The sequence below is a fragment of the Hakea prostrata genome, chromosome 4 (genome assembly GCF_041222555.1).
Source record: "Hakea prostrata isolate BN-2017 chromosome 4, UWA_Hpros_2, whole genome shotgun sequence".
NCBI classification, from domain to species: Eukaryota; Viridiplantae; Streptophyta; class Magnoliopsida; order Proteales; family Proteaceae; genus Hakea; species Hakea prostrata.
Window position 1 is genome coordinate 23,920,682 of NC_142603.1, and position 72,089 is coordinate 23,992,770.

The window sequence follows — 72,089 nt, forward strand, 5'->3', positions numbered from 1 at the left end:
TTGTGTATTTGGACCAAAGGCTCGTTATCTGACTCAATATTTACTTTCATAAGGCAATCAAGGAAATCATAATCGTCATAACCCCTACATGAGTGGTCATTGCCTCAACCAAGAATGCTAGTGAGGCCCAAATTGGTTCTAATGAAGCCCGTATCATCCTCCCTTGCCAATTTCAAATGATACCTCCAATACCCCCAGATTCTCCTACTTCGCTAATTGCATCTGTGTCCCACTTGCATCCACCCTAAGGTGGTGGGTTCCATATAACCCACCATTCTATTATTACTCTTCCTATTGACCATGGTTACAGTCTTTACAATAATTAGGGACTGGCTCTCTTCTCTAAATACCATAGCATTGAGGGACAACTAGATTTGCTAGCAAATAGAAAAGACCCAAGACAGGGGCTTTGTCACACCCCACCCGAAGGTATCAGATCTGCCCCAACTACCGGTGGAAGTGATCCATAGTTACAAGATCATGTTGCAACCACAGTAATAAATAACATCTCCAATACCATAAATCATGAGCAGGAGCAAGTATAAAATGTAGTGAATAATGAATAGAAATTAACTATCATCAAAATTGAAAAGAATGGTAAAATACGTAAAAGTGTTCAAAACTAATAGCGTTACATTTGTCCCACAACTAATATCTCAAATAATAACTGGTAATTTTAAGTTCTATATCTATGTCCTAGAAATGAACTAAGAAAGCCCTATATCTACTATGCAGCACCATAGGCGCACTTCATGCAAATACATGAATTATCATGTGCCTCGTAGTCATCCACCATAGGCACCTCATGGGCTTATGTCTCAGCATAGAACCCTTGGGCCGTCGTCCCATTATAACCTGTAGAATAATTTAAAGAAAAGAAGGATAACCACAAGAGTGAGTTCCAAAGAACTTCGTAAGGCATATAGTCCACATATACAAGGGGGATAAGCATGCATGATAAGATGATGGCCAATAAATGCAGCTAAGATGCAAACTGTGCTAGTCTCTAGGCAACACACGTTAAGTCATACACCAACCTCCTCTACGAAGTCTTACATAGACATTTCACGGCCACCAACCAACTTTTGGGTGTCACGACCAAAGTATAGGGTAAATAGTCCAGATCACAACCAGGGTATGGGTTATAGGTCCACACTCTCACACCAAAAGCATTGGTATGAAAATTGGCACAAGGATGAACCTAGCCCAATGTAAAGTCATCTATGTCTCATGCTATATGTGGTCCAGATACCTTCCTTCATGCCGAGTGCCCTTTTGGTCTAGTATCCTTCTCCATCTATGAATATTAATCCTATCGCTACCAACTGTGGAATTAACACATCGTAACCCTATGGTCATACACATATGTTAGGCGGATGTCTTTCATGTCTCCTCGTGGGATGGATACCAATTGTTGGACGCCCATGCACCCAACCCTCAACATATGCAATCCTACCATGAATAATACGTTAGTAGGTCTGTGTCTCTTTACGTGATAGCTACTGACTATTGGATGCCCACTAACCCCTACTGCTATCACAAGTCATTCGACTTCAATACCCATACCAAATGGGTAATAGTATGGAAAGAAGATAACCTAACGATGCATCTAGACCTCCTACTATGCCCAAACAACATCCATATATAGCACTGAAGGCACCAAGGGCAATGGTCTAAGCCACAACCCCTGATGCGAGGTAATAAGCATACAAGCCATTGCATTCCCAAACACAAAATCATACATTCCATATCACTATTCCATTATAACAAACATGAATAGCAGCAAATAACAATTTGTAACAGTTCCACATATCAATCATGTCACACCCCCACCTAGCTAGATCTGGTCATACCCGAATACCCATAGGGGTGATACATTGCAAGACCTAGGTTCAGTGACAATTCCATACAACATTTGATATAGCATAATTAAACAGACAAGAATAAATCAAGTTCAAGTATAAAATTTTCAAATCTGAAATAATGATTACAATTTGTCCAAAACTTCCAATCAAAAGTTAAAACATCAGAGTTCCAAGAAAGAAAAAATGCTTGCAGCAGAAAAATTCAAGAGTCTTGGTAAAAGATACCCTTGCCCCTCCTAAAAGAAATCAACGTGTAAATATAGAAAAGTGATATGAAAGATACTAGAGATTTCCTAAGGATGGCAAGGTCTCTATCACTAAAAGCCGGCTCTGTAGGAGCAGTCGAGGCATAAGCACGAAGCTTTGTGCACTTCCACTTCATCTTCAATTTTTCCTTCCAAAAAGCTTTCTTATGACGAATCCTCCACTTGGAAGGGGGCCTCATAATCTGTAGAAAAATATAAAGAAACATACACAAATAAATGAATGAGTTCCACAGAACTCAATGAGGTTAACTAACAGTCATGTCATACCTTCAATCATAACATCCACATCATATCCATAAGACGATAATAAAATAAATAGCAAAATATGATCATGTATGGTTATGATGATATGTTCCTAACTCTACTATGAAGTCTCTAAGGTATACACGCATTAAGAAATCACCAGTCTCCTTTGGGTGGTCTTAATCACTCTTCCCTCACGACTCTGATGCACGTCTTTTGGGTTCTCCGCAGTCACCACTCTCTCACATCACTATTGGTATGAGACTTGGTGAGTGTCAAAGTTATACTTAGGCCCAATGCAATATCATATGGTCTCATATTACATATGATCTGAATATCTACCCTCATGCCTAGTGCCCTTTTGGTTTGACACCTTCCCACCTATGAATGGAATCCTCAACGGGAGGCTTCTGTCGGATCCCATTCCTTAATCCAATGGTCATCCACATATAATGGACAAGATGCACTCCATGTCCTCTCACGGGTTGGTTACCAGTCTTGAGCGCCCATGAGCCTTTATCTATTATATGCAATTATACCGAACTATAATGACAGTAGGCCTGCTTGACACACAAGACCTAGCCACTAGCATCATGGGTTAACTAGCTTCAACACCCCTACCGGAAGGGTAGTAATACTCATAGGGATTCCTAGCCCAACACTTCTAGACACCTATCATTCATGTAGTTTGGTCTCGATGCAATCACATAAGGTCACTAGGGTAATGGGTGAACCCACAACCCTAGTTACTAAGATAGGACAATAGAAGTAGTCTCATTCAACATCAGTCATCTTATACATTCTCACATCATTTTCATATCAATAATATAAGATTCAAAATAAAGAGAAAAATTCAATCATTGCAACCTTACCTTCTGTTCATTCAAAGTCACACATAAGCATATCATAGTATATATCAATTTAAAGCAATTTATATCAGCAATATAATTTAAAATAACAACACTTAATAATACAAAGCATGGTTAGTCATTCCTTGCCTTTCAATTCGATTCCTTTCTCAATCCCAAATTTCACTCTCACAAGTCAGTGACTATATTCAAAATAAACCTAATTCTGAAAGAGAATTAATAAATATAAATCAGAAGTCAATTGGGTTTCAAAAGGTATCCCAAAATCATCCCACAAAAACCCAATTTGACAACTAGGTTCAAACTCGCCGTTCTTAACCTAGTTCAGCCAAAAGTCATCATTTCGCCATCGAATTAAAGTCGAATAAAAATGAAACTTTGGAAAAGTATAATTAGAAGCAATAGGGTCCTAAGGGTACCTTCATTTTGACCCAATTAGTTCTAAATAAAAAATGCCCAAATTTTGCTCTCTAAATCGCCCGTGAGCGTCTCAGAGAGTCAAAACGCAAAATCTTTTGCAACAATTCGCACCAACAACTCTCATACTAATGGGAAGCATTAATACAACTATTTAAGAGCATTCAAAATACCTAACATGCTTCCACTTCCAAAATCCCACAATCAGAGTGAAGAAACCCCCCACCACAAACTATGTTTAAAGAAGAGGGTTTAAGGATTCTCACCTTTCAACTTGTTCTCACGATGATCTGGGTCACAAAGCACCTTTTTTTTTGGATGGAATATAATCTTCTCCTTGGTTTCTCCTCTTCCCAAAGCCTCAGCCCCACTCTAGCATTGGAAAATGCGTTTAGAGGTGAGTTTTTGAACATAAAGTAGGGTTTTAAAATCTGAAATCCCAATTATGTCTCATAACTAGGAAGGGGAGGGGGATTGGACCACTCAACCGACCACTTAACTGGTCTATGTTTGGACCCCCATCCGGAGTTCGATTTTGGTGATCTTTGGCTTGAATGAAAGGTCTTCCAATTATCTACATTTGGATATATTTACTTCGTCAATCGGACTCTCCATAGCCGGTCTACAAACGTGCCAAAATAGTCTTTTAATGCCATCATGATTGACATTCTCTGTCCTCTTAAACTCCCAGATAGATGTCGAGTCATCATTGGGTCCACTTCTAAACTTTCGGGCTCAACTCGAATGGCCCACAGTTGTCGTTGACTCAAGGCCTAGGTTTGCGGTCCTAAAATCATGGGTTAAAGGGTTAGAAATCCGGGGGATTTCGCAAATCATAATTAAAGAGTACATTCCATCATGCGATAACATCATAAGTATACAACATATATCAAAGGAATAGCATATCAACCATCCAAGCACAAGTGCATTCCTCTCCTTACTTGATATCCAAAACCTTCTATAGATCTTTATTTCACCTAAACTAGTACTCTAACATATCACAGTAGGTCCTAAGAACATGTTCATATAATTACGTCTAGGGTTTAGAGTCAATTCAGCTAAATCAAACTTAAAAAACAAAGGCAAGTTGAATCCGAACCCAAAATTCACACCTTCGATCCCTAATCCTCGATAGGTTTTGGGTTGATCTTAGGCATGAATATGTCTCTAAATCACTTTACAAACACCCCAAACAAGAAATAGTTGTTAAACCCCAATTAAACAATTAGATCTAGAAGTAGAGAATCCTTCTCCAAACAAATATGCCATTAGAATGGATATGGATCTTATTCCTCATGTGTGACCTGATTGGGATTAATGGAAAACAAGGATTTCTCAGCCAAATCATACTTCCAACAATGGATTTCCATAACTAACTCTCTGAAACAAATAGTTTAATGAAGTAAAAGAGAAGCGAGTCGTTTCTTACCTAAGATCTGAAATCTGACGAAGACACATGATTTCCTTCGTGAAAACGCCTTCCTTAATTTCTCCCTAACTTCCTCTAGGTTTCAGAGCTATCTTAGACCAAAATAATGATGAAGTCAGGGTTTTACAACCATAAATAGGGGTTTCGGGAGCAAAAATCCCAAAACCACCAGTATAGAATTGACTAACCAGCTAGGGGGTGGTAGATTGGTCAATCAACTACCTTAAACAATTGCCTAGTACTTTTCATTACTAAGGTGGCTTCTCAATCCCGTTGAACCCACATGCTTGTACAAACCTAGGGATCATTCCAAAGGCTCTTACTTGGACTAGGGCACCTCTCAACTCTATCACTCATGAGCTGAAAATCCACTTGCCCAAACCATTTGAGTTCTTGTCGGATCTCCTTGTAGTTTGCAACAAAGTGCAAGACCACCATCTTCACCATCCAAATCCATGGGTTCTAGTGCTAATCCAATGGTCTCAACTTGGATGGCCCATAACTTCATCCTACTGGTTGTTCAGGTTCTCAAACCTACAATTAGAGTTCTTGGTTAGGATCCAAGGGGTTATCATAGGCTAGTTTTGCTTATGAGCTCCATTTTGTTGACCCTAAGTTTAGTTTTTAGTTTGGCTAAGAGGCTTTTGCTAGGCCTTTTGTATAGTTGCATTTTAGCTTGGCCTTGCCCTACTCCCTTTGTATTCTTCTCTAACCCTTCCTTTGCTTTTAAAAAGGAGAACTAACTTTTCCCCTTTAGGGAAAAAAAGCTATTTGGAAGGGAGAGATTATATTGTCCATAAAGTGTTTTAGTCTACTTCTCATTATTCAAAATTACCTTAGTAGCCATGCCACTGAGACTAATTGGGTGAAAGTACCTAGAAATTTTGAGTTGTCCACTTTCTATAAGAGGCAAAAATATGTTCCGTTGAGGTTTTTCAGCAAGATCCTTGTACTCAGAAAAGTTCTCTGCAATCTAGTCAAGGTCTTCCTTTGTGAGATCCCAAAACCACTAAAAGAACAAAGCCATGTAGCCATTTGGCCTAGGAGATTTTGTAGGTCCAATATCTAAGACAACAACCAACACTTCCTCCATTGTAGGGGGCCACATAGAGCTTCATTGATCTCTGATGTCACCATCGATTCCATTGTTTTCAAAACTCTTTCAAATGCTACTTGGTCACAGCCTTCAGTCTCTACAACCTGTTGGAAATGCCTTCTTATAACTTTTTACTATTCCTTATCGATTTTTGTCCATTCTTGGTCTACATTGTGGATTCTCATAATCCTATTCCTATGTTTTCGATGTGCCTCTCTAGCATGAAAACAAGAGGTGTTCTTATTACCATACTTCAACCATTGTATCGTGACTATTGAAACTATAACACTTCCTCTCTTCTAAGTTCTTATTCTAATTTATCTAGAATGTGTTGCTCTCCTGGATAAATTCTGACGCTCCTCTCTTTAGCTTTAGACTTTGAATCTTGGATTGGATGTGTTAGGCTCCAACACTTTCTTGCATACCTCCGTTATTAAATATAGGGAGGGAGTTCCCAAATCTATCTATATCTGCATCATGCCATGCTTTGTTTACTACATCCATTGCAGCCTTCATGCCTCAACCATACCACCTCAAACTAGAAGGGACTTCATCTATTTATAGTTTTACCCAACATATCAACCACAAGATGGTTGACAACAAAGCAAATAGCATGCCAAACCAATGTAGTTGCATTGTCAATTTATGGCCTCCAATTCAAGTTAGCTAGGGCCTTATCTAGTTGAATCCAAATACTTCTAATATCCTTCTTTTTTTTGTTCCAGGTGTATACTGGTCCTTAAATCCCCAAGTCCATAAGTCCATACCTTGTCATCATGTCCTTGAATGATGACACCTCTCAGTCCACTATTTCCTCCCACCTGCCTTCTCTTTCCAACTCAGAAACGAGTTCAAATCTCCTATGCAGAGCCATGATTCCCTTCTTTGTATTCTATTGGGGACATACCTTTGTTCATACTTTGCACTATCCCCATAAATGAATTACACCCATAACTCATCATTGGGTGTTGCAATCTTGGTGTCAATAATTTTTTGTCAACATATCTCATTATAACTTGTATATAACCTGGCCAAATAACTATTAGACCTCCTAATGTCTCTTTAGGTTCCACACTAAAACAAGAATCAAACATCAATTGCCTTTGAATTTTCTTTAACCTATTATCATATACTTTTATTTCCATAGAAAAAAACACCTATGCTTTTTCCGATTGGGATAGATTTTTAAAGCAAGAACTACCCAAGGGTTTCGTAGACCTCAACAATTCCAACTTGCAAACTTCATTAGCACCTGTGGTACTGATAAACCGCGGTCTTTATAGGTCCATTTAATAATAGAAGAAAGTTTCCTTTGCACACATAATATTCAATTGCCACCAAGCTCTAATCGAACAATTAATTAGTTTTTTATTCTTCTTCACTACCTCTTTATTCTTCTTCACTACCTTAGGTTTCTTTCATTTGATGGTTTTCTTAGAAGGATCAGAGATGACTAGAGGACGGTTTGTCATGTCCACCTTCCTAATATCAAGGCTATTAAGAATTTTTGGTGGAAGAGTAACAACAGAACTGTGATATATTGGGTCAACTGGAAAAAATGTTGTGAAAGTAAATCACATGAGTCTAGGTTCTAGGGATATGAATTGCTTTAACCAAGCTCCCCTAGCTAGATAATGTTAGAGGCTTATGCATACAATGGGGATTTCCTTGAAGCACTCAAAGGTAAAGGAAGCTCACTGGTTGGAGGATCCTCATACATGGTAGGAAACTGATAAGCATGCATTTACCATTATTTATTTGATTTAATTCCCCATACTTATTTAATTGAAGAGAGCTAATTGAGTATTTTTGTGTATTTTTCAGGAATAAGGTGATTTGGGATATTAGAGATAATATGGAGTAAAGTTGGCAAATATATTAGATATTGGTGGATTTTAAATCATGGCATTCAATATTGCTGCCCAAGAAATCATGAAAAGTGAGATCTTAGCCAAATTGGAAATAGGTGGAGGTCTAAGGAACAAAATTGGTAATAAATCTGAAAATCGGGTAAACAGACATACCTTTAGTATTTTGGGCATATATCTCTCTTATGAGCTTGGATTGTGGTGATTCAAGATGCTATGGAATGATATCGAAAATATCTACAACTTTCCAGTTTTGAGCTTTTCCAAAATTCGAAAGAATAAAGGTCAAATCGACGAGTAAAGAGAGGAGATTCATTGTGTGCGGGAGACATAAAAGAGAAGCCAGCCACAGAGAAGAAAAGAAAACGGCGAATGTGGCTCTCACCTCTCTCATTACTGAAGAAGAAGACCACATCTCTCTCTCTCTCTCTCTCTCTCTCTCTCTCTCTCTCTCTCTCTCTCTCTCTCTCTATGTTTCATCTTTATTTTTCTTATGAACTTTGTGATAATGAGTAGCTAGTTCCTTTTCTTTGGGATGTAGATGAAGCATGCTTATTTCATTAATTTAATTGTTCTATATCTTCTAATTGATTGTGTTTGAGTTTGGCCAAAGATGTTCTATAGCTCAACAAACTAAGCGTGCCAAGCTTCCGCGAAGGACGATAGTCTCGTGAAGATAGGGCATATCTAGGAAGACCATCCCTAATTTACTTTGAAGTGTATAGTTATATCGGTTAGGGAAAAGCATTGGGGATTCAAAATCCCAAAGATCTTCACATATTTATAGTTAACGTTTTTGCATTAATTAGTAAATTTAGTTTAAATTTACTTTTGTTGAATTCAATCTTAGTGACTTAGCCTTTTAGTTCCCCATAGTTCAACCCCGTACTTTCTGCTTGCTAGATTAGTATAGAATTTTATTTTTGATTGGTTAGCGACACGATCAGAAACTACTCAAGAAGGGTCTAAGAAGACACATAGGTAATGGACACAACACTCTCACCTTGCATGATCCCTGGTTGTTATCATCACCAATAAGTAAAATCTCTTTCCCCTTCTTAACATCCCCCCCCCCTTTCTTATGGTGCATCTCTTGATTGATAAGCACTTTCTTAGATGGAGACCTGACCTACTCATGTGTTTCAACAAGCTAAATATAAAGGTTATTCTATCCAAGAAATGGAGGAATCATGGCTTTGGAAATGGTCAAAGAAATGAAACTTTACCATCAAATCAGCATAATTATGTTGCCCTCACCCCAAATGACTACTTTCACAGTGGCCGCCTCCTCCACTCGAGACCCCTTCTGGGAAGAAATATGGCACATGCCAATTCAACCAAAACAAATGCCTTCCTATAGAAGATTGGTCATGAAGCCCTTGCTCTTAATAAGGGACCTTTTCAAAGAAAATGTTTCCCCCTCCATTTGTCTCTTTTTCTTCTTTCTTTTTCTTTTTTTTTTTCTTTTTTATTTTCCGGTTGTTGTTGAAAGGAAAACAGTTAATACATTAAACGATAGTATTAAATATACAATGTTGTGGTGTTGTAATCTTTGTCCCTAAATCTATGCATTGAGAGGCTTTTGCTACAATTTCTTCTACCTAGAGTTGTATGTTATGGTCCTAGGACATTTTAATTTTTGTGTCTCCCAAACTTGTTAGAATAGTAATTAGTTAAGAAATGTGTTGTGTAGGCCATGGCATCACAGTTGATCATGGAAGAAAGTGATCTATATGCTTGTCATTGTTCCAAATTGTGTGTATCTTAATCTTCTCCTTGACCATTTTTTTCAAACCCACGTACCATTCCCTCTAATGTTGCCTTTGTTGTGTCAATGCAGTCCATGCTTCCCCATTCTAGGAATTTGATCGTGTCTTTCTCAAGCAGTCCCCATATCCATCTACCTAGTCTTTTTCCCTTGTGTTGACTCTTCCCTACACAGATTAAGATTGAATAACCGCATTATTGTTGATTAATGAGAGACTTACAAATACACAAGTTGGGAGGATTATGGATGACTCCCTGATCTTCCCTTCCTATGTCAGTCGGGTATCTATGCATATTTGAAGACCATTTGTTTATAAACTCAAAAGCTTTAATTGGGTTTGGATTTGTACTACTAAAAAAACAGTATCATTACAAAATGACCAAATTGTATAACATGTGAGGATAAGAATGTTAAAAAATCATTCAAATGTCGGTTTATCAAGTCCAAACTAATGAAAAATATATGTGCAAAATTGCATAAGATTATTGTGATAGATATAATCCCTTCTAAGGCCTAAGGGTCCTAACGCCCAAATGCATCTACTCCATTCATAGTCCATAAGCACATGCCATAGCGTCTTCTTGCATTTGCCACATAGAGCACCATCAGATTGGATTGTTGACCATCAGGTGATAAGCACCTTAATAGGGATCCCTAGACTTACCCGGTTGTTTTTTTGTATTATTAAAAACAGTCTCATTTGTTTTCTTGATGATGAAAGTGTCACACATCTTTAAAATTTTGTGAACACTCTAGGTTGTGTTGGAAACTTTCATCTCTAAGAGTGGTTGTTGATGATCCTCAGGGAACCACCATCTAATAATGGTTACATGTCATTTCGTTAAATGACCTTTTTATTAAAAAAAATAAAAAATAAATAAAAAAACCTCAAGGAGCTTCTCTTGGATGCTTTTGCTTGATGCAATTTTCAGTTAAAAAAAAGAACCTATCCTATTATTAATGGGAAAATATATGTTTGCTCTAGTTGAGTAGTTGGTAGTTAGATCCTTGCCAACTAAAAAAGCATATGGTCACATTTCTTTATTAAGTATCAAATAATATTTTAGACATATAAGCATCTATTATTACCAAATAATAACCGATCATTGATGACAAATATGCATGAACAATAATCACATTGAATACATATATAAAATAAGATATGTTGGTTTTGAAAAAGCAATGCATCAGTGCATGAAATAGGGTAAGGCTTACTGAGAGACAAGAAGCCAAACCAATAAACTTATGTGCATTAGCTGTTAACAGATCTTAAAGTTAGCATGAAAAGGGCCCACAAAAGGAAGCTCCTAAGTCCTGACACCACTAACTGATTAATTAGTTTTAATTTAAAATAAAACAAAATAACGCCCACAGGACATTCATATTAGAAGAATTTTTTTGGTTTGGGTAAACCATTCATATTAGAAGATAAGATTTATTTTTTTGGTTTGGGTAAACCATTCATATTAGAAGATAAGATTTATTTTGTTCCATTTTTATTTTTTATTTTTTTATCCGGGCCAGCTAGCACACACCATGAGATTACATCCTCTGAGGGAGCTTTGTCGTGCAAGGATCGAACCCATGACTTCTCCACTGAAAAATATGAATCTTACCATTCTACCAACCCTGCAATGACATATTTTGTTCCATTAACATATATGAAAAAGACCCATATATGAATCTTATTAGATTTGGTATCAAATTGACATCATTACCCACTCTCTTGTTGAATGTTGGTTGTGCTTCTAACATCAAAAATAAAATAAAGTAAAATTGAAAAGAGAAAGATGTTGGTCTACCGGTTTTACCTAAAAAAATTAATAATAACATATTTAGTCTAGAATTAAAAAGAAAAAAAAAAGAAGGATATATAGGTCATGTTGGAATCCAAGGCTTATTCATTTATATAGTTGATTTATGAGAGTTTTTGACTCAAGAAGGAAAACAAAACAAAATCTATTCATTACTTGGGTCTTGTTGGCCTTTTATTTTTTTAATTTTGTATTTTGGGCGGGAGGGGGTCCAATTTTTATACATTGGGGATGGGATCTTACACAATATATCATCAGGTAGAATGGAACCTATAACCTCTTCGCTAAGAAATGTTGGTCTTACCAACCAAGCATCCTGCAATGGTGGTCTTGTTAGGTTTTAATAGCACGAAACCACAATGATCATCAATCAAATATGTAAAAGAATAGTTGAGATCTATTTCGGAATTTGTATTCATATTTGTTTTTTGAAAATTCGAATTTGATTTTATCCAAAACTAAGTACTAGTATCATCCTTCACCTATCAACAAATTATTATCTAAAAAATCAATTAAGAAATAGTAAAATTGTTGATGGGTGGTTTAAATTCATATATGACCTTTAAGCAAAAAAATAGAAAATCATATTTGATTTGTATTAGTTAATATCTAGGAGAATTCGTACTAAAAAATTATTGAGTTGATTTATTTGATAAGACGAAATTACATTAATAAGTAGAAGAGTTATTAAGTAATTCTTGGTATGCAATCTGGATTGAAAAGAGTAAAAATCACATACTAGCTTTAAAAACACATATATTATCTAGCTAAACTAATTACTAAGGATTAACTAATCTATTGACTAAATTAACAAAACACAATGGAAATAATTAAATTGCTACGAAAATTCAATGACTGAAGTTACTAGGGATTCGATTTTACCAAACATTATATAGAGTTATTAATTATTTCCCCCTTTCTCATATAACCAATTTATTCTCCACTCTTGTCTATGGGATTTCTTAAGTTAGATTACTTCATTCTTCATTTGTTATGCCTAAGGATCCCTAACATATTAAACCCCATACCAATTACGCTAAGAGTATCAATTTAATATATCACATTAAATACAAGAAATTCATCAAGTCGAATAAATCATCTATAACTTGTTACGTTTTAGATATAATTTATCATTCTTAATCCTAGGTCTAGCATGCATTCCTCATTGTTACATGATTGAAAACATATCACCAGATTCATGAAGGTTGATCACACATTCAGACATTAAGAATAAAATTAAAGAAAACAAGAGGAAAATTGAATTCTATGAACTGGAAATAAAATCAATAATTACCTCATACAAGGACCCATCTAACCCTAGTAAAAGAAACTTCGAACATTATAGAATAAGAAGTAGAAGAAGAAGAAGAAGAAGAAGAAGAAGAAGAAGAAGAAGAAGAAGAAGAAGAAGAAGAAGAAGAAGAAGAAGAAGAAGAAGAAGAAGAAATAGTTAAAGGAAACACCACTCTAAGGTTGAAGTAGAAGCTCTAGCAACTCCAAAATTTGTCCCAAAGTAGCTCCTCCTCTCCAAATTTGTCCTCTGCAGTTTTTCAGAGCCCAAAAAATGGTTTTTATTGCTAGAGTAAGCTCCCATTTTATAGAGTGATTTGCTAGATTAAATGGGATATGATTTGTGACACCGATTGAAATAAATTCTAAGTTCCTAATCTGACTCAACCAGAAATTCGTTTGTCTATGTGACATATAAATCGCATTGATTTAAGATCTCAAATGCAATCCCACCGTTGGATTTAAAGATCAAGAAGTCATGAAGCTCCTGTCCAAATTTAGCTTGATCGGATGTTGGATGACTGTCCGATGAAGGACTTGATTGAAACTGGACATAGCATACTTAAAAACAGAATTCTTCCTTTTTCCTTCTCTGAATATGATTCGTTTTCCTTTTTTTCCTTTCTTTGATCAAACTTCAGACTCTAATTGTTCCAATCAAATCCTTGTTGTTGAATGAATCCAAGTACTAAGATGATTCACTAAAAGCATAGATGATAAATTTGAATAGAGATTTACTAGGATAAATATAAATTACCACAATTACTGAAATTTGGGGAGAGTGTATCTTATGTTCATTTGCATGTAATATTAGGGTAAAATGATATAAAATGAGTGCGAATACATGAAAACGTATCCAATTAATTACTTAAAATAGTATGCATAAAACAATCTATCACGAAGGTCTACCTTTGCTGCAAATATTGGGATGCCTTTGTTCAAGTGGTAGGCATGCATAATCTCTTGACACAAAAGAATATTATCAATAATGAGGTGTCCCTCTATGAAAGCCATTTGCTTATGCCCAATTAACCTGTTAGTAATAAGATTCAGCCTATTGGTAATTAGCTTGGCAATGAACCGATAGATAAATGAGCTAACTGCTATAGACCTTAACCATGAATGTTATCCTGAACATCTCTTAATGTGTCTCAGTTCCAATCTTGGTTTCAACTGAGTCGTGTTAATGTTCGATTACCTTCCCGTGTCTAGAGACGATGAGCCCTACAAGAAAGGTCAGACGTGGGCCGGCTAGGATGCCGAGTAGCCGCCTCCGATGGCTAAGTCAGATAGTGATCAGATTAAGATCTTGTGCACAAGCAACACAGGAATTCGCTAGGAAAGTGTTCGTGTCTTACAGCAGGGGTGAGTCTTTGTTTAAATAGTATGCAAGTTACCTCTTTGGTTATAGACAGGCCGGAGTTGACCTTCTTCTTATGGTGATGTTGCCATATAGGTCCAGTGTGGATGGAGCCTTCCATATACGTGGTGCGATCGGGTAATATCCCGACTGAGTTACTGGTTTTAGCCTAGGTCGGGTCCAAACCCAGTCGAGTACAATCTTCCCGTATCACTAGCCCCCTAGCCCATGTGATGATTTTATAGTGTCGAGTGGGGTAGAGTTCTGGGACATGTTGAGGGGTATTTTCTGGTTATTCTTGTCTTGGAGAGTTAGTCGTGACGATTGGGTTTCCTCAGGCATTACACCCAATCTGGTGTCGCCACGTCATGCGTCAAAGTGGTTGGTCATAATGATAGCCTTGGGAAGTTTAAACGTCTCTCAATTCGAACCGCTAATTTCATTGCTTCATAACCGTTTGATCAAGATTATCTCCTCTTCTTCTGGTGGTATAAATACCCCCTTCCCTCTTTGTTTCTTTACATCGCTTTCATCGCTCTCGACCAAGATCCCAACCATTTTATTGCGTTCAGTTTAGCTCTTTCTTTCTTCAGTAAGTTTGCTTTGTTTTTTTCCAGATCATGATTCCGAAGGGTGGTTTTAGGTATATACCTAGTGTTCCTGTCCCCAAGGAACATGAGAGAAAATGTTCCGCCCATGAGGGCTATGCTAGTGAGGGTGATAGTGATCCCGACTAATAGTTTCGTTGATTCTTAGGTATTTGGCCAGGGCAATCCACTGCTTTGCTGACGTGATGGATCGAGCTCGATGTCAGTCGGAAGAGTTAAAGCTCTCCCAAGACCTCTGTCAGCAAGCCAACCACAGTTCCCACCAGGCCAAGAGGGAGCTTGACGCAGCTCGAGCAAAAGTCACTTCTTCGCAAAAGGAGAAGGCTGAAATCTCCAAGAGCCGTGGGAAGTATAAGGAGAAAACCAAGTCTCTCAAGAAGAAAATTTGGAGGCTACCCAGGATTTGGATAATGCCAATACTCTCCGGATGCCAGAGACAAAGAAGAATGAAAGGTTGCCTGGATGCAGAGACAAAGAAGAATGAAAGGTTGAGGAAGACGGTCAAGGAATTGAGGGCCAGTTCCTTCGAGGATTCTCTCGAATCCAAGAGGAAGGTGATGGAGGATTATTTCAGAACTCCTCAATTCAAGTCTCTGAAGTTGGCTCTCTCAACTTTTGCTTTTAGGAGGGGGATGAACCAAGCCTCAAGTTTATCTTGGAGCAAGCATCCCTTTCAGATGTGGCAAAGTTGTCCGAGATTCTTGACTCAAAGGTGTATGATGAACTCCAGATTCCTTGACCCGTGGGCCTTCCTGAGCTTCTGACATGGAAATTCCTAATCCCATGAACTTCATAGACCCCCCTTCTCTGGAGGATGCTGGTGATGAGCTTACCGGGAGACCCAGGCTGAGGGTGGCGGGTCCTCGAGCGACACCGTTGCTGACACTGACGTGTCGAATGATGGTCTTCTGGCTGACCAATCTATAGAGGCAGGATCTTCCCTGAGTCAATCCTTGAGGGTTGATTGAAGCATTTGGGGAAGGATACGAGTGACAATCCAAGACGATCGTCAGCTCATTGGTAAGTTCATGGCTTTCGATTGACACTTGAATGGACGTCAGCTTGTTTGTAAGTTCACGGCTTTCGATCAGCACATGAATCTCGCTCTCGGCAACTACGAAGAGTTCAAAGATGCTTCAGTATAACAGTTATCGGATACTGGTTTGTCTTGAGTATTTTTGTACTTAGACTTGTAATTTTTAAGTCTCGAGTTGTTGAAGTCGAGCATGTAAGTCCCGAGTTGTTGAAGTCGAGCATGTAAGTCTCGAGTTATTGTAGTCAAGCATGTAAGTCCCGAGTTGTTGTAGTCAAGCATGTAAGTTCTGAGTTGTTGTTATGTATTCAGAAATATGTATTCCCAACCCCTCTTTGTGAATGAAACTTTTGACCATGTATTTTTCCACTTGCGTGCTCCCGAGAATTATGCCTCATGTGTTGGTTGTTCTTAACGCGAGAGATATCACCTAGGGATATAACTTAGTTGTTCTTTGATTTAACATCGTGACTTACTCAGGAAGAAGAGTGGAAGTAGAAAATTTTCTAGGTACGCTAAGTCCTCAAAAGAGGTGCAAAGGATGTGCCCGGGGTTGTTCTCGAGTCATTGTACTTTGTACGTTTAGTCCTCAAGAGAGGTGCAAAATATGTGGCCGGGGTGGTTCCCGAGTCACTGTACTTGTTTGTACGTTTAGTCCTCAAGAGAGGTGCAAAAGATGTGACCGGGGTGGTTCTCGAATCACACTACTTGTTTGGTCCTCAAGAGAGGTGCAAAAGATAAGTATTTGAGAAGTCTTGTGGTGAACTCGGGATGAAAAAGCTTATTTTTGAAAAAGATACAAACTACTGGTAGAACCTTCTTAGATTGGTGGAGTTCCATGATCGGTCAATCGGATTTCCTATTGTTGGCTCCTTTAGTCGGTATGCTCCCGGTTTTGTTTCTTTGTCAAAAATGTAGGGGCCTTCATAGGTCGGGCTCAGCTTTCCTTGATTTCTTGGGTCCAATGCCCCTGTTCGCCATAATACGAAGTCTCCCGATCTGTACCTTCAGTTTTTCACTCAGGAGTTATAGTATTGTGCTATCCTTTTCTGGTAGCTGGTTTTTTGTGATGAGCCGTTTCCTGAATTTCTTGTAGAAAATCAAGGTTGGTCGTTAGACCTTGCTCATTTTCCCCTTAGTCAATGGTCTGGTAACGAATAGACCTAGCCAACACCTTGACTGAAGCTAGAGCTTCGATGCCATATGCTAATCGAAATGGTATTTCTCCTGTTGGAGCCCGAACTGATGTTCGGTATGACCATAGAATGCTCAGGAGCTCTTCGGCCCACAATGCCCGGGTCTCTTCTAGACTTTTCTTTATCCCATCCAACAGAGTCCTGTTTGTAACTTCTACTTGTTCGTTACTTTGCGGGTAAGCAACCGAGGAATATCGGTGTTCAATGTGATATCTTTCGCAGAATGCCTTGAACTCGAAACCTTCAAATTGTTTGTTGTTGTCGGTTACCAAGATCTGAGGTATCTTGAACCCATAAATGATTTTTTCTTCAAAGAATTTTTCCATTTGTTTCTCTATAATGGAGGCTAGGGGTTTAGCTTTGACCCACTTTGTAAAGTAGTCGATGGCTACAACTAGATATTCCCGATTCCTTGAGGGTTTTCGTAACTTACCGATTAAGTCCATCCCCCACATGGCAAAAGGAGTCGGGCATAATATCGGGGAAAGAGGCACTGGCGGTCCCTTTGGAATGGTGGTGTGTTTTTAGCATTGCTCACACTTACGGACTTATTCTATGGTGTCCTGTTGCATGGTCGGCCAGTAAAGCCTCAACCTCAGTAATTTTTGTGCTAGTGCCTTCCTGCCCATATGGGCACCGCATATCCCTTCATTTACTTTTGCCATGGCTTACTTAGCTCGGGATGGTCTGATACACCTCAGGAGTGGCTCGAAAAAGGATCTCTTATACAATTGATCATCCAAGATAGTGAACCTTGCTGCTTGGTTCGTGACTCTTCTGGCCTCTTTATGATTAGTCGGGAGTTTGTTATCCATCCGGTAAGATAAAAGCGGGGTCATCTAGTCAGCTTCTTGCTTGATCTCCATGATTTCAGTCTCTTTTATATTGGGGAAATCCAATTCTTCTATGTAGAATGCCAAATATAGGTTTTTGTAGTTGGCCATGGAGAGTCGTGATAGTTCATCGGCTTCTTCATTTTCTTTCTGGGGTATTTGTTTAAAAATTACCTAATCAAAAACCTTCTGAAGTTGTTCGACCGCCACGGGGTATTTTGCCATCCGGTCGTCCTTTGCACTATACTCCCCTTTGATTTGATTTACAACCAGTTGGGAATCACTTTTGATTTCTAAGTCTTGCGCCCTTAGTGCTCGGGCTACTTGTAGGCCGGCTAGTACAACTTCGTATTCGACCTCATTGTTGGAGGATGCAAAGTTGAACCTTAGTGCATAGCTAACTTTGAAACCGCCCGGGCTTTTTAGAGTTAGACCTACCCCCGATCCTGAACTACTACTCGAACCATCCACATGTAGTAACCATAGGTCTTCGATATCGATTGGAAGATCTGGATCGGAATTCATTGCCCAAGAAACGTTGTTTTCCACTATGAAGTCTGCTAGGACCTGGGCTTTGATGGCTGTCCTTAGCTTGAACTCGATCTGATACTCACTGTGTTCAACTGCCCAACCGACCATTCTCCCTGCTACGCCTGGTCTATGCAAGATCTTTTTCAACCGGAAATTATTCGAGACGATAATCGGGTACACTTGAAAGTAAGGCCATAGCTTACATGAAGCTACCAACAAGGCTAGAGCTTGTTTGTCAATGTTTGGGTACCTAGTCTCCCATCGACGAATACATAGCTCACATAGTATACCAGATTCTAGGTCGTCTCCCTTGACCAATACTGCACTTACTGCGGTTCCCCCTATAACTGGCCGAGCTAAGGCGGGTGTTGTCCCGAGTGACTTCTTGAGGTCCTCAAAAGCTTGCTGGCGCTCCTCAGTCCACATGATTTCTCCCTGAGTTGATGTGGCCTTAAGTGCTTTGAAAAAAGAGTTGCATTTTCCCCCCGCTCGGGAAATGAATCGATTTAGGGCAGTCACTCTCCTAGTCAAACATTGGATATCCCTAATAGTTTTAGGAGGTTGCATGTCAATTAGAGCTTGTATTTTTTTCGGGATTTGCCTCGATCCCCCTTTGAGATACCATGAAACCGAGGAATTTCCCGAACAACACCCGGAATGCACACTTGTTCGGGTTCAAACACATTCGGTAAGTTCACAACACATCAAATGCTTCTTCCAAATCCGTCAAATGATTTGGCTCAGGCCAAGCTTTTAACGAGCATATCATTGACGTATACCTCCATGTTTCTCCCAATCTGTTCTTTGAAAATTTTGTTTATGGCTCTTTGGTAGGTTGCGTCGATGTTCTTTAAACCGAATGTCATCACTCGATAAAAATAACTTTCCTGATCTGTCATGAAGGAGGTATGTCTTTCATCGTCCTGGCTTATGAAAATTTGGTTATACCCAGAATAGGCATCCATGAAACTGAGGACTTCGTGCCCGGCCATTGCGTTAATGAGTAGGTCGATTTTGGGAATAGGATAACAATCCTTTGGAGAGGCCTTGTTGAGGTTTGTGTAGTCAGTGCACATCCTCCACTTCCCGTTTGCTTTTTTTGACCATTACTACGTTTGCGAGCTAGGTCGGGCATTCATTGGTTCTATGAAACCTGATTTCTCAAGTTTCTCTGTTTCAACTTTGATTGCTTCGTGCTTCTCTATCGAGAAGTTTCTTCTTCTTTGGATGACCGGGATTGCATCCTTTCGAATCCAAAGTTTGTGCTCAGCTACCCTCCTATCAATCTTGGGCATGTCATTTGCCAACCATGTGAAGATATCCACATTGTCTCGTAAGAATTTAGTCAGCACCTTCTTAAAGTCCTTGGGTTGCTAGAACCTTAAGAATGTCCCACGTTCAGGATGATCCGGATGTAGTTAGATCCTTTCTAGTTTCTCGATCGGTTCTGCTCTTTGCATGTTTTCTTCATCCTGATTGTCTTGAACCTCAATGGTCAGGGCGCTTCCTGAGCTTTCGGACCTTCACTTTTGCTTTAAGTAGTTGACATAACACTGTTGGGATGTGGACTGGTCGGACTTGCACTCGCCTTCCCCTGCTCCAGTCGGGAACTTAAGTTTCATATGTTTTGGTGATACAACCGCATCTAACACGTTTAATATTGGTCGTCTGAGTATCACGTTGTATGCGAACAAGTCTTTTACCACCATGAAGTTTACCCAGACCAAAGTATCCTGAGGCGATGTCCTGATCTTTAGGTTAAGCTGGATGGTTCCTTTAACAACGACTGAAGATCCTGCAAAATCATAAAGAGGGGTTGCAAAAGGGACTGAAGGCCTAGTTCATGGGAGCCGTACACCTACCTAAAGAAAGGAAAAATCTGACCTGTCCCGAGCCAATCAGTTTCACAGATGAAGATTTGATCAGGATAGCGACACCCCACGATGATGCCATCATCATCAAGGTGAAGCTAACCAACCGAAAGTTCACCATGTCTTGGTGGATACAGGTTCCTCAGTCGACCTGCTATTGTACGAGGCCTTTAGAAGACTAAAATTGGCCGACGATATGCTGAGAAAAAGTATTCAAACCACATGAAAATGTATTATTGTATGACCTTCGCATTGGGTTTAGAATCCATGGCATATACTAGTACTCAGACCAATGATTGTGGTGAGAGAGTGAAGACCAATAACCCAGCTATGGTTGATGATGTGGACTGTACCATCTTACCCAGGATCCCAACAGAGGTAGCCAGTCCATGAGATATCAGAGTGACGAGACCTACCTAGAGGGAGGCTGGTGTATATCTTAATGCATGTCTACCTAGATAGAGACTTGCATAGTTAGACTTCTTAGATGCATTCATAACGTATCATCCATTATTCATTTCTTTAATTCTATGTGATCGAGGTACATGTATGTGATTGTTACCTTATTGAGTTCTTTAGAACTCACTCTTCGTGGATTTCTTGTTTTCTTCTCATATTGCTATGCAGGATCAGAAGAAGCTCTATATTTATGGGAGAACGCCACTGAAGAGATACTACAGATGTCAGTGCTAACTGGTTATGATGAGCATGAAGCTTCTATGGATGCTTGAAGTGCTCTTACGACACTCATTGAGAGGAATAGATCTTGGGTCGTCTGTCATTGGGATAAAGGAATGAAGGAGTGTCTTATGACTCCTTTTATAGAGTGATTTGAAGAGAAAACCCTTAAAATGATGAAAGAGAATCGTAAACAATTATGAAACATTTTGATTCTTGCTTCCACTTGTACATTCTTATTTGAGATACTCTTAGCATTCATTTTGGAACCTTTATTCCTTTATTAATTAATAAACTAATTTTCTTGCTCTTGATTATGGAGTTTTGTCCCTTAGTTATTACTGATACTGTAACTGAGATCTTATGACTATGATCACATCCATAGATTATCGGGGTGGATCCAATATCGTCGGGTGGGGTGTGACATGGATTATTTTTTATCATTGGTGGAGGATTTGGGTTGAGAGGGCAAGTCTCATTGGAGTGCCCAAATACTCGACATCGAGGATATTGAAGGGGAGCCAAATCATAAATAACCTTCTGTTTGATTACACCACCATTCTTCTACTGAACATTAATAAGCTTCGGCAACCCACCAGTAGTGTTAACAAGGACGCAGAACCTCGCGTAAAAGACACAGTCCGCTTATATTTGCATCGATCCATGACAAGGGGTTGGCTAAGGTTGCTAGCGATCGCACTAAGTATTTTGATGTTCCATAAATCAAGGGGGAGGCCAAGAAGTCTAATCCATATAGGGAGTTGTTGTTCATCTTTGTTGTCCATTGGGGCGTCATGAGAACAAGGGTGAAGGATAAAGGAGTGTGAGCCTAAGCACTGTGGACCCTCATCAAGGACCCCCTACTCAAATCAACGTTATGGAATAAAAATAGGAAGACTCCATTAGTAAAATCGACTTCCACATGATCTCTGTGAAATCCCCCGGATATCTACCCCTTTAACCCGTGGCTTCAAAATCGAGAAAATCGGGCCTCGAGTTGACGGATAATGTGGGCCATTCAAGTGGAGCTTGAAGAGTTGGAAATGGAACCAATGTTGGTGGATGACCCTTGTGATGACTCATCAACTCTCCTAAAGTTTAAGTGAAGAAAAAGATTAATCTCGATGGTGTAAAAAGGGTGATTTTAGAACGTCCGTAGATCGGTGATGGAGAATTCGATTGACGCAAATAAGGTATCAAATCGAAGATCGTTGAAAGACCTTTTCAACAAGCCAAAAATCACTAAAATTGGAGTCCATTTGACGGGTCAACTTGGGGCCGGTTGAACAGCCGGTCGATCGCCCCAACCCCCACCCATTTTCCAGCTTCGGGCCAGAAGCGGGTTTTTCATGTTTAAAACCCTATTTTGAGTTACTAACCTCTCATACTCGCATTTTAGAAGGCTAGTATGAAGATGAGGCTAAAGAAGGAAGAGAAACCAAGGGAAAGGAAGGTTCCTAACCGTTCGGACGCGTGCCGGCACCCGGATCATTGTGGAAACGTTAGGAAAGGTAAGAATCATCAAACCCTCTTCTTTGGGCTTTGTTTTAGGAGTAGTTCTTCGCTATAAATGTTGGATTTGAGTAGTTGTAACATGATAGGTGTTTTGAATGCTTGCAAATAGTTTCATTTATGTTTCCCTTTTGTTTGTGAGTGGTTTGTGCGAGTCGTTGCAAACGATTTTGCATTTTGGCTCTCAAACCTAGCAGAGAGCACTCGCGAGAGCCCAAAATTGGGGCTTTTTGATTGAGATGGAATTAGATCAAATTTAAGGTATACTTATGACCCTATTGCTGCCAATTAGACATTCCCAAAGTTTCGTTTCGATTCAACTTCGAATCGATGGTGAAATATTGATTTTTGCCGAAACTAGGTTGAAAAAGGTGGGTTTGAAACTAGTTGGCAGATTAGGCTTTTGTTGGCTGATTTTGGGAACTTTATTAAAACCCAATTGACTTATAATTATGTCTAATGATCCTCTTACATGATTAGGTTTATTTTTATTATAATCACCAACTCGTAAGTGTGACTTTGTGGAACTTTGGAGAGCTTATGCTAACTAAAAAGGTGAGGAATATACTCAACCTTATCTTGCATGTTTAATTATGTAATTAAATTTCATCATTGATATATTGCCTTGTTTTAACATTTATTATCTTGTGATTATGTGTGGGACTTTGCACGAATGAAAGGTAAGCAAGTATCTTTGCTTCTATTTTCAATATTCTTTGAAAACAATATGAGAATGTATGAGATGGATGAGATTGAATGGATTGAGTGTTTTCTTTTATTTTCAAATTCTAAATCATTGATATGAAGATATATGGATGATGTTAAATTAAATTACTCTTTTTAATTTATGTTTCAAACTAGGGTTGTGGGTTCGCCCATTACCCTAGTGAACTTACATGAGTATGCAACTAGACTTAAGTACATGAATGCTAAGTGTCTAGAAGTGTTTGGCTAGGTAACCTCACGAGTACTACTACCCTTCCGGCAGGGGTATTGAAGCCGGTTAACCTGTGATGTTAGTGGCTGGGTCCTGAGCGTCAAGCAGGCCCAATCATCATAGAGAGGTAGGGTTGCATATAATAGATAAGGGCTCATTGGCGCTCAAGACCGGTGAAATGATCCATGAGAGGACATGGAGAGCATCCTGTCCATTATATGTGGATGACCACTGGGTCAAGGAATGGGATCCAACAGATGCCTCCCATTGAGGATTCCATTTATAGGTGGAAAGGTATTGAACCAAAAGGGCACTAGGCATGAGGGGAGATATCCGGACCATATGTAGTACGAGACCGTATGATTTTGCACTAGGCTAGGATTATCCTTGACATGCGCCAATCTCATACCAAACGGTGATGTGAGAGAGTGGTGACCTATACCCCAACCATGGCTTGACAGGACTTTACCCAACAACCGCGGAGAACCCAATAGACGTCTCTTGTTGAGGGAGAGTGACTGAGACCGCCCAAAGGAGACTGGTGTACAAACTTAATGCGTGTCTACCATAAAGACTTCATGATAGAGTTAGGAGCATAATATCATAATCATTCATACATCATATCACTATCATTAATTACATTATCGATACTCAAGCTATATGTGTGATGTGGAATCTTGTGGATGAATGTATGATAAGATGTTGAGTTGACCTCACTGAGTTATGTTAAACTCATTCCTTTTTATATATCTATTTCTATTAGAATATTCTGCAGGTCATGAGGACTCCTTCCAAGTGGAGGATTCGTCGTCGGCAGGCTTTCTTGAAGGAGTGACTGAAGAAGATGTAGACTTGCATGGAGCTTCATGCTCGTGCAAAGACTATTCTTATGAGGTTGGATTCCATTGAGGAACCAGTTTAGTTTAATTTCCGCTACAACAAACTATGTTTCATTCAAACTTTGATGTCCATTTTGATTAACTTTCGATAATGGATGACTGTAACCTTTTGATCAATCAAGTTTGATAACTTTATACTTGAACTTGATTTATTCTTGTCATTTTAATTATGCTATATCTTGTGTTGTATGGAATTGTCACTGAACCTAGGTCCTGCGGTATATCACCCCCACGGGTATTCGGGTATGGCGGGATCCGGCTGGGTGGGGTGTGACAACCTCTGTTTGACCACTTTTCTTGAACGAACTTCTATATACTCGTGAATGTAGGTGTAGGGCCAATGACATGCTCAATGAGGGCTACTTCCCATCTCTTATGCTCATCAATAGCATCCTCTAGATCACAGTCATCATATTTGATGCTATGTTCCAGGAGTGGTGGGACGAAAAACAATAACATGCTTTCATCCCACACCCCTCCACCATTAAGAGACTAGCTGTCACATCCCCCCAGCCGGTACCCTAACTGGCATATCCAGGTGTGTGATCCACAGCCCCAAAGATCAAGTATCGAGGAAATCATCCTCCCACATATGCAATAACATAATCATGAACAGATAAAATCAAGTGTAATATTATAAACAAAAGATCTAATCAGGAATTGAATATCAATATAATTAGAGTGCGGAAAATGATACCAGATGTAAGCACATCAAAAAGAAGTAGAGTGAGGTGAAGTCTCACTCCACAGTTACAGCGGAATGTGGCACGTAAGTCTAAAAAGAATTACAACTGTGAAACCCAACCCTGACCCTAATCCGGAAACTTTGTTATTTGTAGGTCCAGTGACCCGAAGTAAGGCAAGAAGTCATCTTTGGGCCATTTCTGTTGAAGACTTGATGGCTGGATTGGAATCCATGAGTGTTGGTGCCAGTGTCCCAATGGTGGAAACTGCACCCAGATGAAGATTGGATTAGTTGATGGTCTTGGAGTGGTCTCTGTATTGATTCAAAGGCATTTCTAACTCCTAGGTATGTCACTCTAGGTGTGTGCAAAACCCCTTGATGTTTGGACTCGATCTGAGCCTTCAATTCCCTGTTTTGAAGTTGCTGTCTTGATTGGTTGACTCATTGGTCGATTGGACCAATTGACCAATCAATCGACCAATTGATTCTGTTTTTGAAATTTGAATTATGTCTCTTCTATTTAAGTCTAATCTCGGGAATACTCCGCCTCCTTTGCCTCCTAAGCCTCTGGAACGAGTTAGAACCCTAATCTAACCCATTCCCTTGCATTCTTTGGTGATCTCTCGCAAAGACTTGAAGAATTCTTCATCCTCCTACAGCAAAGGTATGATTTCACTCACTCTTTCTTCTATCTCTGATTTTCTTTCTTTAATTCTGTTCTTCGTTGAGATCAGGAAGAAGATGATGCACTCTTGCAATCATCTATTCCATGATCTCATCATGTTCTTTAAGATCCATGATCATCATCATGATCTTAACCTCAGCCAGTGGAATCTTCGAAACCCTAACCTGTGAGATCGTCTGGAGAGCTTTTGGTAACCTCCCTTGTGAAGGAAAATCCTCTTGGGTAAAATTTATATGAACCTAAACTTTATCATCAAATGACCCTCCTGATTATTTTTGGCTAACAATTTATCTCCCTTCATCCAGAGCTCTCAATTAATTTCCAAGGGAACCAAAAAGGGTAAAACCCTAATTTCTTGGGTAAGATCAAGAACCTCTAGTTTGATCATGGTAACCCAATCAATGTGTTTTCTTTACTACATATGTAATCCTCATATCCTAGTTCTTGAATCTTCGATTATAATATTTTTCCCTCATAATCTATGTTTAACCTAGTAGGTTAACCTTTTTGTTCCTAGGTTACAACTTGGGAACTTGATTTGATTTATGAATTGATATCCTCTATACCCTAGAATACTACCATGATAATTCCCCTCTGATTTGTACCCTTTTGAACCATCGAATTCGGTTCTTGATTCTCAAAATTCGGATTCTTGCAGGCCAGTGTCTGCATTGGTCGACTCATTGGTCAACTGTCCAGCAGACCAATCAATCGACCAATGAGTACAGCAACCTCAATCTTGGTCTGTTTCGATTGATTTATGATCTTTTCCTTTATGCATCTTTCCTAACATGTTGTGTGCACTTGTTTAGGACTGTCTTCTCAGGTTTAGTCAAGATCATACTTGATTCTTTAAGATCCTATCCAAGTTAGAAGGTAAGGACAGTTAATTCCTTAACTACATAGATTGCTTGTTCTCTGGTTTCTACTTTATGAAACTATGAGATTACCTACTGTTATTGTATTTTAATTCTGATCTCCTACTGTGGGAACAGTAGTACTTGTTTATGTTGTCTTTTTATTATTCATGATATATGAATTACTTATTATTGCCTAATTTGATTTTTGCTTTTACATTCTCTTGTATATGATGAACTGTTGGTTGTGTATGTCATGATTGTTCTAAGAATGTGTTTGCTTAAGTTTGGTTTGGGATTGGGGAGTATCCTTTTGATGCTTCTGTCCTTGGACATTGGAGGGAATAGTATGGGATGTTCTCCGAAGATGCCCATCGACGCTTTCCCGAATCAATGGTTGTCGTACCTAGGGATGTCTAGCAGTGTTTGGCTAGGATATACCCCTGTTATATCAGACCCGATTCGGAAGGGTATTGAGACCGAACGACCCGTGGTAGCAATGGGGATTCACGAGCGCTCAAGACCGGTGAGTTATATCCGTGAGAGGACGGGAATCACATTGTGGGGACCATTTATTGGAGGGTTGCATATGGCTAGACTTGGGCTCATGGGCGCTCGAGACCGATGAGTTATATCCGTGAGAGGACATGAGAGCTTCCCGTTTACCATATGTGGATAACCAATAGGGTTGATGAGTCCGGTGAGTAATATCCGTGACTCTAGTGTGAAGGATACCGGAAAGGATCCCGAGAGGGGAGGAATGGAAGTATCTGGACCTGACTTGATGTAACTGACTAAATGATTTGCATTGGGCTAGGCTTTTCCCTGACATGCGTCAGTACTTATATCAAATGGTTGTGAGAGAGTGTGTTGACTTAACCCCCTACCATGGTTTGTCTGAGAGGGATGCCCGGACCCACTACCAACAGGAGCCGTATGCGTGACCTACCCAAAGAAGTACGGTGCTATGACTTAAAGCATGTCTACCATAGAGACCAGCATACATAGAGTTTAGATTCATACATACATTACTTGTTTCATATTGCATTGCATCTTGTTATGTTTTGCCACATGTTATTTATGTTGTTATGGATTAACTACCTTACTGAGTTTCTTCGAAACTCATTCCTTTTTGTATATTTCTTTGTTTAGATTATCTTGCAGGTACAGATTATTATGACGAGCAGTACAGTGAAGCGCAAGCCGATGAAGCATATTACACGCAAGGTGCTAGCGACGATCAAGATTACTCTGATGATCCCCCGGCAGATCAAGCTGCGTACTACTTTTGAAAACAGCATAGAGTTAGAACGAATTCATTGGATTGACGAAGTCCACACTTATGAAGACATTATCTATAAACTAGAAGACGCTTGATCTTAGTTTATTTCTTAGTACATTTGTTTCAGTTGTAATTCCTTTTGACTTTCATACTACATTCCGCTATATTGGTGAAGTGAGTTTCCGCCTCACTTTAACCTTTTTGATATCATTGGATGTCTGGTATCTTTTCCGCACTCTGATTATACTGATTATCCATTATTGTTTTGAACCTTTGTTTATAATATTAAACCTTGATTATTTCCTGTTTATGATTATGTTATTGTATATGTGGGAGGATGATTTCCTCGATACTTGATCTTCGGGGCTGTGGATCACACTCTCGGATATGCCAGTTAGGGTACCGGCTGGGAGGATGTGACAACAACTGTTTCTAAAGGAAAGCAAAGAAAAAAAGTCAAACTGAACTACGAGTTTTCTATCATATAGATAACATCTTCAAAACAATGGACTTCATCAATCCAACATAGATGTTCCAACTCTACGTTATGTCTAATCGTAGTATGCAACTTGATCACTCGAGGGATCACCAATGTTATCTTCATGGTTGCCAGCACCTTGCGTGTAGTATGCTTCATCGGCTTGCGCTTCATCGTATTGTCCTTCATAATAGTCAATACCTGTAGAATAATCTAACAAGAAGATTGTACAAAAAGGAGTGAGTTCGAATGAACTCAGCAAGGCAAGTTAACTCATACCAACATAAATAAATGCGGCAGAACATAACAAGAGGCAATGCAATATGAAACAGATAATGTATGTATGCATCTAAACTCTATGTATGCTGGTCTCTATTGGCAGACATGCTTTAAGTCATAGCACCATACTTCTCTGGGTAAGTCTCAGTCACTCGGCTCTGGTTGGTAGTGGGTCCGTCATCCCTCAGGACATTCCATGGTTGGGGGTTAAGTCACGGCTCTCTCACATCACCATTGGTCTAAGTACTGGCGTATGTCAGGGTTAAGCCTAGCCCAATGCAAGTCATCTACTTAGTCACATCAACTCAGCTCTAGATATGTCCATTCCTCCCCTCTCGGAATCCTTTCTGGTATCCTTCACACTAGAGTCCTCATAATCCCAGACTATAGACTCACCAACCCTATTGGTTATCCACATATGGTAAACGGGAAGCTCTCATGTCCCCTCATGGATTGGTTATTGGTCTTGAGCGCCCATGAGCCCAAGTCTATCCATATGCAACCCTCCTAATAAATGGCCCCCACAATGTGATTCCTGTCCTCTCACGGGCCGGTCTTGAGCCCCCATGAATCCCCATTGCTACCACGGGTCATTTGGTCTCAATACCCTTCCGACTAGGGTCTAATATAGCGGGGAAATCCTAGCCAAACACTGCTAGACAGTCCTAGGTATGACAACCAATGATTCAGGAAGGTGTCAATGGGCAACCCCGGAAACATCCCATACTATTTCTGTTGTTGTCCAAGGATAAAAGTGTCAAAAGGACACCTCTCAATCCCAAACCATACTTAATCAAATACATTCTCAGATCAGTCATAACATACACAATCAATAACTCATCATACAAAAGAGAATATAAAAGCATAATCTAATCATTAAACAATATGCAGCAATAAGCAATTCATATAAGCTTGAATAATGAAAAGAAGACATAAGTGAAGTGCTACAGTACTTATAGTTGTACATCAGAAGTATAAAATACAAGAACAGTAAATAACTCAGAGTTTCTTAAGTTAGAAACCAAAGTATACGCGATCTATGTTATTATGAAATAACTGTCCTTACCTTGATTATCGTCGAAGATAATCGAAAGATCAAAGAGAGAGGCTCCAAACTTAGCAATAAAACCCCTAACAATCATAGATATAACAATATGAAAGATGCCTAAAAGATCAAAGAGCAAACGAATCAAACTAAGCGAAAAACAGAGCTTCTGCCTTCATTGGTCGATTGATTGGTCTACTGACCCAATTGACCAATCAGTCGACCAACAGAGTCAGTACGAAGCAAATACGGGAAATTTGATCCGAAACTCAATCTACAGGGTTCAGAACTTCACGAAACTTGGAGGAAAACTATAGGATAGTATTCTAACACTAAGGGAGTAAAAATTGGGCACTAATAATGATTAAAAACATTACCTTTAAATTAAAATCATGGTTTCCCCAATTGGGTGAATACCCTAGAATTCGATGAAAAATATACTATGGAACTCACAGCAAAGACAAGGGTTGATTTGGATCTCATCCAAGAAAAAGGTAATCAGAATCAAATACAAATACATAATGAAAATAGATTCGATCGGCTAAGAAATCAGATCCATAAGAAGAACTAGGGTTTCAAAGGATCTTACAAGAATTAGGGTTGAGATCTCTATGCTGATCATAAACCCTAAAGAAAAGAATGAGATCATGGAAGAGATGGTTGCAAGAATGCAGCATCTTCTTCCCAATCTCAGACAAGAACAAGATTGAAGAATGATAAATCACAACACTGAAAAGATTACTAACCTTGTATTGGCAGATTGGAGATGAGAGACTTCAGATCTTGCAGAGAATTCTTCGAAATCATCGAAGAGAGTTTCAAACGAGTCTTCCCATGTTCTTAAAGTGTTTTGGAGGCAGATGACACTAAGAAACACGAAGTGTGTTTAAATAGAGAGTGAAAAACCCTAAAATTGGATTTTTTCGGATTTAACACACTATTGGTTGAATGCTTGGTCGACTGGCCTAGTCGACCAATCAGGTCAGCAAAGTTCAAATAGGGAATTGGAGGATCAAATGAACACCAAACCTCAAGGGCTTTTGCACACACATCAAGTGACATACCTAGGGTGTAGAAATGCCTTCGAATCAAGTCAAATAATACTCCAAGTCCTTCAACTAATCTCATCTTCAGTCAGGTGTAGATTTGGAAATTTCCAAATCTGCACAAACTTCCAAGATTGGAACACCAACATCAACATCCATGGGTTCTAGGTCAAACACCATGTCTTCTACTGAGATGGCCCATAGTTGGCTTCTTCCTTTACTCCGGGTCTTCAGACTTATAAACAACCGGGTTTCCGGATCAGAGTTAGGACTAGGATAGGGTTGAATTTCATACTAGCTCAATTACTTATGTGGGGAACGATAGTAGAGCACGTAGGTTGTGTACATCTTTGGTGGGGTACCGTTGTTGGGGGTTGCTTCCTTTTTCTCTGGTTTTCTTTCCACCATCTCTTTGAATTAGATTTAGCTTTGATAGTGATAGGATGTGTTTTCGGACAAGAGGAAAGAAATTTTACAAAGAATTCATAAGAAGAAAACTCTCCTAAATGATATAACTGAGAGAGATAAATAAATTCCTTAAAAAAAAAAAAGATAAAAAATATATCCAATCCATCTTAGTCTATTCCAATTCTTTAAAAACAAAAAAGTTCTATTCCATTTAGAACCCCATACTTAATCTCTATTTTTATCTTTAAACCAAATCTAGTGGAAAATTCATACCGGAAAAAAGAAAAAGGAAAAAAAAAGAAAAAAAAAAGGAAAATCTAGTGGAATTAAGCAGTCAAAACTACTCCTAGAGTCTACCGGTACCAAAAGTAATTCCAAGGATACGGAAACAAGAAGCATAGCTGACGCTCTCTTCCACTTTCTCTCTCTATTGCAGATTTTGTCTTCAAGACACGTTTTCTCGAGAAACCCATCTCCCTCCATGGATCTTTGTTGTTGGGAATCGTCCATCTTCTCCTTCAAGGTCTATTAATGGTTGATTACAGTAGAAATAAATGATTTGAAGCCCCAAAATTTGGTTCTAGAAATTTCATAATAGCACGCGAGAAGGGGGTCAAGAAGAGCAGAGCTTGATTTCACTGAATCCCCAATTCTCGGCTGATTTTTCGTGGATCGAATTCTGATTTCGAATTGAGAGATAGGAAGAGAGATGGCGTCGGCGAAGACGTCCCGGTCGAGAGGATCGATGGCGTCGGGGAAAGTAGTCAATGGAAGCGTTCAAGAGAATGGAGTACAGCTTGATCAGAAACTTAATCTGTTCATGAGTAGTGGATTTGATGCTGACGCTTATGTTCAGGCGAAATGTGTCTCCTTGAATGAGAAGGTCCATTTATATTTAGTTTTTAGTTTCTCAGATTTGTTGGATGAAGTTTGATTTTTGCTGGAATTGTCATCTGGTCAGAAAAATTGAGTTTGCTTTTTTAACCCGTTCAGGTTTTTTGATGAAAGAATTTGTTTCATTGATCAAATTAGACATCGTTCTTGTCAATCTTCGAATGGAGTCATGCTACTCTATACTTGCTGAGTACATCTAACTTTCCATTCCTGTCATGAAAGTTGTTTTCCTGCTTTATTTCTCATCGTTTGTGGTCATGAGTCTGTACCAAACCAAAAGAAAGGGCAAAAAATAAATTTTTTTTCTTTTTCTTCTAAAGATGGACGCGCCAAGCCCTCTGATTAAGGATAAGGCTACAGATGGATTTTTTTTTTTTGGTATATTACAGTTGGATCTTCTATACTAGATTGTGAGTGTAATTGCATTAAAATTGTACTCTATAGTGACAGTGAACTGTAGTTATGAACTACAGTCTACCAAGTGGGGTAGATGGAAGACCAGCTCTCAAGTTGATTGACTAAAAGGAATGAGTTCTTTACCACCAAGGGGTTGGTCAATTGGAAATGACTAACACCTAAGAGGTCCGAGTTCGACTACACATAATATCCATCTCCCTAACCCCCAATATATATATGAGAATCCTTTAAAGAAACGAGTTTTATAGCATCCTAGGGAACCTAAGGGAGTTCTGTGCCACAAGACCATGCTTGTAGATGCTAAAGTTGTTGAAACTTGTATATATATTCAAGGCTACGAGTTTGTTGGTCGTATTTTGGCCCCCTGGATGTAATGGTTCATGAAATCTTGAAATCTTGATATGTTGCAAACCCATCATGATCTTCTTTACCGTCCAAGGGAAGTACACCTTATTGTGATGTTCAGATACAACTTGATTTGGACCTGTGGATGTAGCTAGTATGTTTGGGCTACTTTCTATTTCTCACTTGATAGACCTTTCTTTTACCAGACTATGCTTTGATATGCCAAAGGGTGGCTAGACTTTTTATACTGTCCCTGTTAATACTGAGCTCTTTCTGTGCCTTTTATTTCTATTATTGGCTACTTCTGTTTTAGATTTTTTTTTGGGTGCTTAGGAGCACAAAAGGCTGCACCTTTCTAGAGTATCTGTATTGGCATAATAGCCTTAGTCTTATCTCTTGATAACTTCTACCTCCATTCTTGCCAATCTTCTTTCTGTGAAGGGTGTTTCAAGATTCTTGCCACTTTCTTCTACTGTAAAAGCAAGCTTGATTACTGTTAGTAAATGAACTATAACCAATTGAAATATAAAGATGAAGTACAAAGCGCTGGATGATTTTATACAATTAGTGTCATAGCAGTTGTATAATTGTCAGTAAGGGCAGAATTTACGCACTGTTAGTAAATGAACTATAACCAATTGAAATATAAAGATGAAGTACAAAGCGCTGTTAGATTTTATACAATTAGTGTCATAGCAGTTGTATAATTGTCAGTAAGGGCAGAATTTACGAGAGTTGATTGATCGTGCTTTAAAGTTAGAAAGATTTTTGGTTGTGTACTTGTGTAGGAGGTGATAGATTTGCAATACCTATATTAGTAATATGCTGAAGTATTACCTACTCTGATAGAAGATGGGATCTTATCCATATGAGGAACTACTTGGGAACACAGAAGGGAGAAAAATATCCATGTATGCAAGGCAGAGGTCTTAAGAATCATTTACTATTCTTGGTGTATATGAAAACAGCTTGGTTTAGCAGATGCTAATTATGGCTACCGCTTTAAGACAGGGTGCTCTGGTTTGGTGGTTATTTTCATCATTTTCGGTTTTGAAAAAGGAGATAAGTGGCAATTATAGGCTTTGGCTGATCAGAATTCAACCTGAATCAAATAATTTTGTTGGGGGGTGAGGTTGGGAGTAATCAGTCAGACTTGTGGATGGTTACCTACTTACCTTGGTCGTATGAGATTTTATGTTTGTGAAATAGGTAATAGTAGGTTCAGAGATGATGGACAGTTGGGATTTAAAAGAAGGTTCAGAGATGGTGTGAAATTTAGGTTGTGACTTCAAGTTCTTGAGTAAGATTTGGTTTTTATTCAAGTTCACCATTTAACAGCCTGAAGCCAAACCTAAACTTGTCTAGTCTACATCAAGTAGGTTGCATAAAAAATAACTTTTAATCCAGTTCTAATTCATGAGAAAGAATTCATGCTTGTATTCTGTTTTCGTAAGCTATAAATATGTAGCCAGTATTGGACATAGAAGTTTGGGTTTTAGAATTGCTGGTGTTCATTGGTTGGTTTGATTTATGTATTTATTTTTTCCCCTCTTGTTCCTCTTTGTTTGATTTGGTTTTTAGCTTCTAATTGAGGTTAAACTTTTTGATCTTTCCATATCCTTGTTTCCAATTCTTTGTCTCCCTTGTTTCTCCTCCTATTTGACGCAGAAGTTTTTTCAACCGACCACTCCTCCCCTCTCTCTCTGTTTTCTTTAACCAGCTTTAGCTTTCTAGCTCAACCCTCACTATCCACTCTTCATAACTTAGTGGATCCTGTTTCCATTTTCCTTTACCATCTGATCGTGATTACCAATTTATTGATCACTAAGGTGACTGATTACATAAGCTGTCTAGTTCTGTAGTTCTCTGAAAGCAATCTGTTCTATCATCGAAAGATCCAGTATCATAATCTCTCTGATTAGAACTTGGTTTCCAGGGATGGGAAATCCTTTTAGGTAGGTTATCTGTCTGTCTGATTCGATTTCACGGAGTCGCAGTTGGATAACCAACTCTTGTTTTCTGAATTTCTGAAGTTTAATGTGTACTCCTATGTACAGCCTCTGGGTGGTTCTTGTTGTAACCTACAGAACTGGTTTTTTGTTTAAAATTACATTGTTTTCATATGTATGTATAATTGTTGATATTTCTTCATCCTGATCCTAGTTTTAAGCTGATTTTTATTATGGACCCAAGACTGCCCCCATATGGGTAGCATGGCTGGTGGGTTGGGGTTTTCTTTTGTTTCCTTTTCTGAGACACACTGGGATTTCTGTGAAGAAAGCATAACTGCAGGTTTTTGTAGCAAGGATTTGCTGCTGTTATTACATTTGTTGATGTGTTGGTTCACTTGTGGATTGCCTTTGTTGACTTCTTTGGGGGTTGCTCTCCCTTTCTATCTCCCCTAATATAATTTATGAATGGTTGAGAAAGAAAAATGGAGAAGTGATTATTCAGTGGTATAAGTGTCTCATTGCACCATGCCATATTTGATATGTTTTGCATTAATAATCCATATCTGTGTCATTTTTGTTTAGTGTTAATGGAATTCATTGATTTTCTTAGGACTCTGCGTAACATGTTTCTGCGTCCTCCTACAGGAAATCAGGCAATTATGCTCATCTCTTCTAGATCTGAAGAAGGCTTCTGCTGAGGAAATGCGCAGGAGTGTCTATGCTAACTATACAGCTTTCATACGGTGAGTTTAATATTTCTTGCTATATCGTCCATATCTTTCCTTTCTACACCACATCTAGTGTATTATTTTACAAGTGACAATTAATTTAGTTTCCGGTCTGGAATAATTTTGCTGTCTAAATTTTAGAGTCTTTGACGAGTAGAATTTTTGATTTGGGAATGCAAATATCAAAATCCCTCAATCCTGGAGGTTATAGCATCCAAGAATTCAACCAAACACCAACATCACACACTCCAAAGCAACATGTTAAAAAATTATGCAAGTCATTAGTACTGCTTTCTCTGCTTTAGTATAATACTTGAGATTTTCCCATCAATGAGACTACGAGGTTCTGTGGAAACAAGCACTACAAGAGAATTGTGCTCTGGGGTCCATTGACTTTTCAGCATGCTTAGTGAACTAAACTAAACCTTTTTTGAATCTGTTGACTCGATAGATATATTGGCAGACCTAAACTATTCCTAACCTGATGTTAATTTTCATCTTTTTACCTTTCACCAATATGTCCGGTCTGACCATTGTTTAGGATATCAGTTTTATTTTACTTTCGGATTAACTGTTTGACATTATTGATGCGTTTTCTAACTATTTACAGCACATCAAAGGAAATATCAGATCTAGAGGGGGAACTTCTGTCTATCAGAAATCATCTGTCTACTCAGGCAGCTCTAATTCATGGTCTGGCTGAAGGAGTAAACATTGATTCCTTGTCCACCAATTTTTCTGAAGGTTCCAAAGCTCAGGGAGTATCTAATTATGAAGACAGTGAATCTTCTGAGATAGAGAAATGGTCTGAAGAATTCCCTAATCTTGTTGATGTTTTGTTAGCTGAGAGGAGGGTGGATGAAGCTCTAAATGCCCTGGATGAAGGGGAAAAGTTGGCCTCAGAAGCTAAAGAAAAGAAAACTATGAATCCAGCTGCACTCAAGTCACTAGAAACTGCCATTATTGAACGGAAGAAAAGATTAGCTGATCTACTTTCCGAAGCCGCTTGCCAGTCCTCTACTCGTGGTGGTGAGCTCCGTGCTGCAGTTTCAGCTCTTAAAAGACTTGGAGATGGACCCCGTGCTCACAGTTTGCTACTCAATGCTCATTACCAAAGATTTCAGTGTAACATGCAAAGTCTTCGTCCTTCAAGCACTTCATATGGCGGAGCATATACTGCCGCTCTTTCTCAACTAGTTTTTTCCACAATTGCTCAGGCTGCAAGTGATTCTTTGGCTGTTTTTGGTAAGGAGCCAGTATATTCCTCCGAGCTTGTTATGTGGGCTACAAATCAGACAGAGGCTTTTGCACGTCTTGTGAAGAGGCATGCATTGGCTTCCTCAGCTGCTGCTGGAGGTTTTAGAGCTGCTGCCGAGTGTGTTCAAATAGCCTTGGGTCATTGTTCATTGTTAGAAGCTCGTGGTTTAGCTCTTTGTCCAGTTCTCTTAAAACTCTTTAGGCCTAGTGTTGAGCAAGCATTGGTTGCTAATTTGAAACGAATTGAAGAAAGCACCGCCGCCTTAGCTGCTGCAGATGATTGGGGGCTCTCATATCCTCCATCTGTTACCCGCCACTCTAGTAGATCTTCAACTGCGTCTGTTGGTTCTGGGATGGCATCCCAATATAAACTTTCGAGCAGTGCTCATCGATTCAATTTTATGGTTCAGGTAAATAATTTGTTTTCTGCTTGAAGTCTTTTTTTTTTGGGGGTGGGGAGGTAAAATGCATGAAGCCTTATTCACTGTGGTGTGGAAGGGGTATGTTCCACTTCTTCCCATCTTGTAGTGAGGTGGCTGTGGAATTGTTGAGAGTTAGGATTGGTGCTTACTGGTCCCTCATTACCCTGCAGAAGTGGGATTTCCGCTAGACTATCACCCTTTTGAATGCCATAGTGACAGCAGCTCTGTTTTTAACTTTATTACTGTAACTTGCATGATCCAGTATGTTAGTTGTTATACACCAAACAGTAGTGCCAGCAACCCTAGGGGTTTTTTGTCACACTCCCGACACATAGCCCCCCCCCCCCCCCCCCCCCAAAAAAAAAAAAAATTTGACGAAATCTTGTTGATACTGAAATTGGCAAGGGATGTACTATGGTTTCTCTTGGTTGTGCATATAGCATATTACAACCTATTTGTATTTTTTTGGTAATTTTCCTGTTATTTGTCCAGGTTTTTCCTTTTCAAAGAATTAATGCATGGTTCATGTTTTGTGGTATTCGGTTGACCTGCTTTAATAACTTTTTTGCCTATCAGAAAGAACCAAAGGAGATGTCTTTGTAGTCCATGGGTGTGTGCATATCTAGAAGGAATTTCTGGATAAGAGGTTTGTCAGTCAAGGGTGATTGAATTTGTAAGACGAGCATCCAAGCTGGCATGTGACGTAAAAAAGCTCCCAAGCATGCCACCTTGAGATTCTTCTTGCGGTTGCTTATCACTAGGAGAAATCATTTCTAACAAAAGGAGAATTGAGGTCTTTTAGTTCCTGACGTACACAAATTATTGTGACACTCCACATCATCAGTTTTAACTTTGTGTCAATGAGTATCATTTATAGTGCTTTGGCATTTACTGAACTGTTGTTAGATCAGGGTATTATTGGTATTTCTAGAATTTGTGGTCCTCCTAAGATGAGTCAGTTGTAGTCTATTAAAAACCAGGTTTCTTGTTCATTTTATGGCAAAAATTTCATATTTCTGCATGTGTTTTTTTGATAGAACCTCGGTTTACATATTAAGCCTTGAAATATCATTTTTCTCTCAATGGTTTCTATGATTAGATAATTATTGTAATGTCACTCATCCTGGTTCCTGGTTATCACACCAAATCCACCCATGTAAATCTTTCCAGAGGTTTAATTGGCATAACATACCATAACTGCTTCATATTGAGAAATTTAGTGGTCCTATTACTATGAGAAATGAGTCAATATAATATACCATTGTGTGGTTTGTGGCCGTGATTGTTGAGCATATTTGGAGTTATGTAGTAGGACCTACTATGAGGGTTAGAACTCTAGTATTGCACAGGATCATCTATTTCTTCCATGGGTGTTTTTGATATGTCCAATTGATTCAGTTTACCTAATGGTCCAACTACCTTTCAGGATTTCTTTGAGGATGTAGGACCACTCTTGAGTATGCAGTTGGGGGGTCAAACATTGGAAGGCATGTTCCATGTGTTCAACTCATACATTGACTTGCTTATTAAAGCACTACCAGGTTCAATTGAAGAAGAAGGAAACCTGGAAGCTTCTGGAAATAAGATTGTTCGGATGGCAGAAACTGAAGAACAGCAGATTGCCTTGTTGGCAAATGCATCTTTGTTAGCAGATGAGCTGCTGCCACGTGCAGCCATGAAGCTATCCCCTCTGAACCAGGCTAGTGTGAAAGATGATCCCAGTAGAAGGGTTTCTAACAGACAAAACCGTCTTCCTGAACAAAGAGAGTGGAAGAGGCGTCTTCAGAGATCTATTGATAGATTAAGAGATAGTTTCTGTCAACAGCATGCACTTGATCTCATTTTTACTGAAGATGGTGATACCCATCTTAGTGCAGACATGTATATAAATATGGATGCAAATGTGGAGCAGCCAGAGTGGTTGCCGTCTCCAATATTTCTGGTATTTTTCATGATTTATTTTGGTTATTCATCTATTGTGATCTACTGTTTACTGATTGGGCAATTGTTCATATGTTTCTTTGTGTTCCATGTGCTTGAACTCTTTCTGTCTCTTTCTTTGTCTTGCTGTGGACCAGCCAACTGAATTTCATGTGTGCATTTGAATGTGATTTCCCGTAAGTTTAAGAGCAGTTATATAAAATACATTTAATGTGAAAATTGCTGCATTTTGACCAAGTGGTCATGGGTTTGAGTCTGGAAACAGTTTCTTTGTAAAAGTAGGGGAGGGTGTTACATCATGACCCTCACTTGTGTGCACTTTTAAATTGAATGTATTTATGTTGTTACTACTTTAGTTATCATTCTAGGTTCCTTATCTATCTTGCAATTGTGTGGTATTCAAATTCAGTGTCTGATGCATGTAAAGCTTCTGAGCCCCAGACTGTATCTGTATCTTATACAATGAGTTGACTTGAGCTGTCTATGCTTTTTAGGAACACTGGTTCAGTATGGCTGTGTGTAGCAATGTTTCTGAGTTAGAAACTGTCTTTTGTGTTTCTGTTATTTTTGGATTACTTAGTACCAACAGATGCTGTATGGTAAAATTGGGGATCTGTGACAACGTTAAAGGAGGGGCGAGGGTTGGAACGTTAAGGATTGGTGGTTGTGGCAGCAGAGCTATAGTAGTGTAGTAAAGGTGGATGTGGAGTGAAGGTCCTGCTTATCATGATTTTGAACATTTTTTCTTTTCAGTCTGTTCTTTTGGGGATTTCATTAATAGTTTTATTATTATTATTTTTTCCCCTTTTTTCATTCAGTTCATTTTGGAGAAATAAAAGTAACCTGACACCATGTACATGTTCTGTTTCAAAAAACACAAGCACATCAGTAAATTTTTTTTTGGTTGTTGTTGTTGCCATAGGTATCTGTTGTAGGACAGCCCTAGGAATGGGGTGTTCTATAAGGAACAGTATCTGGGGGGGCACTTGCACATGACATACTTAGACTCGGAATAGAAGAACAATACAGAATATAAATTCAGCAATCACTAATATAAGTAAAGTGCAAATATCTTTACCTTGAAGACTTAAAGAAGAAAATCAGATTTCACGTATGATCAATCCACACAGTTAGGCAAAGAGATTAGAGGGATTGCATTCAAAGTAATAAAAATTACAATAGGTCATAATGATCAATCTTCCATCAATCGAGGAGTAAGTACTACATCCAACGTAAAACCCTAGTTCCTAAACCAAACCAATCACCATGGGGCATCAAGCAATTATTCTAATGCTGGAACAATAAGGGAGCAATCACTCAAAAGTCAAAACAGTAGGAACGGGGCAGCAAGGGGTGTGTAGGGAATTAAGAGAGTTATCCCTGCAGAAAATAAGGTTGGAAACTAAAAGAAACTGGAGACGACAGTAGAAAAGAGACACTGGCAGAACGGGGCTGACGAAAGGTTATATGTAGAGAAGAGAGAATAAGAAAGCGAGAGGAGAAGAAAGAAGAAGCAAGGAGAGACAGCAAGGGGACTGTTGGCAGGTATGAGAAAGACGGACTAAGAGGCAGCAGGCCTGCCATGAGTTAGGTAGGATAGGAGAATATGGAAGCAGAAATGGAGGAGAGTAAGAATGACGAAAGCAGAAAAGAAAAGATATAAGGCAGAGGAGAAAAAGAGGTGGGGACTGGAAAAGCCAAGAGATGATAAAGAAGAAGGAAGAGAAGAAAAACCAGAAGATTACTAATGGCAGACAGAAAATTCCTGCCGTGAGTGTGTGGTAGATGAGGAAAAAAATTATGGGGAAGGGAGAAAAGGATTTTGGTGAAAAGAACAATAGGACCAGCAAGGGGAAGGCAGGGAGAGTTTCAAGCCAAGAAGAAACAGAAAAGACAAAGAGGAAGGTCTTTCGAGAGAAGGAGAAGAACTTCCGCCAGGGAGAGAGGGTTGCAGTCTCAAGTGACATAAAACCTAATTTTAGGGTTAGGGTTTTGGGACAATTCCCTAAAATTAAGGGTTTGCTCAGAATCTTCTAGCAAATAAATCAAAAATTTAATGGGATGCCTATGGGTTGCTCTGAAATATATGGGAGTTGGAGGGACACACTGGGAAACAATTTATCGGTTCTATTGGATGATGGAAAAACACATGGATTGTTAGCAAACTCTCATGGGTTGATTTTGAGATGTGTTTGCTGCTGGAACTTGAGGATGGAATGCTGCATTGGATCTGAAGATATGAAAATGCACCATGGCCCTCCCTTGGAGAACCATGACCTGTTTCCCACAAGCAATATTCAATTCTTATTCAATGAAAACTGAAGTTTACAACCATAGGCTAGCTTATTTATAGCTTTACCTTTATTATTATTATTATTATTATTATTATTATTATTATTATTATTATCATTATTTTTTTAAAATATCAAAATGGAACTTAATAAAAAAGAACTTAAACTCGGAGACTATTTGGACTCAACCAACTTAACTAGGGTTTCCTTTATAAGTTAGAATACCCTTTTACAACTAATTAATAACCACATCAATTAAAAGAACTCTTCTAGAAACAAAAGACGAACTTACTGTAGGAGTCCAACTTTAAAGAATGACTCCTAAGGACTTAAGAACTCAACTCACAAATCAAATCAAGACTTCCAAACAAAACAAGACTGAGAATAAAGAAATAAATTCTGAAATTAAAATCCAGCAGATAATTAAGGCTTAAATTTACCAAATTACACCTTCTAGGGTTTGCCCAGCCCTAGATGCACCATCTTGGTTGGGCCTTGGGGCCCTAGCCTGGGTTTCTGCAAGGTGCTGAATTCTGGTTCACATCAGCGAGGTTCTGAGTTTCTTTCTTTTTTCCCCCCCAATAATTTTCAATGCCTCCTTGGTAATTAGACGTTAGTTAAATAAAATCCCCTTACTAAATGTAATTTTAGTGAATAAAAGTAAACTTCCTAGACTACCTTTTCAATCAATAGAATAAAATCCAAGATATGAATTATTGTGAAAAAAGGGGAACTTCGTAGATTATGCTTGCAATAAATAAACCCATGATATACTTAAAGAAAAGTGAAGTGTGGACCACTTTCATAATGGTCCAAATGACCCTTACTAGTAAACCTATTCGTATGCCTTGCAAAACCAAGCCAAAAAGGTTCCGAGGTAGTCTCCTTTGTCTTTGGTAGTTGTGAGTGATGGGTGGATGTGTGATGTTCCCATCAATATCCTAAGCTACTTCATGGGGTTTTACATGATAGTCTTATCCATAAACCTCAGCCATGGTGTGGAACATTAATTGGATAAGGAAACTAATAAGGCTTCTCCTATACAATGATCACAATCTTGGTTTTGATGCCAGTTTCGACCTGGCCAGAAACTGAAATTTTGATGGAAACCTGGTACATTTCGAGCAAAGTTTTGACTCTAGGTTTCGAGGCTTCTATGGCCTCCATTTTATCTGATTTCTTGCCTCTTACCTATTTAAAGCATAATAAACATAATAAAATCTATAGTTTGCCCAAACAAACCACTAAAAGTTATCATTCAAGTATACTAACAAAACAGTTTCCGAGAAGTACAAACAGTGTTGCATACAAGCATAGATACATCAGCATATATGAATTGTGTGATAGAATGGTTACGTATACAACAAGTCAACAAAATACAATAACCAACCAACAACTAGAATGTCCTAGACTCCAGTTTTGTGTTAAGGGCCTGCTTGGAACTAGTGGATCCATCCCCTGTTTGTGGTAGTGCTCCGAGTACTAGATGAAAGGTGGCTATGAAGGTCGAAACCTAAGCTGTGAAATAGAAGTGGATCACATATTTAGACTGATAACATTGAGTTTTATTAAAGGAATCGGCTGAAACTGGTCGAACCCTAGTTTCGATCAGTTTCGGTTGAAATTTCGACCTGTATCGGTTGAAACGATGTACTTTTTCGATGTCTCTTAAGTTACATAGTTTTCTAGAAGTCCACAATTTTGTCCGAAGTTTCATTACATGGTTTTCTAGAAGTCCAAAATTTTGTCCCAAGTTTCATTACATAGTTTTCTAGAAGTTCAAAATTTTGTTCGAAGTTTCGGTCGTTTCGACCGAAATTAGTGCCATGCTCCTATCTTCCATATTTGTCAAGGTGTCCCTAAGAGGTATACATGTAGGATATGGTTTTGGAGAGAGGAATAAGGAAGGGATCCTAATTTTAGATTTTTCTGTTGCTTTTGATTTATCTATTGTAAATACTGAGTTAAAAGAGAGAGGAACATCTAAAAGGTCGGATATAGAAACCAAAGATTTCTTCCTATCTAGAAGGTCATATAAATTGTTGTGCAAGGATTGTAAGATGATACCGGGAGAAAGCTTAACCGCACAACATAGACGAGTGGTGATAGATACGTGCTTCACTCGACAATCTCATAAAAAGTGTAAGGTTAACTATTCTAGGGTTAGGTGGTGGAACTTAAAAGGAGATTGCTTGAAATCTTTCACTAATGAAGTAATCCAACTTGGAATGTGAGAATTTAAGGGGGACATTAATAAAATGTGGTATGCAATGACTTTGTGTATTAACAAGTTGGCTAAAGATGTCATAGGTAAATCAAAAGAAAAATACCATTCTTATTGAGAGGTTGGTGGTGGGATGGTGAGGTCCAAATAGCCATTAAGAATAAGAAAGCTAGCTTTAAGACATGGCAAAGGACTAAAGATGTAAAGGGATCTATAAAGGTATAAGTGAGCTAGAAATGAAGTTAAGAAATTGTGGGAAAAACAAGGGAGAAGAAGTAAGAAGATTTATAGAATGAGTTAGGCATGAAGGAAGAGGGGAAACTATCCATAAGATAGCTAAAATAACGGACAGGAAGAGTAGAGATCCAAACAATGTTAGATTTATTAAAAGCGTAGATGGTAAGTATTGCTACATGATGAGGACATCAAGAAGAGATGGGGAGTCTATTTCTCTAGCCTACTAAATGAACATACTTCAAGTATTCATGATTCGGTTGATTACATCATTCATTGTGGCACCAATTTCCAAAAATATATTCTTAGAATTCCGATGTCCAAAGTAAAAGAAGCTTAAGGAGGATGGAAGTAGGCAAGACACAAGGTCTTGATGAAATTCCAATTGAAGTATGGAAGAGCTCACGAATCTATGGGTTAGCTTGGCTGTCCAAGTTGTTTAATATTATTATGAGCATAAGGAAATGCCAAAGAATGGAGGAAAAACATTGTAGCCCAAATTTACAAAAATGAAGGAGATATTCAAAGCTACAATAACTGTAGAAGCATAGAATTGATGATTTATATTATGAAATTATGGGAGAGAGTAATTGAAACCTGTTTGATACAAGAAACCACTATTACTTAGAATCAATTCAGTTTTATGCTGGGAACATCTACAATGGAAGCTATTCAACTTATTAGGAGACTTTTGGAAAGACAGAAAGTGTACAAAAGATCTTCTTATAGTCTCTTTTGACCTAGAAAAAGCTTCTACAGTAGAGTCCCTAGAGCATGGATTTGGCAAGTGCTAGAGAGAAGAAATGTTGGAAGTAAATACTTGGACGTAGTTAAAGATAGGTAATGATGGTTTGGTGATAAGTGTAAGAATGTTTTTTTTTTTTTTTTTTTGGGTGCGGGGGGTGAAATGTGATGAATTCCTGATTATAGTTGTGTTTCATCAAGGATCAGCTTTAACCCCATATTTATTTACACTTATAATAGATGATTTAATCAAAGACATTCAAGATGAGGTTCCTTGGTGTATGCTTTATGCTGGTGATATTGTTCTGATGGATGAGACACAATCAACGATTAATATTGAGCTAGAATCATAGAGAGAAACTATGGAATCAAAAGGCTTTAAACTAAGTAAATGAGGATGGATTATCTAGTGGGTAACTTTGTTGTGATCGGCTGGATTAAGAGGTGGTGGAACGTGATGAGAAGGGTGATGTAAATCCAATTCTAGGGTTAGGGTTTCTTGAGAAGATTTCCTAGAATTCAGGATTCGCACAGAAACTTCCAGCAAATAGTTCAATAATTGTATAAGATGCCTAAGGGTTGCTCTGAAATAGATGGGAGTTGGATGGAAACACTAGGGAAAAATAGATGGGTTCTTATGAGATGATGGGGAAAAACGTAAGTAGTTAATAATTTCCCATGGGAACGGTTTTGAGATATCCAAAGTCAGTATGGGAAGTATGGGATTTAACAGAATAATGGAGAAGGGAAAATATTATTCCTAGATTTGATAGAAAAGAAGCTTATTAGTTTTTGGATCCATGTTTGTATGAGTTGAAAGCGAAAATTAGGGATTCTTTGAAGGAAAACAGTTCAAGAACCTAAAAAGACTTGGGCAACTTGATGGGGGCTGCTGTACTTGTTTGCTTGCTGGACTTGAAGAAGATAGCCTTGAATGCTTTGAAGATGCCAGAATACTGATGGTTGTTGATCCTTGAACAAATTTCTTACTCAACCATGGCCCCCTCAACAAGGAACCACGATCCTTAAAATCAAATTTTATTCAATAATCCGACTTAAAGAATTACAAAGAAAGAATAGGCTATTTATAGCCTACTAAAAGATTAACTATGAGGGATTTCCTTAATAGACTGGGATCCACCACATAATCTCAACCCTTGCAGTAGAATCTAAACATCTAAAGACGTATGCCAAAAGTAAAAGATCAAATAACTTAGGACTCTATCTAAGGAAGTTCACTTGAAAAAGAACTCCTTAGGACACTCAAGCTACTAACTACTAATAAGATAAATCCTAATTATAAGCGAACTTTTAAAGGATAAGAGCGCTTCTTGTAAAAGAATTTAACCTTATCTACAACTTAACTAATTCAAACACTACTCAAATTAAGAAGTAAAACCCAAATAACTCAAATTAAGAAGTAAAACCCAAATAGAACTCTAGTAATAAATCTGGTTTAATTCCAGCAATTGAAAAAGCCCTAAATACCCTTACTAGGGGGCCAGTCTATGAGGGCCTCTTGGAGCCATCTTAGGGGCCCCACCTATGATTTCAGCTAGGGGTCCAACTCGTGGTCACATCAGAAGGAGATTCCACAAAGCGATTATCTTAGTTACCTTGGCTTAATTATAAATAGAAAAGGTGATGTAGAGGATGATGTGTCCCAAAGAATAAAAATAGGGTGGATGAAGTGGAGAGGTGCGTTTGGGTCTTGTGTGATCAATGTACTCCTTTTAAGTTCAAAGGAAAATTTTGTAGGACCATTGTGCGACCTGCTATGATAATGTTGTAGAGTGTTGGGCTGGTAAGAAGCATTATACATATATACTAAGTGTAGCAAAAATGAGAATGCTGAGATGAATGAGTGGCAAAACTAGGAAGATTAAGATAATAAATGATCATATTGGAGCTACTACAGGAGTAGCTCCGACAAATGATAGTTTATGAGAAAGTTGATTGAGGTGGCACGTCCATGTTCACTAGAGGCCCTTAAATTCCCTTCTATAGAGAAGTGATTGCTTCCCGATTGAAGGAAGTAAAAGAACTAGGGGCAGACCTTAGATAACCTAAAGAGAAGTGGTGAGAAGGGTATGCATAGCGTAGACCTTGTATCCACTACGGCCTTAACAAAGTTGATTGGAAGGTAAGAATCCATGTAACAAACCCATTTAGTTGGCACAAATGCTTGATGGTGGTTGTATTTCTCTCCAAATGTGGTAAAGTAATATATCTCATTTTCTCATTTATTTCTTCTCTTCTTCCCACACTACCCCCCCCCCAAAAAAAAAAGTGAATAAAAAAAGAAGAATAGGAAAAAGGAAAATTATAACATAAGTCACTTTTGAACTATTCAAGAAATCTATTTTTAACCTTGATTTAGAAAACCTTAATTAAAAAGGCAAAGACCAAAACTAACAAAAGACTACAAATTCTCGTGTCACTACCTTGGTGACGGCAAGACACATTGCACCTTTAAATTTAGAGATAATCACTGTCATTCCCCCCCCCGTAATATAGCTTAATTGCTATTTATCCCTTATAATTTTTGAAATTACTAACCCAACCTTAGATTGTGCTTGTAATTACTAATGACCCCCTTGCCATTAAGCTCCGTTAGTTAAATAATGACATGGCATCTTTGATTTATTCAAAAAACCCCAAAATAACCATGAACTTTTATTTTACTTATTTACACTTATATTAAATTACATTACTACGCTTAGTATTTAGGGAAAAAATTATCCTACACCTAAAGGGCTAAATGGTTCTCTTATTGAAATTAAAAAAAGAAAATGAAAAAAAAATTTGTCTTCTTCTCTGACCTTGCTTGGGAAAGGGGAAAAAAAGGTCTTTCTCTTATTCTTCTCTTATTTTATTTTATTTTATTTTTCCTTGGTAAAAAGAACTTGCCCGGTTCATCTCATCTTCCCCCCCCCCTGGTGAATTTTATTTTATCTCATCAGACTTTTTGGAATCTAAATTGTCAAGATACAGGGGTAAAATTGGTATTTCATATGGTATTGTTTTTTGGCTTCATAAATCTAGATGGGTGAAAATGAAACAGATATTGAACATTCAACCATAATGGTTTCTAACACTGTTAGAATTGAAGGGGGGGGGGTGCAATAGGAATTTCATTAAGAGTAGGGTCCCTTCAGTAACTAAGCTATAGTACATGGGGGCAATAATAATTATCCCTTACATTTATAATAAGATATCTGGAAAATATGGCCTGGGGTATGACAAAAGGTGCTTGCTATTGGCGCTTTAATCTTGCCAAGGTGTCACCTAGGCATCGAGGCTGTTGGACACCATTTTTCACTTTTGAAAAAGTGTTTATTATAGAAAATGGGGGAGAAGCAAACGAAAGAAAAACAACTGTCAACCTTTAGGCAGCTGATTGAACAAGGCTTCATGTTAGTTACCATTAAGAATGATGCTCCAAATTTCATTTTTTTCGTAAAGAACCAAAGACCCACCCTATCAAACTTTGTCCAGAACTCACGATTTATGAAAAATCAATGACACCGCCCCTTATCAGAACCTGTCCAGAAGTGGGAGTGCTCTTAGATACTTCCCTATCCTATTTTGGGAATTCAGAATAAGCATAAGAGGTTATTCTTGATATCATCTGATTAGGTTGGCCAAACCCATTATGCCAGTAGCACTTCAGTTTCACTGAACTTTTTGGCATGTCCAAGGATACTAGTAAGGAAATAGCTAGCAAAGCATATTTCTAGAAAGAGAAGAATGCAAACAGAGGAGGCTGATTGGATGATGAACCTCCAGTATTTTATGAAGCTATATGTAGTTCTTAAAGTAGGCATGAGTTTCAGAATCCTTAGCTGACAGATGGACCCATCAAAACACTTTTGAGTGTAAAATTGGCATGAAAACATGGAAACTTGACCAATCAAAGCTCATACCCAAAAACTTATAAATGAGTAATACAAATGACTGAAACGAAAGACACTAATGAATCATAGCTAATAATGGCATGTAGACTGAACTTTCTTTTTTAATAGAACCACAAGGGTCTATGTGGCGATCCCTCTTATATGTAGGCTAATATAGGGCAACTTTGGAATGTCTCTGCATCAGTTAATGACAAGCTTTAAGAACTCTGCAATTAATCTGGATTGTTAGAGTCTTAGCTTCCTTCTTTTTATTTTATCCTTTTTGACTTTTTTTTTTTGGGGGGGGGGTAGGGTGGTTCGCGATGGAGAAGTGATGATATTTTTGAGCTTGAACAGATGCTTGTAAGACCTGTTAGTGACTGATCATATTTCTAGAGAATAACCAAGAACTCTTATTATTCTGGTATCCTCAATTCTTATCCCAATAATGCTTGAAGGCTAAATTATTCTTATCGAAACCGAGTAACTTTTAATTGAGCTCAGTAATATATTTTTTTTCTTGTAATTGTTCTCCTGATGTGTTGCTTTTAATGATTTTAACATAATTGTATTCCCAGTGTTTTAGTTCTTATGTGGAATAGTCATTGTGACATTCAGGAACTTTTTTCTAAATTGAATAATATGGGACACATAGCAGCAGATATGTTTGTCGGCAGGGAAAGGTTTGCGACTATTTTATTGATGAGACTCACAGAGACTGTCATCTTATGGCTTTCAAATGACCAAACCTTTTGGGATGATATGGAGGAAGGGCAAAGGGTTTTGGGTCCTTCTGGCCTTCAACAGGTTTGATGGATTTGGTGTCTTCCACTGTATTCTGGTTCACATTGCTTCAGAACCTAATCTTGGACTGTTGGTGGATTTTTGTGCAGTTCTATCTTGATATGAAGTTTGTCATCTACTTTGCAACTCAAGGGCGCTATTTATCACGTAATTTGAATCAAGTTATTAATGACATCATATCTAGAGCCATGTCAGCATTTGCTACTACTGGAATCGATCCAAACAGGTGTGCCATTATTTACTACATTTTGGCACTTACAAACACATCAACTGTTCTTGTTTCTGTTTGGTTGATTTGTCTTGTTACTTGCATGGCTTGTATGATTGACGTTTACCTTCTGCTTCACTCTAGCATACGACAAAGAATTAAACCGTAACATATTGCTTATATGAAGTAATCAAATTGAAAGTGTTGGTTGAGTTCAATTGGGAATCAAATCTAATACTTTCTCTACTTAAAATTGCTGATGTTGACCCTAGATGTTCTGTACAAAGCTCATGCCTTTAAAATACTTCCCACAGTTAATATTGAGAACATACTTTCTCTTCTTTGTATTCTAACTCATCATTCATATCCTAAATCAATTCTGAGAATTTACAGTTCAACTGGCATAGTAAGCTTAATGCCCCTATGTTTATCTCCAAGGAAGAACCAAGCTGCTGTTCCAGTACACGTTAGTAGCAGGCTGGATTATGCAGTTTCTGATGTATTTGCAATTGTTTTGTACTGAAGCAACCCACTTTTTGGAGTCCCGAGATGCAATACAACCAGACTGGTTCAATTAGGGTTCGAGGGGCTAACTAGCTACTTGGGTGTCTTTGTAGTAGTAAACAGTTTGGGTTATGGCATAGGTGCAGTTTCTGATATAACACTATCATGGTTAGACTGAACAACCCACCTTTTGGGGACCCTAGCTGAAACACTACCACCCTAACCTGGCTTTATGTGTGTCTTTGCATTAGTAGGAGGCATGGTTGTCAAAGTGTTCATCTAGGTGGCAAGGCGGTTTTTCAACCACCTTGTTTTGAACTGTTTAATTGACGCCCAAACTGCAAAGGAACTCCAAGGCCCAAAGTGCCATAGGATCTATTTTTTTGCTCCGAGGCGCTGCCACCACACCCTTGTGGGGTGGCCTCCTTGGACCTCTGCCCACTCACCAAGGAGTGGGACTCCCATGCCTGTCGGCACAAAATGTGAAGCATGAGCCATACTCGATATCAAGAATCAATGAATCAGTAAATGCCTAGGCGGACGTTTAGACAACCATGGTATGATGAAATGAACTTATGTTTGTGTTTTTTTTGAATAATTTTTTATAATTATGATTCTTGAATGTTTTTTTTTTTGGATGAATGTGACTATTGAATATTTGTTTAGCTTATTATAGAAAGTATTGTATTGCAAAATTTTGACCCAACCGCTTTGGTCACCATGGTGTGGGAGATCTCGGCGAGATCTCGCAAGATATCTGGTTTTTTCAAATAGGCGAGACGAGATGGAGGTCGAGAGCAGAGAGTTGGGATATCTGGCTCGAGATCTTGCCATATCTCGCCTTAGATCTCGTTGGAACTCTCAACTTTGGCTTCTTTTTTTTTTCTTCACGTGCAACTACTCTTAGCACATCTACAACATCGAAGGAAGATCAATCATTCTTTGCTTGTCTTATTAACTTATGATTTAATGACTTTTATAGAACTTCTAATGGTTGTATAGTTTTATTATTTTATTCTGAAAATTGAGATTGTGATACTCATATGGATGGAATTTTGATAACATTTAGGTTACTTGATGCATTTGATACACTTGCTTTTCATTTATATGCCTTAGAGGTTCTATATTACATGTTGTATAACCTTGCATTCTCTAATTCTACAACATTTCAGTTTCACACTATGGGTAGACTTAGAAATCATACATAGGGTTGTTTTCTGACAAATCCAAGGCCACCAATGTGTTTAAAAGGCCTAAATAGGCTAAATATCAAGTTTCAACCCAATTGGGACCCTAAAACCCACTGAGATGGGCCACCGAGTTAACGCCAAAAAATTGTATATCTTGACCAAGATCTCGGTTTTTCAAGGTGGCTTCTACCATGTTGGTCGACTTATTGCCGCCTAGGCGCCGCTTTGTTGCCTATCGCCTAGGCGGAGCCCTAATCAATTTGGTCACCTTGCTGCCTTGACAACCATGGTAGGAGGTTTAATTATAGAATATGTATTGCAATGATGGTTTGATTGAAACAACACACTTCTCGGATAAAGGTAACAGCCCCAACCTGGTTGTTGGTCCAGTAAAGGTTGGAGGGGCTAATTAGCTACTTGGATGTATTTGGGTATGTCTTACTCCAATATAGGAGATTTACTTGGGTCATTAGTTTCTTAATTTCAGAAGGAGGTTTTAGTCCATTTTTAGGACCCTTCTGCTTTAGAATCTTGAAACTAAGATCAGAAATGGAATGGAAAAAGAAATTCTGAGTTGGTTTAACATACACTGTTTGGTGCATGTCTGGCACCAAATTGGCCAACTCCCCTTTGAAATCAACTTAGGGTTGATGGATATGGGTGTTAGGCCTTTATTCAGCAGGTTTATATGGTCATGGGCTAATTGCATGGGCCCAAGTTTAGTGTTCAGGCCAAGTACGAAAATATGTTTTTATTTTAGTATCTGATTATGTAAATTCTGCCCAACTTTAGTTATAAGGCAGAATAGTCTTTTTTATGTTTTTAGTTTAGTTCAAGTTATGTTTGATTCAGTCTAGCATATGATAAGGAGTCCTTTTGAGTTTAGTTATACAGTTCTATTTGAATTTGGATTAGTTTGTTGAGTACAGCTAGGAAAGTCAGCAAAAGGGATAATTTCTGGTGCTATGTGAGTGATCTTGATTCCTTGAAACAAGTTCAGCTCCTGATAAATATGTAATAAACTGGGCAAACACTACATTGTAAACAAAAGTAAAAACTGATTTAATGGGCAGCCTAGCGATAGACACTTAGATGAATGAAGATGTTCAAAGCTCCTACCCTCCAACTTGATAGAGCTAGCTGACTGCTGAAATGAGTTTAGTCCAAGTGAAAATTAAAATGTAGAAATTAAATAATGGAGGTTAAGAGATACCAATTCACATAATCATATGCCTTGGGCATATCAAGTTTGATTACCTTATAACCTTGCATACCTAGTTTTGGCTTTGAACTGGAATATTTAATGAGCCGTAGTGATATGTTGTTACGTGTTTGCGTTTGACAAAAGCTGACTGAAAAGGTGAAATGGTCTGTAAAAACGGCCACAATCTAGTAGCCATAATCTTTAATATTATTTTGGATAAAACATTGCAGAGTTTAATATAGGTCAAGAGTCTTAAGCAAGATTGCATTAGGTCGTTTGGGAATGAGGGCAAGGGGTTATGATTAAAACCAACAGGTAGCTCCTGAGATTGGAAAAGGGACAGGCTGTCACTGAGGGTGCTTTCAATTTCTCAATACTGAAAACAGCATCCTGAAATTGAAGAGCAGTGGCAATGGACGGATGAAAGATGGGTCCAAGTTAGAGGCGGCAGTGAAGAGGTTTGAAAAATGTTCTGCAAACCTTCTTTCAGTTAAGGTGTCTTAGTGAGAACATTCCCACTTGAGTCCTTGACAGCCCAAATCAGGTGATACCTTAGATTGATCTTGGCACAAGAATGGTAGGAAACGCTACATTCCTGTGTGCCTTTGAAATATAATGGTGTGTAGATTTCTGCAACCAGAAAGTCAAGTCAATATGAAGGATTTTTTGCAATTGAAGGTATGAATGGTCGATAGCCTCTAACTCCAGAGAAATGGGCTTTGCAGATTTTAGAGTCTATCATGTCTAGAATCTGGGTTTAACAGTCTCTAGTCGTCCAAGCACCGAATGATTCCAAGTCTTAAGTTGACCAGGAAAGCTAGACAGTTTCTATGGAGACAAACCTAGTCTGATTTTGTAAATTATAGAAAATTTGGATATGTCCATGCCAGTTGATGCTGCTGAGAAGAAGTATTTAAAAGGATAGGATGGTGGTCTGAACCTGATGTTGGTTGGGAGTTTAGAGTGGTGTGTGCCAAAGTGAAACCAACCATGGTTGGCAAAACAATGCTCCAGGTGTTCCATGATGCAGAAAGGCGGTTTGTGGTTATTCCTTTAGGTGAACGAAGATCCATGAGATTATATTTGTGAGAAGAAGAATGCAAGGCTCTATAGGTGGTTTTTGTTTTTAGACTACATAAATTCCACACTAAATATTCATACTAAAATAGAGGAACTACACAGAATTATAATAATGCAAGTTCAAGGAGGGTGCCATGAAACGTGGACTCAAGTGAACAACAGTAAATGCAGGAGTAAGTTTTGAGAGAGTGGAATAATACAGAACTGATGATGTCGTAAGTTGTAGAGGTGCTCACTGCATCCAGCATCCTTGTCAGTTTGTAGTTAGATCCAACAGTCGATTTTCCATTACACTAGTAGGAGAAGAGTCGGTAAAATGCTCATGTTCTCCAATCGCTTATTCCAAGAAACCAAAGGTTTTCCAAAGCTGGAATAACTGATAATTCAAACTGTACTCATCAAGCTCCCGGTTGCCTAATTTAGAACCAGAAGCAGGAAAAGGGGCTTCCTCTGACAGATAAACTCACTTTAGAGAATAGAGATGTCTAAACATCTTCACAATGTTGCTGTACAGGCTCATACATAAGCTTGAGTTTAAAAAAATGAACAAACAGCCAAACTTGAACATGGTAAACTTCCAGCGACCTGAACAACTTAGCCAGTGACCATTCTTGTCTTCCTTTTCTTCTTGTCAGGAGACCATCTAGATTTTCAAGCAGAAGACCTTGGTGGCTTGAGGAAGAGGAATGCTGCTGAAGGCATTGCGAGTCTTGTGACTAAGACATGAGAAACTTCCAACTGAGCACTTTAGAATGAAAACAAGCAGAAGTATCAAATACAATACCAAAGAAATTAAGTGACAGTTAAACTGAAATAATCCAAAAATGGGAAAACTCAATGAGGGCTATGGGCATAGTTGTCAAGGCGTCGCCTAGGCGTCGCCTAGGCGTCGCTTAATCGTCGCCTCGGCGTCTGGGCTCCTTCGGAGCGCCTCAAATTGGCGTCGCCTTATTTTTAGGCAATAAGGCGTCCGCTTTTTTTTCTTTCTTTTTAAAATCACGAGAAAGATGCCTAATCGAAGGCATATATTGAAATGCTTATTAGATTCCGATTGTAAAGTATCTATTGTTTGAACCTATATGCATATGTATAATGACGTTACATGTGATCAAATGTTAAAATAAAAATAAACAAAATTGAAAGAGAATAAGTTATTGACTCAAGTCTCACACTCTCACTCTCACTCTAATCCCTAATCTCTTTCTCTCTTCCTCTCTTCTTCTCTTCCATTCCCGCAGCGACACTCCGGCAAGCAGTGGCCAGTGACAAGTAACTTCTTCTCTTCCTTTCTTCTTGCGACTTTTTATTTAGGACCTATTATGTGTGGTTTGTAGTATGTTGGATGACTTGAGGTAGTCTGATATTAGTTTTTTTTATTAAATAACATATGATAGATTTAGAGTGAATGAGATGTACACTAAAAATTTCACTTAAAACGCCTCAACCGCCTCAAAAGCGCCTCGGAGGGCGCCTCGTCGACTCATCGCCTCAATTAGCCTAAACCGCCTTGCATCGCGTCGTCGCCGTGACAACTATGGCTATGGGTCTAAAGGTAAACAATTGAAGAAAGACAAAAAGACCAAAAAGGCACTGACAGAAACCAAGGAGAACACAGAAAAAGGAGGTGATTTCACCCGTGTTGAATAGAACCTGAATCTGCCAAAACAGAAGACCAACAAGGAGGTAAAATGATGCTAGATTTCAATGATGAGTACAAAAGCTTAAAAAGAGAAGCCAGCCCTGAGAAAGCACTGCTAACTGATAAAAGCCCTGAGAGGTTGGTGAAAGACCAGGCCACCCAGGCTTCTCTGATTAACTGTGTTTCTCATCGGAATGAGATTCCAGTTCTTAGTCACCCCTGGAAACTTGATTTATAAATCAGACCTACCATTGTCTCAAATATTCTCTATAACTATGCATCATGTAGGCATTCAGCAAGCAACTTGCCATTTTTAGGTATGGGTTCAGGTGAGATTCTTCCCCCACCTGATGACCAAATGCCATCTTATCCTATTTCTCTAATTCTTGATTTGGTGCGAGGTTTCTGTGACTAACAACCTAGTTGGTTTGTTTTATTTATGTTTCTTCCTTGATTCTTTTTTTACTTTTCCCCCTTGCATTATTGTTTCTATTTGAACTTGCTTGAGTCAACATTTACTGGCTCTTTCATGCTGATTTTCTGGAACTTAATATCTATATTTCTGTCAGTGTACTGCCTGACGAAGATTGGTTTATAGACGCCTGTCAAGAAACCATAGACAGGCTTACTGGAAAAGCAAGAGCTATCAATGGAGATCGCGATGTCAACAGTCCCAGGGAAGTTAACAGCCCAACTGCATCTATATCTGCACAATCTGTTTCATCTCTCAGGTCTCATGGGAGCACCTAGTATGCTGTCTTCACCCTTGTATATTAGAGAGCAATGCAAAACCAGTCTAGGAGAAAAAGGAGCCACCTGGCTATTTTATTGACCAGCCATCACGTGCTAACGTGTTTTTCTGCTAACGCTGCTGGGGTTTTTGGTGCTCAAATCCTTGTATAATAGCAAGCATTTATCTTCCCCCCCCCCCCACCCCCCACCAAAATTTCCGTTTTGTTTTGGTATTAATTCAAGATTTTTAATTTCTTTACCTCTTGCTTGTTTGGTTGTAAGTTAAGAGAATTCTTTCTTCCCGGTGTTGGATAGGGTGTTCTGAGTTTGTAAAAATGTTGACAAAGCTGTTCTAAGTACTCACACTAGATTGTATCATTCTTTCATGATAAGCTTAGTTCATTTTTCACGTACTTCAAATCACATGAAGATTCTTGTTTTAGATTCTCTTGAATATTATTCTTTCTGTGAAGGCATTGTTGATTTTTTTGCAGTAGAAGACTAAAATGATCATGTACAAGGCATAAGAAATAACAACAAATGACCAATGCCAAAAAATCTTGACTTTTGGACTTCAGTGACTTCGGAACAGAGTTGAGTTGTCTCAGATGGAAATGGATGATCAGCTCATTGCTTGACAAGAGGTGGATGCTAACACAACACATCCAACGGAAGAGTAAAGAGTGCATGAGTGGCACTAGTCAGAGTGAAGTGTCCTTAAAAATCAAGTCTAATAATATTCACGATTACCCAAAAAAAAAGTCTGATAATATTCAGAGTGTGTTATAGTACTGCGCCAAAGTGAGCTCCTGTTGTTGCAATTTTGCTGAGGTCCTGCGTAATTAATGCGCAGGACCGTCAAGCGAGCCGTCCGATCTAATCGGATGGCTCGCATCATCCTTCCATTAAAATAATGTAAGCAACCTGTTAAAGCAGCTTTTTGGGAACGGTTCGGTCTAATGACGCTAAACCAGTTCGAGTTGGGCGGTTCGACTTTCTCTTTTGAGTTGTAGTATATGTTATAAACACGAACACCGCCATACAATTGTTTTATACCTTTAACAATTGTTTTATACCTTTAACAAAATACAATTGTATATGATACGATATGATTTCAAAATGCGCCACAAATACGTTTTCAAATTTGAATCACAAAAGCGTTTGTTTTCTACATCTCGTGTTTCATTTCAAAATCAAAAGCCCCAAATCCATTTTTCATGTTGCAGAGGAGAATTAGAAGAGGAAGATGAATAGGAAGGTTCCAGCGTTGTTGAAGAAGTTTGCAGAGGAGCATTTCCCAGTTTGAGAGGTTCCAGCGTTGTTGAAGAAGAAGTTGCGGAGGAGCATTTCCCAGTTTGATAGGTTACAACGTTCTTGAAGAAGAAGAAGCAAACCTTAAAGCTTCAGCAGAAGAAGATGTAGGTTGAAGCAGTGGCTTGAAGAAGACGAACCCGTAGTTTGGGTTCTCGTTCCAGCGTTCTGCTCTTAAAGAAGAAACACGAAATGGTGCCATTATTCTCTCCTAAAATGCTCCTAGTTTACGTTATTCACATGTTTACATTATTCACATCACTTCTTGCTCATTTTGTCATTTACCTTAATTTCAGGAGACGCTGTGAAGGTGAAGAAGAAGAGGAAGACAACGATGGGAGTAAGGTTGGAATCGTTTCAGCAGAAGAAGAAGTAGCTTGAAGCAGTGGCTTGAAGAAGAAGAAGCCGTAGTTTGGGTTCTCGTTCCAGCGTTTTGCTCTTAAAGAAGAAACACGAAATGGTGCCATTATTCTCTCCTAAAATGCTCCTGTTTTACATTATTCACATCACTTCTTGCTCATTTGGTCATTTTCCCTAATTTCAGGAGACGCTGTGAAGGTAAAGAAGAAGAGGAAGACAACGATGGGAGCAAGGTTGGAATAGCTTCAGCAGATGAGTTTTCATTGAGTGGGGAGCTTCTGCTTTTGGACTCTGTGAAAGTAAGATTTACCAGTGGGTTTTTTGTAATGACATCTGATTTTTAATATTTCTGTTGAAATTATTATTTTATTATTTTCTTAAAGTGTTGAATTTATAGCTTTCCATTCGGTTTCTGATTAGATTAGGTACAGATTTTTTGGCAAAGGTGATTGGATTTGTTCCCAAAGTCTGTTGTACAGGTTGGTTTTGTTGAACACAATAGCTTCACTCGGGCTTTTTATTTTACTAATAGAGAATACGCTGTTTCATATTTTAGGAAATTAATGACGTTTCCATTTTTCCTAAACTTATGCCTCTTCAAAGACAAACTTTGCATTTCATGATCTCCTTGATTAAAAAAAAAAAAAAAAAACAAAAAAAACCCTGCTTGCCTTATCTGAATTTTGTATGTTGCTCAAATTCTATGGCATAGTCCATTTTGATTTCATCTCTCAGACTTGTGCTCTCAGTTGGATTTCTATGATATTGTTAAACAACCAAAACATAAGTGAGAAGAAAATTTGTTTGAAGCAGTTCCATTGTACAACAATAAGAGGTGAGTAATCAACACCATTGTTTGTTTATTAATATGTTATACATCATTCGCCTGTTTCCTTCTTTTTAGTTGAGCCTATAACCTCCTAAAGCATGCTTTAACAGGTTGTTATATACTTGTTCAACATTTCAGGCTATTTTATTTTTTCCCCATCATTAGTAGTTCTTTCAATGGTGATAGTAGTTGGTTGTAAGTAGAAAGCATTATCTATAACCAAAGTCATGGTTATATGCATAGTTTGTATAAACTTTCTGGAAGTAGTGGACAAGAAACAATATGGTTGGTTGTAGGTTTGTCCTAATGGTGGTATAGAGTGTAATTACAGACATGCTCTTCCTCCTAGATATGTGTTAAAATCTGAAATACAAGTTTTGTTAGAGGAAGAGGCTGAGAGGCTGAGAAGATATCGATTGAGGAAGAGATTAGAGAATCAAGTAGATGAAATATTATTTCTGCCACTAGTTCTACTGTTCTATCCTATAATTTGGATTTTAGTAAACTAGTTCCAAGTAGTGTGATATTTTGGTAGTAGTGTTCAAAACTATGGTTGAGCACTCCCTCTTTGAAACCTTACATTTTTTTTTGTGTCTTTTGTAAGCTCCAAGGGCTCGAGTCATGTGAATGAGAAGTTGAAATGCGCTCTCAAATTATAAGCCTGACATTGTACTTTGAATTTGGAATTTGATTTCTACTTTCAGGTAAAATATGTGGAGAACAGTGGGATAATACTTCTGTTGCTGTGGCTATTTGCTCTATCATGAGTGCAGTATTATTTGTCAGAAGCTTCATTCTTTTTACAATTGAAATATTTATCGGTTCTAATTTGTTGGTTTCCTATGACATGTTTTTTTGCATTTAATATGGTGCTGTTTTAGCATTGGCTTATTAAAACATTTCGTCCATGTTTAAATTAAATGGTTTTGTGCATAGTCAGGAGATAATGTTCTTATAATAATTGGAGCTTTATGTTAAATCCAAAGTTGGTCAGGCCTATGTGGCTGTAGGGGCCATTCCATATGATATATATAATCTAATTCTATGGTTTGTACAGACTTGTGGTGGGGAAGGTAGGCATTATATTATTTGTATCATTGCACTGATTTAAGGATATTGGTTGAAGACTTTCGATGATGTTTGGCAGTTTGTATTGTTTGATCAAATTTGTTTTGTTTTATTTTGACATACTTGATCATCAAACTTTGACTTAAGAAAGGGGTTAGTATTGTAGATCTCCATATTTGAGTCACCGTTGTGCTTGATGAGTTGTCAATTTGGTGCAGTTGTGTTATCCTTTGTTTAAATCATGGGCGAATGCAATTGTGAAGAGCAGTCTTCCATGTTAATGGAGCAACCCACTCCATTATGCTACTGCGGGCAAGGCAGGATGTTGTTGCTGACTTCAAACACAACAAAAAATCCTGGTCACAGATTTTATAGGTGCCCAAATGGTGAAAAGCATCCACATTCTTTTCTTTGGGTAGATAAGATGTGTGGTAGTGAAGTAGCAGCAACGTACGTACATTCTAGAGCTTCAACGTCGTATGACAGTGTGAATAGTAAGAAGGAAGTGAGATCGCCAATAATATATGACGACCCACTAGGCAATTAGCTGAATTTCGGTGCTGCATGGCGAGCCCCTACTCATCAAGTGCACAATCAATCAGTGTTGGCCCAAATCACAATGTTGTATCATATAGTATTGTTCTTATGTGTTTGGGTTTCTTTTAGTTTCTTGTTATGTACTTTATTCAGCAAACATGTAAAGGCCGTACTTTTGTGTCAGTACTGTAAGCTAGACAAGAGGACAATGGTAAAGTAGTTGGGTATTACATTTTTATTGTTATGTACTCTATCCAGTTTAGACATACAAGAATTAAATTTTGTTAGACAACCACTGTCCTTAATGTAAGGCACCAATTTTAGTGTCAATCGGATATAAGGCTCATTCTGCTTGTTTGTTGATTCCTTTATTTGGCTGTTCCTTACTGTATGGAAGCTTAGGAACATTGAGAGGATACAGGCTAATGGCTACTGAAAGTCATCATATCACACTAATGGGTCCAATTGATAGTGAGGTTGCAGATGATTTATTTTGATCGATCTACCTTGTGACAGCAAGAGTGAGCTGCAGTTTATTTGGCTGTTCCTTACTATGGAAGATTACTAACATTGAGAGGATACAGGCTAATGGCTACTAATAGTCATCATATCACACTAATGGGTCCAACTGATAGTGAGGTTGCAGATGATTTATTTTGATCGATCGACCTTGTGACAGCAAGAGTGAGCTGTAGTTCAGGTGACTTTAGGAGCTTAGGCAATCTCGTTATTGGAAGGTCTTATCGCATAATCTAGTATTGTTCTTATGTGTTGGGTTATTTTTCTTTCTTGTGGTGAGAAGAATTCCTTGAGATCCTTCTGCAGTCACTTTAACCATGCTTTTGTACCCCAGCAAGAAAAGTCCTATGCTCCTGCTTTGTCCATGGAACTCCAAACCACCCATAACCCCCAACAACAAAAGAATTAAAATAGAAAAAAATTTCCATGACATAGACAGAGAATTGTTTGAGGAAGATGGCAATCCTTTCATGAGACTTATAGTGTACACATTTACTATTCACTCATATGCTGTCACATCCTCCCAGCCGGTACCCTAACTGGCATACCCGAGAGTGTGATCCACAGCCCCGAAGATCAAGTATCGAGGAAATCATCCTCCCACATATATAATAACATAATTATAAATAGGAATAAATCAAGGTTTAATATTATAAACAAGGTTCAAAACAAGAAATGAACAATCAGTATAATCAGAGTAAGGAAAGATACCAGATATCCAATGATATCAAAAAGGAGTGAAGTGAGGCGGAAACTCACTTTACCAAAATAGCGGAACGCAGTATAAAAATCAAAAGGGATTACAACTGAAACAAATGTACTAAGAAATAAACTAAGATCAAGCGTCTTCAAGTTTATAGATAACGTCTTCATAAGTATGGACTTCATCAATCCAATGAATCCGTTCTAACTCTATGCCGTTCTCAAAAGTAGTACGCAGCTTGATCTGCCAGGGGATATTCAAAGTAATCTTGATCGTTGCTAGCACTTTGCGTGTAATATGCTTCATCAGCTTGTGCTTCGCTGTACTGCTCGTCATAATATTCTGTACCTGCAGGATAATCTAACAAAAAGAAATATACAACAGGAATGAGTTTCGAAGAAACTCAGTAAGGTAGTTAATCCATAACATCATAGATATCATGTGGCAAAACATAACATGATGCAATGCAGTATGAAACGAGTAATGTATGTATGCGTCTAACTCTATGTATGCTGGTCTCTATGGCAGACATGCTTTAAGTCATAGCACCGTACTTCTTTGGGAAGGTCCGCTCACACCCTCAACCATATAACATATCTTGGGTTCTCTCACGGATCATTTCACCGGTCTTGAGCAGCCGGTTGGTAATGGGTCCTTCATCCCTCAGGACAAACCATGGCAGGGGGTTAAGTCAACACACTCTCTCACAACCATTTGGCATAAGTACTGGCGCATGTCAGGGAAAAGCCTAGCCCAATGCAAGTCATCTACTCAGGTCCAGATACTTCCATTCCTCGCCCCGGGCGATCCTTTCCAGTATCCTTTCCACTAGAGTCACGGATATTACTCACCGGACTCATCAACCCTATTGGTTATCCACATATGGTAAACGAGAAGCTCTCATGTCCCCTCACGGATCATTTCACCGGTCCTGAACGCCCATGAGCCCAAGTCTAGCCATATGCAACCCTCTAATAAATGGCCCCCACAATGTGATTCCCGTCCTCTCATGGATCATTTCACCGGTCTTGAGCGCCCGTGAATCCCCATTGCTACCATGGGTCGTTCGGTCTCAATACCCTTCCGAATTGGGTCTGATATAATAGGGGTGTATCCTAGCCAAACACTGCCAGACATCCCTAGGTATGACAACTATTGATTCGGGAAAGCGTCGATGGGCAACCTCGAAACATCCCATACTATTTCCGACAATGTCCAAGGACAGAAGCATCAAAAAGACACTTCCCAATCCCAAACCAAACTTAAGCAAACACATTCTCAGAACAGTCATGACATCCACAACCAGTAGTTCATCATATAAAAGAGAATGTAAAAGCAACATCGGATTAAGCAGTAATAAGTAATTCATATAACATAAATAATGAAAAAATGATATAAACAAGTGCTACTGTTCCCACAGTAGGAGATCAGAATTAAATTATAATAACAGTAAGTAATCTCATAGTTCCACAAAGTAGAAACCAGAGAACAAGCAATCTATGTAGTTAAGGAATCAACTGTCCTTACCTTCTAACTTGAATGGAATCTTAAAGAATTAAGTATGATCTTAACTAAACCTGAGAAGACAGTCCTAAACAAGTGTACACAACATGTTAGGAAAGATGCATAAAGGAAAAGATCATAAATCAATTGAAACAGACCAAGATTGAGGTTGCTGTACTCATTGGTCGATTGATTGGTCTGCTGGACCAGTCGACCAATGCAGACAGTGGCCTGCAAGAATCCAAATTTTGAGAATCCAGAACCGAATTCGATGGTTCAAAAGGGTACAATTAAGAGGGGAATTATCATGGTAGTATTCTAGGGTATAGAGGATATCAAATCATAACTCAAAACAAGTTCTCAAGTTACAACCTAGAAATCATGAGGTTAACCTAATTAGGGTTAACATAGGTTAGGAGGGAAAAATAGAAAGATTAATGATAATGAACTAGGATATGAAAGAATTCAGATCTAGTAAAGAAAACATAATAATTGGGTTAACATGATCAACTAGGGGATTCCTGGGTTTAATCCAAGAGAATTAGGGTTTCACCCTTTTGGCTCCCTGGACAAATAATTGTGAGATCTGAATGAACAAAGACAAATCAAAACAGGAAAGTATAGATGATTAAGTTTTAGGTTAACACAAGGTCACCCAAAAAGGATTTCCCTTTCACAAGGTAGGTTACCAAAAGTTCTCCAGACAATCACACAAGTTAGGGTTTCAAAGAATTAGGGTTAGGGTTTTCAAAGATTCCATTGGCTGAGGTTAAGATCATGATGATGATCATGAGTCTTAAAGAATATGGTGAGATCAGAGAATTGATGATTACAAGAATGCTTCATCACCTTTTTGATCTCAATGAAAACAGAATAAAAGAAAGAAAATCAGAGATAGAAGAGAGAGTGAGTGAGATCATACCTTTGCCGTAGAAAGATGAAGAATTCTTCAAGTATTTGTAAGAGATCAATAGAGAATGCAAGGGAATGGGTTAGATTAGGGTTCTAACTCGTTCCAGAGGCTTAGGAGGCAGAGGAGGCGGAGTATTCCCGAGATTAGACTTAAATGGAAGAGACAGGATTCAAATTTCAAAAACAGAATCAATTGGTTGATTGGTTCAATCGACCAATGAGTCGACCAATCAAGACAGCAACTTAAAAACAGGGAATTGAAGGCTTAGATCAAGTCCAAACATCAAGGGGTTTTGCACACCTCTAGAGTGACATACCTAGGAGTTAGAAATGCCTTTGAATCAATACAGAGACCACTCCAAGACCATCAACTAATCCAATCTTCATCCGGTGCAGTTTCCACCATTGGGACACTAGCATCAACACTCATGGATTCCAATCCAGCCATCAAGTCTTCAACAGAAATGGCCTAAAGATGACTTCTTGCCTTACTTCGGGTCACTGGACCTACAATAAATAGAGTTTCCAGATTAGGGTCAGGGCTGGGTTTCACATATGCTCAGTCAATTTGAGCAACCAACCATTGTAATGCTCACTGAAATTTTAAAATGAAGAGTTACATTCATTGTGACCAATGAAACATATGTCCCTCATTGTATTATTCAAACTAGTACCATCATCCATATACAAATTCAATGTGCATTAAAAAAATGTGAAGTATAGTTGCTCATGTATGAGCGCAACATTCTATTCCTGACCAACCGCACATGCTCGGAACGCTAACAACATTCTATTCCAATCATGAGTGGTGGGCCTTGTAAGCCACCTACTTCCTATACAATCAAACAACAAATATTATAAGAATCACTCTTAAATTAAAATAAATGAGCAATACATAAAGAGATCCGGACATGCATATAGCTTTTTTGATTAATGATCAGCACCCTGACCAATATGCACTGAATTTTGGGAGGAAGGTACATGTTGTATAGTCCAACAACAAATAGGTAAGAATAACTTTGAAATATAAATAAATGAGCAATACAAAAAGAGATCCCTACATGCATTTACCTTAGTTGAAGAATGATCAGTAGTTACACCATTTTGTACTGAATTTTTGGGAGGAAGGTACATGCTGTATAATTCAACAACAAACAGGCCTAAGATTAATTGTGAAATGGGGTAAAATAGATGTACAATACAAAAGTTGTGTAAATGCATTTACCTGAGTTGACAATGTATTAAAACCCTCAAACATTGACAAATAATCAGACTTTGGCAAGGTTACGTCAATGGAGCCCTGTCCTTCCACTAGCTTGACAGACCTCTTCTTTTGTGTTTTTTCAAGCCAGGGCTTCATTCTTTTTCCTGATCCCCTTTTGTGAGACTCTTTTGGTTTTAACTGTAAATTTCGATAGGCTTCACCATTTTCTTTTGAGGGATGCTCGTAGGGTTGCACAACGTCTACATCTTCGAGCTCTTTGAGAATCCCATTTACATGCTTACATAGTATGTTATAACCAACTTCTGTCTCACAGGCTTGGTTAATGACTTTCAATCATGTTGGAGTAATCAACCTACTTCGCTGTAAGCAACTTAATTTCCCATCAACGTCATTCCTTGCCTCCCCTTCTCTTCCTGTTCTGACAAGTAGTGTAAATTCTCGGACTGATCTTCTCCATCTCATCAAAAAATATTTGTTCGGGATGCACATGAGTTGGTGAAAATTGAGCACCCTTAAGATATGGACACAAAGGATCCCAACAGTCTCAAATTTCTTACAACTACATGTTAGGCTTTCTTCTACTGTATTACGCAATACTGTGTATGCCTTACCTGTATAGGAACCAGTCGCATTTGCCTTCAAAATCACATATTCAACATAATTACTTGAGACATTCTGGCTGTTGATACCGTGACTATCCACCAATTCAAACTCGTTCAAAAATTGTTTGAATATAGTTGGAGTATATAACTGGTAAGCTTGAATCAACATAGGTTTAAACCTATGTGCACCTCCAAGAACCTCATTTCGTGCATCAAATTCTTTTTTCATTTCATTTGCATGTTTTGCCTCCACAACATCCTTGAAATGTCTCATAAACCTTACAAGATCTAGTTTGCGTCCAAGACATTGTTTCAAATCAGCATTCAAACTTTCAGCCAACTGTGTGCTCCTCACACCTAGTGTGAAACAGTCCTTCATGTAACAACAAGCCCATTTTTTCCTTATTTCATATGTTCTATCTAGCTAACCAATGTTTACAACCCCATGATTTTCTTTTAAATTCCTCAACTTCTGTATAATTGTAGATGTATTTGTACAAAATTATGGAGAATTGTGACTTCTCACTCATCAAATATCCATAGTGTTTTTTTTGCATTTTGCCAGAGATGCCAAGTGCACAATGCATGGAGTGTATTAGGTGCAACCTCAGTTAGTGCCCTTGACATTGCAGCGTCCTGGTCAGTGAAAATTGTCTTTGGCTTCTTGTCACCATTAACTCCAAAGAATGTTTGAAATAACCATTCAAGTGACTCAGTTGTCTCATTATAAAGCAAGGCAGCTCCAAAGATAACCATAGTCCTATGATGATTAAATCTCACAAACACAGCCAACGGTCTATTTTCTTTGTTTGTGTAGAAAGTAGTATCAAACACAACTACATCACCAAATAGTTGATAATCACATTGCATTTGTGGATCAGCCCAAAATACATTTGTCAACTTATCCTCATTGTCCATCTGTACAGAATACACAAATGCAGGGTTTAAATTTCGTTGATTGTCTAGATATAACATCAAGCTCCCGGCATCCCCGTATGCCAAATCACCTTGCCATTTGCTATTCAAATAATTTTGCAAGTCTTTCTTTGTGAAACCAAGATTTCCATTGCCCCCTGCTTGTAAACCCATCAAATTATATGTCAATCTGGTCCCCAATCCAGTTCTGTCTGCCATTTCTATTTCTGCGGCTTGGGTAGTTGATATTGCACGCTAGGAGCGCAACAAATGTGCAACTTCTTCAATCTGAAGAGCATGGTTGTGTTCCTCACAAAATTTATCTACTAGTAATCGTCCATCATTATCTCTTTTGACAATCAACCTTGCTAAACAACCAGTTCTAGTCTCAGGACGTTGTCCTTTGACTTCTACTTGTTTCTCACTTCGATGTCCTTTACTACACACGTAACACCGTTGCACGATGATAGTCTTATCTATACTGCACCTGTGCAAATAATTTTTCCTAATGCTGAACCCAATCATACGCACATACTTGTTATAACTGTCATATGCTTCTTCAAAAGATGTAAATTCCATGCCTATTCGAGGTGTCGCATTGGCATCCATGTCCACCAATGTTGACAATTCACTAGAAAGACACATTTACAAAACTTAGTTATGAAAAACAGTTAACATTATTCAAAATCAAAGATGAAGCCAACAAACATTATGAGATGTCAACAATTTAACACAAGCTTCCCATAGCATTGGACTCATTCGTAATCAAATCGATGAGATAACAGGAACCTGGCATCCGATCACACATTGATCTAGTAGTAGGAATATATACAAGCCTGAACATTTTGACAGCTTTGTCTTACAAGAACTCAAACAAGTTGTCCCATTCTACTGAATAAGGCTTTTCTGTTCCAATATAATCTCTCAGTTCTGGGTTTTTTATATGACTCATATCAAACTCAATCAAATGATCTCCTTCTTGCTTTCTATAACTAATCAAAATCTACTGTTGATCTCCTTCTAGTAAAATGTGAAGTATAGTCGCTCATGTTTACAACATGAATGCAACAGAGTTATATACATTTGATTCAAAACAATATATACATTTGATTCAAAACAATTTACAAAAAAAAAAGATAGAAAAAAAAATACCAAACCTTAAACACAAACAACTGAAAGAGGGAATAGCATCGGAAAACATAGTCTGACGAACTGATACACACATATATCAACTGAACTTAATTACATATTAAAAAAAAAAATGTTTTCACAACGTAGATACTCGTTAGAGGAAAAACCAGGAAAAAAAGGGATTTGACTCACCAAATGCACCACTTGAATGGAGCTCAGCTGATGGACCTTAGTTGCACTATTGCGTTGCTTCAAATGTTGAGGGCAAATGGAATATTCAGATTCGATTGGAGGGGTTTGGAGGGGTACTTCAACAAATCGTGAGGGAGAAACGTGGGAGCCGAAAATATATCAGAGAGTTATTTGCGTCGAAGTTTCATCCAAATCGAGAGTGACAGCTGAAAAACCAGAGAGGTTCAACGAACTGTTTTGCGTCAACGAAGAACAAATAGAGTCAACTAACCAAAAACCTAGAGATTGAATCGATTCAAGAGACAAAGATAAATCAGAGCTTGAATAGTGACAGAGAACGAAAAAGTTGGAGGTTTCGCGCCTTTTTGTTTAATAATGTCTTTCTTCATTACGAGTCTGACTTAACTAGCTAGCCTTCCAAGGCCTGGTCAAGCTTTCCGTAGCTGACTAGGCGTCATTCCTTCGGTGAGGGTGGTCCCGACTTTCCATGTGTCAGGCTGAAGTAGCCAAGCTTCCGATGCCTAATAATGCTTTCCGAATGTGATTAACAAAAGTTATTATGCAGATTGAAGAATATAAATTTGCAGAGAAGCTAGTCACCCAATTACTAAATGACAAAAGCTTTGATCAAAAAACACGAAGAAAATCTTATAAAGGATACACAATTCAATGTTCATATACAAAATAAGAAGGAGATAGATAGACCAATACATTAGAAAAAGACTGACTCAAGCATTCTTTCCAAAACATTAAAACATCAGATATTTGGGTCAGCAGGAGAGTCGTCATCAACTGGCTCATTATTTATGTTGGATGTTGATTCATCGCTGGAAGCATCATCCTTGCTTGAACTTGATGTTTCTCCATCTTCAAAATCTTTATCTTCATATTCTTCTTCACTTTCTTCATTGTCCCCTTCAGAATCATCAGAGTTAGGATATTTCAGATTTCTAAGGTCAAAGAACTTCCGGGAGGGGAGAATCCCCGAAGGAAGCATCTTGAAGTCAACAGTAGGACAAATTTTAAGAATTTCAGAGAAGATCTGATCCGAACAAACCTTCACCATATTTTTGCAGAGTCCAAGAAAGGCTGGATTATCTCCAGCTTCTTCAATTGCTGATGTAACGGTACTCAGAACAACTTCATGTTCATCCTCAATTCTTTTATTTTCTAATTCAAAATTTTTCCTCTCTGACTGAATTTCTTCAAGCATAACAATCTTGTCCTTAACAGTCTCATCCAAAATCAAATTCAAATTTTCCTTCTCTTTAGAAACCAAATCTAAAGAGACTTTGAGATTATCCTTCTACATAGAAGTCTCACAGAGGGTCAATCCCAATTGGTTTTTCTGACACTCTAAATCTGATTTTTCCTTTGAAACTGAATCAAAGGCTTTCTGTAGACATTCATGTTGTTGCTCCAAATCAGACTTCAACTTATCAATCTTCTGGAATTTTTCCAGAATCTCATTTCTTTCTTTCTCAAACTCTTGAGTTGAACTAATGGCCCTTGCTAATTTTTCTCTTAGTTCATCCCTCTCAAGCGTAGCAAGTCTGGCCCTTTCCATTCCATCGTTCTTCAACATTTCAATCTGAAGAAGTTCATCATTTAGAACTGAGGCCCTTAAATTTGACACTTCTTCCTGTAGATCAGTGCATAGATCAGAACAAATTTCAAAATCACTATGTAAACCATCTATGTCGGAACATAGTTACATTTCTCTGAAATGAGCAGCCTCTAATTTTCTTTCTGATGATTTCAAGCTTTTACTCAGTTCTTCTACCTCACCAATCAATTCAAACCGCTTTATGAGACTGTCATTTTCCAAAGAAAGAACCTTCTCTCTTTCCAACACTTCAGAAAAGGCATTAAAGGCAGCACCAAAACATCTGCAATCAAAGTGATGAAGAGTTAACAAAAACTAGAAAATAGAAGAAGAAATAAAAACCAAAATTCAATCAATCAACCTAAATAACAGAAATGGAAATTCATTCCTTACCCCCAGGCATGTGAGTACAGAACAGGATCAGTCATGCTGGATGTCTCCCTTTTATCTCAAGGAATTCTGCCTTTTGTTCCCCATTCACGTGCTACTTCCCAGTTCCAGTTAGCAGTGTGATTTTCCTTCAAATTCCAAACTGGGTTAAAGTGATCCCCTGAATTAGCATCAGTCTGGGCATCATCTAATTGCCCAGTACCAATCGGATGAGGATTGGCGGGTTCAATTACTTCATGGGGGATAACATTAACAACGGCATCACTAGAAGGAACTTGTATGTCAACAACTTGAGCCGCAAAATTTACCTGCTCCTGATGACCATTGGGAGGATCAACTGGCATAACTAAAACAGGGGGAGCAACATTTAACGCATCATTATCAGGGACATTTGGGACAATCTCTTCAACAACATCGGGCACAACATTGATATCTGGAATAACATTTTCAATAACAGGGACAGGAAAAATTAAATATGGAACAACTGGATGATCACCAAGTACTGTATCATTGTCGGGAACATCCATCGGGATATTTTGTTCGTGTTCATCTTCATGAGGCGGAACAGAACTATTCTCACCAAACAATTGATCAGCCATTTGATCAATGATATTACCTGCAACATGTGTACCAATTTCGTGAGCCATTTTCTTCAGCTGATCAATAAGTAACTAGAAAAGTCCTCACCTTGATTTTCGGCTTCAACTGTACTTTGTGAGGGGGCAGCAGTAATATCATGGGGAAGATGAGGTGACATGGGGGCAGTAAACGCCTCATTCCCAAAAGAATTTTTAGGATCAATGGCTTCTTCAACAACTTTTTCAACTGAACTTTCTTTCTCAATGGGTACTATCTCAGGGGATACTTCAATTGGGGGAGAAAAAGATCCCTCTTGCCTTTTTTGGCAGTATGTAATTCTTCAGCAGAAGAAGGACCCATGGAGCGAAGTCGACTTCTCAAAGTCCTCGCTATTTTGAGTCGGAGTTTCAGTAGGGACAACTTTGACAAACACAATATCAGAATTATCAGCATCTTGATTTCTTTCTACCTGATCCGGCACGTGTGGATCAGATGGAATTTTCTCTTCAGCAACATCTTTTTTGGGGCTTTTGGTTTTCTTCTTTGAAGTTTTCTTAACATCCTGCTTTCTTTTCTTCCCTGAATTTCTTGACTTGGATTGAGGTTTCTTTGCAAATTTGTTTTCTTCTAAAACAGCCTTTCGGAGTTTAGAAACATTGGGAACTTGGTATACATCGTTTCCTAATAAAAAAACAAATGTAAAAGTGCAAAACAAATATTATTTTATATTAAAAAAATAAATTAAACAAAATTTCGCAAACAATTTCATTGTATACCAGGTAGAAGAACATGGTTGGCAAGACCTGCATCAGTTCTTAGATCGGCTGCATCGATTGGTTCTCCAGTGGGAATTAAATCCCAAGTCTCCTAGTCATACTCATTAAGTTCAGGACGCTTATTCAAGGGAAGACGAGAACTCAGAGAGTGCAAACACCATCGGGAACAATAGTTTGGAGTGAGAATGGCACAGAAAAAATACTTTTCTCGCCATTGTTTGTTGTCACGAGGGATGGAGGAATCAGTAAAAATTCGGGTTTCTGTACCCAACTCATTCGCAATACATGTTCTTCTCGCAAAGTGGATGTAACCACGCTCACGGGAAACTTTCAGAGTATGATAATTTCTGAAGAGTTCCACAGAAGGGAGACGCCCCATTCTACGAATAAAAGCAAAAAAACTGTAAACCAATCTCCAACTGTTTGGAGTAAGTTGACAAGGACAAACATGGTAGTAGTCAAGCAGTGACTGAACTATGGGAACCAAAGGAACTCTAAAACCAGACTCAAGATGGTCAAGGTAAACAACAATAACTCCAGGTTCTGCATCATATGGACGTTCAGAGGATCCAGGAACCCATACCTTAGCATCGGAGGGAAAGTGATAATCTTCCAAGTATGAAGATAGGTGCGATTTTTTAAGCTTACTTGGATACTACTCTGAACCAGCATATCTTGGATCTTTCTTCTCTACAGACATATTTACAGGTGTGTAAGGAACGATATCTTCATAATGAGCATAAAGAGCGGGTTTCCAGTCTAAGGGTACTTGATCAGATGATAAAATAGTTAGGGTTTGCTCTGTTTGATCAGGATTTGAACTTGGTATACATCGGTCGGAATTACTGGGTGCTGAAGGATTACTTGCAGAATCCATGTCAAATGAGAAAAGAGAAGAGTAAAGATTCGAAGAATGTAAGTAAGAGCAGTAAGAGCAATGAAAATGGCGGATGAATACAAATTGTTTTCAAATGAGCGAGAGCAAATAACAGTGGATGATAAATAGAAGGACGACGTAAGGCGAAGGAGGAAGGAGGTTTCTTGAAAAATTGGAGGGAAGTATACGATGTTTCAGAT

General features: G+C 38.4%; 3 protein-coding genes across 3 annotated transcripts; 1 reads left to right on the top strand and 2 right to left on the bottom strand.

The window, feature by feature from the left end:
* Positions 1-18,129: 18,129 nt before the first annotated feature.
* On the bottom strand, positions 18,130-18,912 carry LOC149018564 (uncharacterized). The gene has a single exon (XM_089153912.1). It carries the CDS (start codon positions 18,910-18,912, stop codon positions 18,130-18,132), a length of 783 nt encoding a protein of 260 aa, XP_089010038.1.
* Positions 18,913-31,508: 12,596 nt separating this feature from the next.
* LOC149018565 (exocyst complex component EXO84B-like) lies at positions 31,509-56,296 on the top strand. The gene is made up of 7 exons (XM_089152763.1): positions 31,509-32,031; positions 35,402-35,499; positions 36,095-37,151; positions 38,590-39,105; positions 49,112-49,300; positions 49,387-49,523; positions 55,692-56,296. The coding sequence occupies exons 1-7, from the start codon at positions 31,858-31,860 to the stop codon at positions 55,870-55,872; spliced, it is 2,352 nt and encodes a 783-aa protein (XP_089008889.1). The 5' UTR covers positions 31,509-31,857; the 3' UTR covers positions 55,873-56,296.
* A 10,297-nt stretch (positions 56,297-66,593) lies between these two features.
* On the bottom strand, positions 66,594-66,983 carry LOC149018566 (protein FAR1-RELATED SEQUENCE 5-like). Its single transcript, XM_089153913.1, has one exon. It carries the CDS (start codon positions 66,981-66,983, stop codon positions 66,594-66,596), a length of 390 nt encoding a protein of 129 aa, XP_089010039.1.
* Positions 66,984-72,089: the final 5,106 nt, after the last annotated feature.

What these genes read in the sequence shown, in the direction of transcription:
- LOC149018564 (XM_089153912.1), bottom strand. Translation starts at nt 18,912, where the DNA reads ATGTGGACTGAGGAGCGCCAGCAAGCTTTTGAGGACCTCAAGAAGTCA.
- LOC149018565 (XM_089152763.1), top strand. Translation starts at nt 31,858, where the DNA reads ATGGCGTCGGCGAAGACGTCCCGGTCGAGAGGATCGATGGCGTCGGGG. An exon ending in AACTATACAGCTTTCATACG is followed by an intron (nt 35,500 to 36,094) that starts GTGAGTTTAATA and finishes AACTATTTACAG; the next exon opens with CACATCAAAGGAAATATCAG. An exon ending in TGCCGTCTCCAATATTTCTG is followed by an intron (nt 39,106 to 49,111) that starts GTATTTTTCATG and finishes TGTGACATTCAG; the next exon opens with GAACTTTTTTCTAAATTGAA.
- LOC149018566 (XM_089153913.1), bottom strand. Translation starts at nt 66,983, where the DNA reads ATGTGTCTTTCTAGTGAATTGTCAACATTGGTGGACATGGATGCCAAT.